This window comes from Acinonyx jubatus, chromosome B4 (assembly GCF_027475565.1).
Source record: "Acinonyx jubatus isolate Ajub_Pintada_27869175 chromosome B4, VMU_Ajub_asm_v1.0, whole genome shotgun sequence".
Taxonomy (NCBI): domain Eukaryota; kingdom Metazoa; phylum Chordata; class Mammalia; order Carnivora; family Felidae; genus Acinonyx; species Acinonyx jubatus.
Window position 1 is genome coordinate 48329468 of NC_069387.1, and position 72089 is coordinate 48401556.

Below are 72089 nucleotides of genomic sequence, written 5' to 3' on the forward strand. Positions count from 1 at the left end.
AAACTTTAAATAAATAAATAAATATCACACAACAGTATCCTTACAGTCTTTAATTCATAAACATTACTATTCACTAAGTATTTAATAATAAGAAATTTGGGCCATGATAGATTTGTATTTTAAAACACATACATTTCTATATTTAGAAAAAGATACATCAAAACTCATAGAACTTCTAATATAAAAGTGCACTTAAAAAAAATCTGTTTTTAATTTCAAACCTGCCTGATAAAAGTATAATTCAGGCAGCACCAATGACCAGTCTTAAATTCCAGTATACAGTTACCATAATGACATCATTTTACTCTCTTGGAAAATAAAATATCTTAGTTGAATCATCTTGGAACACAAATGTACCACTCGGTCAACCCTTGTGAATTCCAGTCATGTTAGTTTTCATCCATAAGCTCCAAGGCTATAAAATCAAATCTCTTGTATTTCTATGTCCCTAGTTTCAAGGCAGTATCTCCAATGGAAACCTAACAATATTTATTAAATCAGGGTGCAAAATGACAAGAGTAAAATGATTTCTAAGATTTCTAAGACCATTTTTAAATCCACTCAAAACAACAGCATAGAGTGAAATGTTGACACAGAACTTGATGGAAGCTTATATTATTTGCAAAGTTACACTTCCCTCATGTTACTTATTAATTGCAAAAGGAAAAAGGTATTTATGATGGAGAGAGATGATGGATACCACCTTAACCAAGTGATCGTGATCAAACATCACCAGTTAAGTCACACTGACGTCACATTCCTCCTGATGTGATGCAACAGGAAATTCACACCATCACTAATGTAGCACCCTTGCTAAATTGTTTAATCTGTGTATGAGCTATTTACTGCTCATTTCACAGCTCAGAATTACTGTGAAAATTCCTCAAAACTTAGCAACTTGAAAAAATAACAATAATCTATGAGCTTTCTCTGTTTCTGTGCATCAGGAATTCAGACAGACCCCAGCTGGGACTGCATGTCTCTACTGTAGTACATCTAAGACGTCAACTAGAAGAACTGAATCATCTGAAGGCCCATTCACTGGCACATCAGGTTGTCAGCTGAGACCTGAACTGGTACTGTGTAACATCTTCATAAGACCTAGGCTTCCTCACAAGGTGGTAGTTGGGTCCCAAAGGTAAGCATTCCAGGAGTGAGTGAGGAAGTCTTAAGGCATATGGCATATACTTCCACCGGACTGCAATGATCAGCTGGCACAAGTCCTTGCCCATCATGCCCTCCCACAGGGAGGGAACAAAGGCTCCACCTCTCAGGTGAGATGGGCTAAATATATTAGTGCAGCTTTCTTTGAAAGAAATTATCTGCCACAACCGGAATCAAATCACTAAGGAGCAATCAAGTCAAACTCATAATGTGGAAAATTCAACAAGACAACCAGCCTGAATGCTTCAAAACAATAAATCAAATTTCATGAAAGACAAAAGGGGGTGGGACATGTCCTAGATCTGTCCAATAGAACTTTCTCTGATGATAGAAATGGTCTGAATTTGTGATGTCCAACAGAGTGGCCACTAACCACATATGACTACCGAGCACTTGAAGCGGAGCTAGTGTGACTAAGGAACTAAGTTTTTAATTTTGTTCATTTTAATCTACTTATATTTAGTCACATACAGCTAGTGGCTATCATATTGGACAGCATAGGTATAGATCAGAGGAGGCCTGTCCAGAAAAGACAGGATAAGCATATACAATGCATCTGCCTTGTTAGATCCTAGCTCATGCAAATGAACAAAACCCATGAAAGGCAATTTTAGTACAACTGGAGAAATTTGAAAATGGCTTATATAGTTGGTGATAGTACAAAATCACTATTAAAAATGTTTTATTATAAAAGTGGTACAGTGGTTATGTAGGAGAATGTCCTGTAATTCGGAGGTAATGTAGTCAGGGATTAAGCACCCTGATATCTACAGCTTACAATGAAATGATTAAGGGAAAAAAAGAAGCATACATGTATGTATATCTATATACAGATGCACAACACACACATATGGGGGGAGGGAGAAAAAAACATAATTCAAATATGATACAGTGTTGACACTGAGGAATTTAGATGAAGCATATATGGGTGTTTACTGTATGTACCATTCATTCAACTTTTCCATAGGTTTAAAAAAATTTTAATAGAAAGATGTGGGGGAAGTAATTGTTTTTCTTCTTAATACCTAGTATACAGTATACTTCTCACATAAATCAGATTATCAAAATTAGCTTTGGTTTCATGTTTTGTGGCTTGGTACTATATAACCCTACATTTTCAATGGATTTCACACAGGAACCAACAGAGTGCTATGATACACCAAAAGTATCCCCAAAAGTATGTTTTGATTAACTGATTAAGTTTAAAAAAGAACATCTGTAGAGGGGTGCCTGGCTGGCTCAGTTGGTAGAGTATGCAACTCTTGATGTCAGGGTTGTAAATTCAAGCCCTGTGCTGGGTGTAAAGACTGAAAAAAAAAAAAAAGACAAAAAAAAAAAACCACACTAAAAATGGAAAATCTGTTCATTTAATTGGGAAGCAGAATTACTTCTTGATGGGGGCGCCTGGGTGGCTCAGTCGGTTAAGCGGCCGACTTCGGCTCAGGTCATGATCTCACAGTCGGTGAGTTCGAGCCCCGCGTCGGGCTCTGTGCTGACAGCTCAGAGCCTGGAGCCTGCTTCAGATTCTGTGTCTCCCTCTCTCTCTGACCCTCCCTCGTTCATGCTCTGTCTCTCTCTGTCTCAAAAATAAATAAACATTAAAAAAAAAATTTAAAAAAAAAGGATTACTTCTTGACGAATAAAGTTATATCATGCCCCCATTTTTTTTTACTATTTCCAGATATCCTTTTTTTAAATGTTTATTTATTTTGAGAGAGCAAGCACCAGCAGGAAAGGGGCAGAGAGAAAGGGAAACAGAATCCCAAGCAGGCTCCACGCTGTCAGCACAGAACCCTATGCAAGGCTCTATGCAAACCATGAGATCATGACCTGAGCCAAAATCAAGAGTCATTCAACCAACTGAGCCATCCAGGCACAGCTCCTACTTTTTTTTTTTTTTTTTTATTGAGGTATAGTTGACATATAACATTATATTAGTTTCAGGTGTACAACATTATGATTCAATATTTGTATATATTACAAAATGATCACCATATTCAGCCTAGTTAACATCCTAGTTATACAATGCTTTTAACATAGCAATTAGCTATATTTTCAGAATCTTGATCTGCTTCAACACAGAAATGATTTTATACAATAAAATGCTGAATGTCTAATGTATTTAATATGAATTTAAAAATATACAAAAAAGTTACATTGAAATGAAAAATAAATAAATAAAAAGATACAAGCATCCACAAATTAAATCTTCTATACTAAAAAAATTCTCAAGCTCTTTTAAATTTCAAGTTGTGTTTTCACTGTAAAATTATGATTAGATGTTTCTGGTACAGACTTATATTTTAAAATAGAGAGTTTTTTTTAGGAAGAAGACAAGTCATAATCATAGCTGGGTAAAAAGAAGAATAGGTGTGTATGCTAATATCAAATAATGACATCTGACTGGGTTCGAACACTCAACTTTCCAAGTTGGCCATAAAAACAAGGCAAGGCAATGGAATGTGGAAAAAACAAGGCAAGGCAATAATATTTAAGAACCCTAAGGATGACACATCTGGATCAGTTCCAAACTAAACGGAGACACTGCACCTATTAGAGAACACAGAAATAGCCTGACAGTTGCCTTAGTCTTCCAACAAAGGATCCTTAGGGCATGAGAATGAGAGGCAGGAACAGACTTGACATGCAAGGCAACCTACCATCTTGCACCACAGTGATGGTGCTGTATTTACAACAAGGGACCTCGGATTCTTAATGGAAAATACTCAAAGATTCTCAACTCTAAGTGGCTTTGTAAAGGTAATTATGCTCCTCTCACCTAGATGATAAAACTAAAACAAGACAAATTCACAAGGCTACACAGACACCTGGTACATGGCATCTTCCTTTCTCCATCCCATTTTAGCCTGGTATAAAATTTTAGTGTAGCCCTTCCACAACATAATGCCACTGTTCTAATTTAGACTTCAAAGTCACAAATTCCAGACTCATTTCACACTCAGGACATACTATCCCATGCCTCCTCCACTTATTTAAGCCTCCATAATTTTCTATTAAAATATATAAGATTATTTATCTTCTAAGTCGTTTCCCTGCTACAGTAAAACAAACCATGACTTACTCATTTTTTTTAATCCATAACAATACTCAGCATAGTATTTGTACAATGCTGGAGTATAAAAGATACTTCATCAGAAAAGCTAGCAGTAGGTAGATGGGAGGTCAAGAGACAATCTGTTCAAATCAACAAGGTTCTAGGCAAAAGCATAAAATTAAGAAACTTGCCAAGATCAGTAGGAATTCTATTAAAGACCTCTTCTCTCTTAAGTCTATGACTGTAAGTCATAAAGATTGTATTTTCTCGGCTTGGTAAAGCTTCAACTAGATAAAGTAGGATAAAAGTATGAGATGTTGAAATGACTGGGGATGAAATAGGGAGAAATAGGATGGCAGCAAAAAAAAAAAAAAAAGCAAAAACTGGAGAAACAAATTTCTTCATAAAACAATGTGATCATTATACAGGGAGTTAAAGAAATTACAAAAGTCTTCTATAAGGCAATAGTATTTTTGTTTTAGATATATGTCTACACTTGGAGAAAAGTTTTATCAGAGAAATTAATGCTCTTCGATGATTTGTCTCAGTGTTTAAAAAAGAAGCTTAAGAAAAAAAAAGAACGTGTTACCGACCATAAGACCCTTGTCCAAGTTAAAAGCTAAATGAAACTGATTTTGATCCAGGCTCAAACAAATGAAATAAGACTCCATAGGGTCATTCACATACACATCTAAACTTGATTCTCTGAAATAGGCAAAATCACTCAATCACTACTATCAAAAGGAATTAGTCTTTTTTTTAATGTTTATTTATTTTTGAGAGAGAGAGAATGGGAATGAGCGGGGGAGGGACAGAGAGAAGGAGACACAGAATCCGAAGCAGGCTCCAGGCTCCGGAGCTGTCAGCACAGAGCCAACCTGGGGCTTAAACTCATGAACCAGGAGATCATGACCTGAGCTGAAGTCGGATGCCTGACCGACTGAGCCACCCAGGCGTCCCATGGAATTAGTCTTAAGCTGTAGCTATTCATAACATTTCCTCTAACTTTAAACACCAAGTCACATTTGTAAGATTCTAGGATTTCTATTTTTCACAAATCCTACAAATCAGTCAAATATCTCTTATTTTTGATGAAGAAGGCAGCAGCGACAGTGATGACGGTGGTGGAGAAAAACAATGTGGCAGCTGCTGACATTTGGTGTGAAGTGAAGAACAAGAGACTGCAGGATTGCTTCTTGTATTCCACTCAAAAACCAACACTGTGCTTCTACAGTTAAGGAGCCCTAAAGAATATTATTTAAAATGCATTCATGCTAATGAGAAGCTTATAAAATGGAAAGAGAATGAGATGTAAATAGAACCAAGAGAGTTCAGGTCTATCTTGTTCACAAATTAATTTTCTAGAAATAGACTACTTCCACTGAGGTCTGGAGAATACTACTTACCAGTGGTATTTTATGCAAAAAAAAAAAAAAAGAATCCCACAAAATTTGTTTCTGCTAACATTTACTTTGAAGTTTTCTGTTCTAAAGCCACAGGTTGTACAGAGGACAAATCCATTAAATGACAAAGAGCAGTACAAATTAAACCCTCCTCTAGGAACATCCTACTGAATGGAAGACACAAAAGTTCACAATAACAGGTCACGCTGAAGCCATAAAAAAGTATTTAATACCAACATTGTTAGTTTCTCTATTCTTCATAATAGCAAAGCAAATGCCCTATTTTTCCAATACATTAAAAAAGTTTTATATTCACCCACCCCCCAACACAAAATACTTGTGTCAAACTGTGATATGTCTTAGTCTCTACTAAACATAGTTGTTGTAATAAGGAAACTGAAATGATTGGTGGTTGTAGCTCTCCTTCCAGGAATACCTGTCAAAATGCCCATTTGTCAGTTTCAAGCTGTCTGGAAATCTACTTTCCCAATAGGGTTTTCCAAAGTAAAAACATATCAAATAGAAAAAAGTATTCTACAATTATCTTTCCCCAAAGAGTAAAAGCTAGATATTTTGGGGTTGTTATTTTACAAATAGTTTTCCACTCAATTTAGGATAATGTAAGAAATGGGGCACCTGGGTGGCTCAGTCGGTTAAGCATCCGACTTCGGCTCAGGTCACGATCTTGCGGTATGTGAGTTTGAGCCCCGCGTCGGGCTCTGTGCTGACTGCTCAGAGCCTGGAGCCTGTTTCAGATTCTGTGTCTCCCTCTCTCTCTGCCCCTCCCCTGTTCATGCTCTGTCTGTCTCTCTCTGTCTCAAAAATAAATAAACGTTAAAAAAAAAAATTAAAAAAAAAAGGATAATGTAAGAAAGGGTAAACATTACCCTAAAAATTAGACTGGTGCTACCTTTCAGCCGTAGTTGAGAAGAAGTGTAAGTTAAAATCAAAGACTTGTAGAATATTAGACCTGGGGAAGGCATCTTGGAGATATCCAACTTGTTAAAGACTGTTCCAGGCTATCCAATTAATTACTGAATAATCCTGTGGAAATGGAGGAAGAATGGGATATGTGAATTCTAAAACAGAGATAATAGCAATTACCCAGCAAAATATACCAAGTTGGGAATGTAGTATTTACAAAATATTAAAGAATACCACTTTAAAAGTTGGGTTCTTGATACTTTAAGTCACAAAATTATCAGAAGCCAATTTTTATAAATTTTTTAATGTTTATTTATTTTTGAGAGAGAGAGAGAGAAAGCTTGAGCAGAGGAGGGCAGAGAAAGAGAAGGAGACACAGAATCCAAGGAGGTTCCAGGCTCTGAGCTGTCAGCAGCACAGAGCCTGATGCAGGGCTCAAACTCATGAACTGTGAGATCATGATCTGAACCGAAGTCAGATGCTTAACCAACTGAGCCACCCAGACACCCCACCAGAAGCCAATTATTTAAAGGGAGAAAAAAATGTTTTAATATTAATATCAAGCAAATATAATCTCCTTCTATCAAAGCAGTGGTTTGTCTATCCACACACACCCATAAAGGAAAAACTTTTTTCCTACTCATATAGGTGAATAGCTAACATTAAACAATATTGACAGTTGTCTCATAAAGTCATCTTAACAATGATACAGAGGAAGGGTGCCTGGGTGGCTCAGTTAGTTAACCGTCTGACTCTTGATTTCAGCTCAGGTCATAACCTCAGGGTTTGTGGGATCCAACCCCATGTCAGGCTCTGCCCTGACAGCAGGGAGCCTGTCTGGAATTCTCTCTCTCTCTCTCTCTCTCTCTCTCTCTCTCTCTCTCTTTCTGTCTCTCTCTCTCTGTCCCTCCCCTGCTCATGCTGTCTCTCTCAATTTCTCTCTCAAAATTAATAAACATTAAAAAAGACAATAATACTAGGGAAAATATGAAATAATAGTGAAAAATGACAAAAAGAGAAGGTCCAGGGCTCTCTGCATGTTTTCTAGGTTTACACACCTTTTGATTAGGTAGGAAAAGGAAAAAGAAACTAAATGGACCAAAAGTATTTCTTAGACACATACTATTTTAATTAGACTATACTTTTAACATTTTATAGATGAAAGTAAAATCATCTGAGCATTTAAAATAGAAAATAAAAATTAAGCAAGCTACAGTTGTTCATAATTACAGTGGCAAACCATTCTAAGATTCTTAAAAATTCTTTGTGAAGAAATAGCCCATTCTCCATATGCCCCCAGGCTAAACCAAACATTCTCTGCCACCCCGTAAGATCTCACTTCATATTCTATTAACCAAGCCTGCATGAACTAACCTCAAAAAAAAAAAAAAAGAAAAGAAAAGAAGAAGAAGAAGAAGAAGAAGAAGAAGAAGAAGAAAGAAAGAAAGAAAGAAAGAAAGAAAGAAAGAAAGAAAGAAAGAAAAAAATGACAGGAGTTCTCTTTCTATAGAATAATGTTGGTACACTCAGCCGTAGCAATTTCTTACTTGACACATCCCCAAAGGCAAGGGAATTAAAAGCAAAAACGAACTACTGGGACCTTATGAAGATAAAAAGCTTCTGCACAGCAAAGGAAACAATCAACAAAACTAAAAGGCAACCAATGGAATGGGAAAAGATATTTGCAAATGACGTATCGGACAAAGGGCTCGTATCCAAAATCTATAAAGAGCTCACCAAACTCCACACCCGAAAAACAAATAACCCAGTGAAGAAATGGGCAGAAAACATGAATAGACACTTCTCTAAAGAAGACATCCAGATGGCCAACAGGCACATGAAAAGATGCTCAACGCCGCTCCTCATCAGGGAAATACAAATCAAAACCACACTCAGATATCACCTCACGCCAGTCAGAGTGGCCAAAATGAACAAATCAGGAGACTATAGATGCTGGAGAGGATGTGGAGAAACAGGAACCCTCTTGCACTGTTGGTGGGAATGCAAATTGGTGCAGCCACTCTGGAAAACAGTGTGGAGGTTCCTCAAAAAATTAAAAATAGACCTACACTATGACCCAGCAATAGCACTGCTAGGAATTTACCCAAGGGATACAGGAGTACTGATGCATAGGGGCACTTGTACCCCAATGTTTATAGCAGCACTCTCAACAATAGCCAAATTATGAAAGAGCCTCAATGTCCATCAACTGATGAATGGATAAAGAAAGTGTGGTTTATATACACAATGGAGTACTATGTGGCAATGAGAAAGAATGAAATATGGCCCTTTGTAGCAACGTGGATGGAACTGGAGAGTGTGATGCTAAGTGAAATAAGCCATACAGAGAAAGACAGACACCCTATGTTTTCACTCTTATGTGGATCCTGAGAAACTTAACAGAAACCCATGGGGGAGGGGAAGGAAAAAAAAAAAGAGGTTAGAGTGGGAGAGAGCCAAAGCATAACAGACTCTTAAAAACTGAGAACTGAGGGTTGATGGGGGTGGGAGGGAGGGGAGGGTGGGTGATGGGTATTGAGGAGGGCACCTTTTGGGATGAGCACTGGGTGTTGTATGGAAATCAATTTGACAATAAATTTCATATATTGAAAAAAAAGAATAATGTTGGTACAATAAATTGATGTGTACTTATCAAAAAGCACACAACATAAGAGAGATAATCAGGTACATGTTACAAGTCATTCTTCCACCATTAAGACAAAACAGCAATTCTACTTGTATAAATTTTATCAAGAGACTCTCTCATTAAAATACCTACAACAAAAAAGAAATAAATGAAAAATGCATTTCTGTGGAAATATTTAAGAGAATCAATCAAAATGAGGTAAAGTAAGCAAATTAACATCATGGCTATCCATCAATTTTCAAAAGTTCTAACAAATATGGTATAGGATGCTACTATTGGCAAAAATTAGAACACGACATTTCCATGGAAGTATCTTAAATATCATATCTGGAAAGCAAAACAACATTTTAAGACATTAGCATATAAAATGTATTTATGATTTAAAATAGTCTCTACCAAATTATTCCAAACATGTCATGAGAACATTCAAGATTCTGTTGAATTTCTTCTCAAACAATGAACATCTCTAAATAGTAATCATATTGTCAGTCCTTTGTCCAATGCTGGCATACTCCAGAATCTGAGCACACAGCAAAATGAACTAAGCTAAACACAGTACAAAAATTTCCTGAGGATTCTGACCAAAGTCACCTTTCACTATTTTTCAAATTTTTGTGCAGTTTTATTTATTTTACTCTCAGGAGCTAAATAATACCCAAAATAGTTCCACTACCATAATTACTTGTAAATTTCATATTTTTAATTGGATTTGATTCATTATAAAAACCTGGAGTAAGAATCACTTAATATTGGGGCGCCGGGGTGGCTCAGTCAGTTAGGCATCCAACTTCAGCTCAGGTCATGACCTCACAGCTCATGGGTTCGAGCCCCGCATCAGGCTCTGCACGGACAGCTCAGAGCCTGGAGCCTGCTTCAGTTTCTGTGTCTCCCTCTGTCTCTGTCCCTCCCCTGCACATGCTCATGCTCTGTCTCTCTCTCTCTCTCAAAAGTAAACATTAAAAAAAAAAAAAAAGAATCACTTGATATTACCCTAATAACCAACAGTGAATCTAATTCACTTTAGCACAGAAAACTGTGCAAAATAAATTAGAAAAAAAGCAGGTAAAGAATAGATAGCATCATTCATACTATTAAAAATATTCATAATTACCATGGAGCTTAATAAAAAACAATGTGCTGAAGGATGGCTTTTGAGGCCCTTTTCATTTTTTAAATGACAGTATCAGAAAGATCTCATTGTCTCACTCATAGGTTGTTATTTTACACGAGCCTTGAAAACTGTACTCTAATGACAGGAATGGATAAAAAAGTAAGGTGTGAAACTGAATTACTCTCACCTTTGTTGGCCTTTTATTTCAAGAGTTTGGTTTCTTCATGAAGTTATAAACCACTTTAAGACAATGGTTCAATTATTAAATCTGTGAGATGTTTAAAGGGAATAATCATAGCCTACACTGAAAAGATTAAGAACTTGAAAAACAGGCATGTTTGCCAGAAGTTTTATCCTAAATAACAGAGTACATTCTGATTGTCTCCATGATTAAACTTTCTCAGAGTTTTTCAATTTAGGCTCAGCAAAAATTGTGGTCAGTATTACATTTTTCCTTTTCAGACTGAGAGTTGAGGTGTTATTGATACAAAACTCACAATAGAATACACAAGACAGAAATTCATTTATTTCATCATTTAACAAACGTATATTGAGCTCCTACCACACAAAATCGCCACTCCAGGACTCGTGACTTGTCTGAAAGTAGAAATTAGATACGAGCCTACCTAGGAGAAGCTTAACACCTGGTGGAAAGTATGACATATGTATATATATGTTACAGTACATGATGAAAATAAATATCAAAGGATCCTGAGAAAACACGAGAAGAACATTTATCAGACAACATAAAGATCATTCCATGATGGCATAGAATAAATCTGCCAAATGACAGATCAGATCTGCACATGAAATAAAGTCAAAACATATTCCAAAGAGAAGGAGAGACACCAAAGGCAGAGAAATTGGAAAGACAGAGGTAGATAGGGATAAAGGTGTAGTACTTCACCTTGGCTTATCAGTAATTCATAGGAAAGTGAGTAGTGGGGCTAAACTTAAAATGAAGGGAAATCAACAGGGCTTAGGTAATGATCTCGTGGTTCATGAGGTCGAGACCCACACTGGGCTCTGTGCTGACAATATGGAGCCTGCTTGTGATTCATTCCCTCTCTCTCTCTCTCTCTCTCAAAAATAAATAAACTTTTTTTAAAAATGAAGGGAAATCACCAGGCTAGGGAGGATCTAAATTGAATCTGCTTCTGTTGGCAGTGTTTTAAGTAACGGACTGACATGATCTAGGCTCAGCTTTAGCAAAACTGATCTAGAAATAGTAATTTACAACAAACTGAAGTAGGACTGAGGCAGATGTAGAGACCACTTAAAAGGTAATAGGTTAAGAAAACAGTCATGTGGCCCTAAAATAGTAAAAGAAGGGGAGATAGGGCAAAAGCAAGGGTGAATTTCAATGTGAAAGCAGCAGTACCAGGCAACCAACTGGATACAGCAAGGCAAGGAGAAAGGGTCAAAGATGTGGTCTTTTGATGAGCTAGAAATTCTCCCTAGAGTTGAACTATTCCTGGAGCTAACTCACTGTAAGGCTTATATGTGCCAGTAGTGAGAGCTAATTTCACAATACAAAAGAAAGGGGGGAAAAACTTATTTCGTGCAATTTCATTAGGAACTCAAAGGAGATATCACATAAACAGTGTCATCCACATTTGTTTCACTCTTCCTTTTATTTTAATACCTTTGGGAATAAATTAGAGAAAACATACCCACCATATACACATCATTCGAGTAACAAAGAAAACACAAAACTCAAGTATTATCCAATCATAACTTTCTTTTCAGATTCTAGGCAATAAGCCACTGAAAGAAGAGTAAGGTTCACCCAAACAGCGAGTGAGGGTTTGAACAAGCACAGGGTTAGACTTTGGAGTGGAAAAGCCTTGTCTTCTAGAGAGTTGTGGAGTCCGATCCACTCCCTAACAAAACAAGGGAGCTCAACTTTTGGACATCAACCAAAGACAAGTCCAAAATAATACACTGTCACCAGAAGGAGCAAAACTATCCCAAGGTTGAGTAAATTTTTGTCCTTCAAGCTTTTTACCTTCATGCTTTAATTTTGGAATATTTAACCACCAGTCTCTAATTCAGTTTAATTTCAGCCATACCACTCTAGTAGATCTGGAAAAAAAATCAATTTATCAAGATGTTAAGAGATTTGGGTGGATAGTTAGGATGCTAAGCAAAATTCAGTTGACCTTTGAACAATGTGGAGGTTAGAAACTCTAAACCCTGGCACAGTCAAAATCCACAAATAACTTTTGACTCCCCAAAAACTTAACTACTAATAGCCTACTGTTGACCCAAAGCCTTATCAATAACACAAAAAGTTGATCAACACATATTTTGCATATTACATATATTACATACTGTTTCCTTCCCCAAAAAAGTATGCTACAGGAAAGAAAATATTAAGAAAACCAAAGGAAAAGAAAATATTTACAGTACTATACTGTGTCGAAAAAAATCCACATATAAGTGGACCCACGCAGTTCAAATTCATGTTGTTCAAGAGTCAACTATATTCACAAAACACAAACTTAAAGAGCATAAACATAATTTAAGATCAAGACAGCTGAAATGAGATAAACCAACTTAATCACTTTATCATACAGAAATACTATTCTTCTTTTGGCAAAAGTTCTCTACCACTGAATCAGCAAAAGGAAAAGAGAGATGAAAAGTCCTCTCACAGAGAAGGGGACAAATTTGTTAAACACATAAGAATGGCCAGAGAGAATATTATTCAAGGGGTTTTGGCAACAATAAATGTTTCTCAGGTTCCCAGATGGGTTTTATGATTTTTGTTCCTATTATTAAAACACAAAACTTTAGTCACTATAAATCAGCTCTACTGGGGATTAAATAAACTACAAACTCACCTGAGAGCATATCATTTTTTGTAATGTTTTGGGAAAATAATTTCAAGCCTTAGACTTTATTTCAGTACCAGTCAACTCATTTATAATCTCTGCAATAAACCAGACCCTGACTTTGGCACTGGACAAAAAAGTTTTCTTTAAAGTTACTAACTCCTCAAAAAATGTATAACTCTAATGAAGTATAAACATAAGTGAACAACAAAAGCCTCTCACTATCATATGCTGTAACAGATCACTCTCCATTTCAATTAAAACATGCAGCTTTTCCACATAAGTGACTTTTCTAGGTAATAGAGTACCTTTTAAAATAATTTTTAAATTGTTTTGATTACTTTTATTTCCATTTGTATGTAAATCTAAAATACATATTTATTGTAAAAATTTATATATTTTATAGCATTTTATAAGATATTTCTTCTAATTTTTTAACGTAAAGGGAGAGAATGAGTGGGGAGGGGCAAAGAGGAGGAGACAGAGGATCTGAAGTGGGCTCTGCACCGACAGCCTGATGTGGGGCTCGAACTCACAAACTGTAAGATCATGACCTGAGCCAAAGTCAGACACTTAACCAACTGAGCCAGCCAGGTGCCCCAAGATATTTCTTAATCATTTAAAAATCTTCTTAAAGCTTCTATTTGAATATTACAACAATTTCTCTTTTTCTCAGCTTGACAGAGATATAATTAACACATGATGTAAGTTTAAGGTATACAACATGATAATTTGATACACCTATTATATATTGTGAAATGATTACCACAATTTAGTTAATAACTATAACCTCAAGTAATTGCCATTTTTTTGTATGTGGTGAAAACATTTAAGATTTACTCTCTTAGCAACTTTCAAGTATATAATACCATGTTGTGACTGCAATCAACAATGCAGTACATAAGATCCCTACAACTTATTCATCCTATAAGTGGTAGTTTGTACTCTTTGACCAACATCTCTCCATTTGCCCAACAACCAGTCCTGCCAACCACTGTTCACTAGATTCCACATATAAGTGAGATCATAAAGTATTTGTCTTTCTCTGACTTATTTCACTTAGTATAATGCCCTCAATCTATCTACGTTGTCACAAATGGCAAGATTTTCTTCTTCCACTGGCTGAATAATATTCCATTTTATATATATGTATACCATACTTCCTTTACCAATTCATTTGTAGAGGGATACTTAGCATTGTTTCTATGTCTTACTATGAATAATGTTACAGTGAATATGAGTGTGCAGATATCTCTTCAAGATCCTAATTTCCTATCCTTCAGTTATACAATCAGTATTGGGATTGCTGGATCTTATGGTAGTTCTAGTTTTAATTTTTTTAAGGTACCTCCATACTGTTTTCCATCATGACTGTACCCATTTACATTCCCACCAACAGCACCAAGGGTTCCCTTTTCTCCACATCCTCACCAACACTTGTTATCTCTTATCTTTTTGATGACAGTCATACCAACAAATATGAGTATCTAATCGTGATTCTGATTTGCATTTCCCTGATTAGTGATGTTGAATGTCTTTTCATGTACATGTTAGCCACTTGTATATCTTCTTTGGAAAAATGTCTACTCAAGTCCTCTGCCCATTTTTAATTAGATTATTTGTTTTGTTTTGTTCACTCTATTGATAAATGAGTTTCTAAATATTTAGAATATTAACTTCTTATCAGATATATGGTTTGCAAATATTTTCTCCCATTCCTTTGGTTGCCTTTTCATTTTATGGTTTCCTTTGCTATTCGGAACCTTTTTAGTTTGACATAGTCTCACAGCTTTTGTTGCTTGTTACTTTTGGTATCATATCCAAAAAACCACTGCCAAGACCAACATCAAGGAGTTTTTTCCATATGTTTTCTTCTAGGTGTTTTCAGGTCTTCATTTAAGTCTTTAATCCATTTCAAGTTCATCTTTGTAAATGAATTAAGATTGAGCTCTACACTGGGTGTTGTATGGAAACCAATTTGACAATAAATTTCATATATTGAAAAAAAAAAAGATTGAGCTCTAATTTCATTCTTTTGCATTTGGACATTGAGTTTCCCAACATCATTTACTGAAGACACTATCCCCAGTGAGTATTCTTGGCTACTTTGTCAAACATTAGTTGACCATATACACATGAGTTTATTTCTAGGCTCTCAATTCTGTTCCATGGGTCTATGCCAGAACCATACTATTTGGTTACCATAGCTTTTTTATATAGTTTGAAATCAGGAAGTGTGACACCTCCAGCCTATTCTCCTTTCTGAGGATTGCTTTAGCTATTCTAGGTCTTTCATGATTCCATTATGACTACTTTTTCTATTTCTGTGAGAAATGCTATTAGAATTTTGATAGCAATTATAATGAATCCATAAATTGCTTTGAGTAGTATGGACATTTTAACAATATGAATTCTTTCAATACATTAACATGATATTTTCCATGTATTTCTGTCTTCAATTTCTTTCATCAATGTCTTATATTTTTCAGTGGTACAGGTCTTTCACCTCTTTTGGTTAAGTTCATGCCTAAGTATTTTATTATTTTTGATGCTATTGTGAATGAAACTTTACTTCTTTTTCAGGTAGTTCATGCTAGTGTACAGAAAGACAACCGATTTGTGTATGGTGATTTTTGTATCCTACAACTTAGTTTGTTAATTTGTTCTAACAAGTTTTTGGTGGAGTCTTTAGGTTTTCCATATATAAAATTATATCATCTGCAAACAAAGACAAGTTTACTTCTTCTTTCCAATTTGGCTGCCTTATTTCTTTTTCCTACCTAGTTGCTCTGGCTAGGACTTCCAGTACTACATCAAATAGCCGTGATAAGAGCAGACATCCTTGTCTTGTTCCAGGTCTTAGAGAAGATTACTTCAACTATTCCCACTGAGCATGATGTTAGCTGTGGGCTTATATGTGGGCTTATATGATCTCTATTATGTTGAGATATGTTCCCTCTACACTCAATTTGTTGAGAGTTTTTATCATGAAACAATGCTGAATTTTGTCAAGTGTTTTTTTCTGCATGTATGGAGATCATCCGATTTTTATCATTCGCTCTATTAATGTGTCATATCACAATGATTTGCATACGCTGAACCATTTTTGAATCCTAAGGATAAATCTCACTTGACCATGATGCATGACCCTTTTCATGTGCTGTTAAATTTGGTTTATCAGTATTCTGTTGAAAATTTTTGCCTGTGTATTCATTGGGAACATAGGCCTGTACTTACCTTATAATGTCAGGATCTTGCTTTGGAATCAGGGCAATGCATGTCCTCATAAAATGACTTTGTAAGTGCTCCTTCCTCTTCAGTTTTCTGGAAAAGTTTGAGAGGAATTGGTTTCAATTCCTCTTTAATAGAATTCATCAGTGAAGCCATCAGCTTTTCTTTGTTGGTAGGTTTTTTTATTACAGATTCAATCTCCTTGCTTATAATTGGTCTGTACAGATTTCCTATTTCCTCTTGATTCAGTCTTCACAGGTTGTATGTTTCTAGGAATTTATTCATTTCTTCTAGATTATATACTTTGTTGCCAGATAACTGCTCAGCCTCTTATGGTCCTCTGTATCTATGGTATCAGTTGTAATGTTCCTCTTTCCTTTCTGATTGTATTTGAGTTTTCTCTTTTTTTGTAGTCAAGCTATATGTCAGTTTTATCTTTTCAAAAAACAGTTCAGTTTTATTGACCTTTTCTATTGTTTTTCTGGTCTCTACTTTATTTATTTCTGTTCTGATCTTCCTTCTGCTAACTAGTTCCTTGAGGTTTAAAGTTAGGTTGCTGACTTTCCTTTTTCTCACTGGAAATGTTTATGGATATAAACTTTTCCGTTAGGACTGCTTTTGCTGTGTCCCATAAGTTTCAATAGGCTGTTCCAATTTTGTTTTTTGTTTTTTTTATTTCCCTTCTAATTTCTTCTTCGACCAATTGATTATTCACGAGTACACTGTTTAATTTCCATATATTTGTGGGTTTTTCAGCTTTCCTCCTGTTACTGATTTCTAATTTCATATCACTGTGGTCAAAGAGATATTTGGTATGATTTTAAACTTAAATTTACTAAGACTTGTTTTGTGACCTATCATATGATTTATCCTGAAGAATATTGCGTGTGCACTTGAGAAGACTATTTTGCTGCTATTGGATAGGACGTTCTACATATGTCTGTTAGGTCCATTTGGTCTACAGTGTTGTTCAAATCCAATGGTTCCTTACTGATTTTCAGTATGGATTGTCTAACTTTTGTTGAAAGTAGGGTATTAAAGTCCCGTACTAATATTGTATTGTTTTCTATGTGTCCCTATAGATGTGTTAGTATTTGTTTAATATAGGTACTCCAATGTTGGGAGCATATGTATAATTTTATATCCTCTTGATAAATTCACTGTTTATCATTATATAATGACCTTCCTGGTTTCGTGTTATAGTTTTTAACTTAAAGACTATTTTGTCTGCTATAAGTATAGCTACCTCTGCTCTCTTTCGGTTTCCATTTATATAGAATATATTTCCCAACTCTTCAGTATGAGCCTATGTGTGTTGTTAAAGCTGAAATGAGTCTCTCATAGGCAGCATACAGTTAGCTCATTTGCTTTTCTTTAATCCATTCTTCCATCTATGTCTTCTGATTGAAGAATTAAATCCATTTACACTTAAAGGAAGTACTGATAGGTAAGGACTTATTAATGCCATCTTATTGGTTTCTGGCTGTTTAGTAGTTCCCTTGTTCCTTTCCTTCTCTCTTGCTATCTTCCTTTGTGAATTGATAATTTTTGGTAATGGTTCCCTTCTCTATCTTTTGTGTACCTACTATAGATTTTTGTTTCAGGTTATCACAAGGCTTGCAAAAAACATAGATATAACAGTGTCTTTTAAAGTAATAACAACTAGGGGCGCCTGGGTGGCTCAGTTAGTTAAGCATCCGACTTTGGCTCAGGTCATGATCTCACGGTTCCTGAGTTCAAGCCCCGTGTCGGGCTCTGGGCTGACAGCTCAGAGCCTGGAGCCCACTTCAGATTATGAGTCTCCCTCTGTCTCTCGCATTGTCTCAAAAATAAATAAACATTAAAAAAAATTTAAGTAATAACAACTTAACTTTGATTAGGAAAAACTACACTTTTACTCCCCCTCTCAATTTTAAGTTTTTGATATGACAATTTACCTCTTTTTGTGATGTGTACCCGTGAAAAAACTGTGACTATAGTTATTTTGAATACTTTTGTCCTTTAACCTTTACACAGAGTTAATAAGTTAATGTACCACTACATTATAGTATTAGAGCATTCTGAATATAACTAAATACCTTTACCAGTGGGTTTTATATTCTCATACATTTTTCTGTTACTAATTAGCATCCTTTCATTTCAACTTGAAGACCTACTTTCAGCACTTCTCATAAAGCAAGTATAGCAGTGATGAATTCCTTCAACTTTTGTTTGTCTGAGAAAGTCTTTCTCTCTCCTTTATTTCTGAAGAACAACTTTGCTGGGTAAAATCTTGGTTGGCAGTGTTTTTTGTTTTTTGTTTTTTCTTTCAGCACTTTAAGTATACCATCCCACTCTTTCCTAGCCTGCAAGGTTTCTGCTGAGAAATGCACTAATAGCTTTGTGGGATTCCCTTGTATGTCAGGAACTTCTTTTCTCTTGCTGCTTTTAAAATTCTCTCTTTCTCTTTGATTCTACACCATTTTATTATAATGTGTCTTAGAATAGATCATTTTGGGTTAAAATCTTGGGGCAGTGGGGAGATTGAGCTTCATGAACTTAGATGTCAATTCTCTCCCAACATATGATAATTTCTCTGCCATTTTTTAAAAAATAAGCTTTGTGCCCCCCCCTTTCTCTTTTTCTTCTCTTTCTGGGACTTCAAAAATGTATCAATTGTTTCTTTTAATGGTATCCTACGGTTCAAGTAGGCTTTCTTTATTCTTTTTCATTCTTTTTGTTGTTGAGCAAAACCATCCTCTAAACTAAATAATCTGAAGTGATCTGTCATAGACTTCACAGATTCTTTCTTCTGCTTGATCCAGTCTGATGTTAATGCCCTCTACTGCATTTTTTTTTTTGTTTCATTCATGATATTCTTCAGTTCCAGAATTCTTTCAGTTCTTTTTTATGATTACTGTCTCTGTTAAACTTCTCATTTTGTGTATTGTTTTCCTGATTTCATGGAGTTATCCCATATTTTTTTTTCTTTTCGTTGTTGTTGCTCTTCCCTGAGCTTCATTAAAATAGCTATTTTGAATCCTTTTATCAGGAAAATTGAAAATCTCCATGGGTTGGTGGGGATGTCAGTTAGTGGAATACTGTCTTCCTTTGGTGGGGTCATTTTTCTTTGACTTTTTAGGTTCCTCAAAATTCTGCATTGTTGTCTCTGCATTTGAAGAAACAGTCATCTTCTCCAGTTTTTACTGACTGGTTTCAGGAGTGAAAACCTTGCTTCAGCCCTGTTAAGAATTCTGAGGCTTTCTCAGACCTTTTCTATACATATCCCTGCTGCATACTTTTTATTCCCTTTTCTGGGGGAATTCATAAGATCGTATACCTTCAGTGGATCCTGCAAGTCAGGTCAAATGCTGATAACCTCCCTTTGCTTTCTCTAGGGCAATAGTGAATACTCAATTTGTGTAGTTTCTCCAAATTCTGCAGAGTCAGGCCGGCTTTCTGAAAGTACTCACTAGCTGTCTGCAAAGGTTCATTCTCACTGCTTTAGAAGTGTACAGAGGAGCTGCTCACTATGGAGTCAGGGGGGTAAAGGGGTAAGGTACACAAAGTGTTTGGGGTGCCCGTGAGCCAGGTATGAGATCCACAGGTGAGGCATCCCCTGCAGCTCATGGATGGGCTTCCTGATATAGTCTGCAAAGCTGTTAGTAGTATCTGCAGCCCTTCAATACATCCCAGCCTGAGCCCTGACTGCTGTTTTCCCAGTCATGCAATTCACTACTCAGTATTTTGGATGCAGCATAATATAAGTAGGTCTGTTTGGTAGCACCCCCATACTGGGGAAGCTGGACACTCACTCACAGATTCTCGCTTTCTCCTGTGGGAGAAATCCCAGGCCAAGAAGGTCTCTCTTGGCACCAAGCTATGCCTTAGGGGAGGGGCAACACATGTAAAGTGAAACTGTTCCTGTTACCCTCCCCAATATGTCCAAACTCAGATTTTGTTTTATTTTTTTCTCCAATGATGTGTTGGAACTTCTCTGCTGGACTCCCAGGCTTCCACAAGGGCACTACTGTCCACAAGTGATTGCCAAAACTGCTGTTCTTTGTAGGAGGGAGGGGAAAGAATGAAAAAAAACAAAAACAAAAAACAAAAACTCTTACTCCACCAGGATGATAACATCACTTTTCTGCAACACAAGGGGTATTCACTCACCAGCACTCCGCTCTGGTTATGGCCCGTAATCATTTCTTAACGGTTATCTTATGGTTAAACATGTTTAACATCAAGTAGTATACTGTGTTACAACATTCTTACAGTGTATGACGTGTGAAACATAATTTTTCTCCTTCATTAAATGGACTTAGTCTACAATGATTTGGGTTCTTTCGCTTAACACAGTACAGTATAAAAAGTATATAGTACATAATGTGTGTAGGCACTTTTTCTCTCTCTACCAGCCTGTCAGCTGTGCCTTCCCTTTATTGTTTATATACCTCTCTAGAACCTCATCATTGCCCTCAATTTCTTTACTCTTCCGGGACTGGAAATAAGCTAGGCAAGTTTGTTCTAAAATTCTAATAAAGAGATGTTGAATAAAAGCCTAAGTATTGTACCTGTGATGTGAGGAGATAAACTATCATTTATATCATTTTAATAATTTGTTTATCTCTCCATGATTTAGTCCCAGCTATGGAGAGTTATCTTATTACCATCTCTATCCCCAGTGCAAACAGATAGGTAGATAGACAGACCTGATAAACATTTCGAATAAATGAATTTTCAACCTCTTAACCAAATCAAGAGAGCATGAGGCATATGACAGTACAGTCAGATGAAGGCTTGGGACACTTAGATTTTAGGACTAACTCTGTGATGAACTAGTTGTGTGACTTAGGACAAATCATTTGACCTGTCTTGGTTTTACTTTCCTCATTAGTAAAATAAGAGAGTGGACTACACAATATTTCCATATCTTATATGTCATATATTTTAAGATTCTTTATCACCTATTCTGATTACTTATACACTCTTTTTTCTTAAATAATTGAGATTTAAATAATTAAGATTATAAATGAAGTCACCACCAGAGAGGTATTGTGACTGAATACTGATCTATTGGCAAATATTATGGGTCTACTTCTAGTGGAAAGGAGGGTTATAAAGGGTGGTGGCAAGAAGCAAAAGGTTCAGTTTTAAAGCTTTCCATTCTGGCCCAATCCTAGCGTTTTACCTAAAAATCACAGTCTCCGCGGCCAGATGTAACTTGAATGTTAAATTTCACAAGTGTAGGAGGCATGGCAACAGTGACATGTCCTGGGCAGCTGGAGGACAACCTTGTGACGTCTATGGCACAAAACAGGGAAGAATGACAAGAAGGAAAGAATGATACTGCAGACAAACTGTGCCCATCTTACCATTTCACCTCAGAACACTCTGGGAGAGAAAATAGGTAAACCAGTCAAACAGCGAACAAGTGAACCTGCTCAGTTTTTCTACCATAGTGGGTTTATAGGTAGAGCAGATACGGTAATCACACTCACACCAAAAAGTGTGTTAAGCATTTATTCATTGAACATGTATTAAAACAAAAACTGAGTGCATGCGGTACACTTAGCATTGTGCTAAGGCACAAGAAAGACAAAGATTTCTCAGACACACTTCCTACCTGCAAGTGTTCAGACTAGTTAAGGAGAAAAACAAGTAAATAAACCATAAAATGCAACGTAATTATTACTTTAAAGTAAGTATGAGATACCACTTGGGCACAAAGAAGCGGCTAATTTTTTCCAGGAAAGTAATCTTTAATAAGCCAAATGTAAAATAATATAGACAAAATGATGAGGTTGACAGAGAACAACTCCAAGCAGAGGGAACAGCTTGGGCAAAGTCATGGAAGCATGACGCTAAATGCATTCAATTACTGCAATTATTATAGTAGTTGTGGAGTACAAGACTCAAAGAAAGAGACCTGAAAGTAAACTAGGGAGACAGTCACAGAGGGCCTTCGATGTGTGCCAGTATACAGAGGACCTAGACTTTTTAAAGATCATATGGGGAACACTGAAGAATTTCAAGCAAGGTAATAATATGATTAGCAGTGAGGATCGAAAAGAAGGGAATGCTCTGTCAGCCATTCTGTAGTAAGAATCAAAAGGATTTGGTGACTTACTTAAAGGTAAGACAGAGTAGTGGGTAAGGCAAAGAAAAGAGTCCAGAAAGATCCACAGATCACTAATGTTACCATTTCAGTTACAGTGGCTCCATTTAGAAAAACACAGAGAGAAGGTTTAGGGAAAATGCAACAAATATATTTTAGGAAATGTGAAGTCTAAGAGGCCTTTGCTACAGTCAGAAATAATCAGAAATAAACGACTAGAGCTTAGGAGAATGCTACCAACAGGAGACAAAGAGTTGAGAGTCACTGTTCTAATTAAAACAACGTGAAGTACTGAAGTCATCTTGGGAAACAATGAAACATGAAACGAGATGACAGCTGAGAAAAGAATTTTGGAAAACTCAGAAACTTCTCAACTTGTGAGTGTTCAGATTATGAACAAAACCATGAAATGAGCCAAACAAAAACAAAACAAAACAAAACAAAAACACAAAGGGGGCACTGGCTGTCTCTGCTCCCAACAGATGGAGCCAGAATGTACTTGAGGAGATTACCACTTTAGAACAACTCTTAGATACACATTAAACTCCAAAGAGCAGAGCCTCTGAATGGACACCTAAGTGCACACAAATAACGAGAGAAGTAGGATGTAAACTGGGAAAGGGTAGCAAGCGCCATGGGAGCCAAAGGAAGAGAACATTCTTTAAAAAAAAAAAAAGAAAGAAAAGCATACATTCATTCAATAAATGGACAATCTACAAAGTACTAGATTCTAAGCAATAAAACATTCAAAAGTGAACAAAACAGTCCATGTCCTCTAAGGGCTTGCAGGCAAATGTAACAAAAAAATCAAGTAAGATAAAAACTAAACATTTTCCTTTTGGCTTGGCTTCGACAAGACTACAAATGACCTAGAGACATGAGCTCAGGCACTAGACTACAGTGGGTAGACTAATGTAGGAAAAGTGAGGAAGAGGAAACAACAGGTAAAAAAGTTGTCATCAAGAATCTTATCTGGGAACAAGACAGAAATACAGCAGCAGAAAGAGAACATTAAGAGAATAGTTTCCAGATAGGCATGACACTACATCAAGAGACACAGGAACTCCAAGGGTTTACAGTATAAACAATCTGACATAGACACGTACATGTAAGAGAAGAATAACATTTTAAATTGACCCCATAATACGTCCTACATATGCGCCTGTCTCATATAATATTAAAATTATGTGCCAATGCTATTAATTTTGATTAATGATTCTCTTACTACAATTTACTTTAAGTCATGTTGAAAATAAGAAAGCAATCCTGAGGCCAAAGACATTCAATCACCCCCAACGGAATAAGGAAAAAGAATGATACCTTGATGCAGTTTAATATTAAAGATATGCATGGGACCAGTTACCTGTTACAAGGAGATGCATGAAATATTTTAGAACCAGGTTTACTGGTCCCTTCAAGAGACGCTAGAAAGAAGTAAGAAAGTATTGGGGGTGGGGGAGAGAGACAATTGCGTAGTACAAGCAAATTAAATATTTTAAGGACATACTTACTAGAAAAAAGAGTGTGATTTATGTATGTCCAGTTGGCAGAAGTCTGTGCCAGCTTTAGAATCCCAGCAAATCATGTTGGTTCAACATATTTCAAAACAGCATATGACGTGAACTATATCCATACCATGGGGCAAAGAAAGAAGCTCTTATCCACTTCTAGCTAACATATAAAAGGCAAGATGGCAAGTAACAATCCGTGTCTGACCTAACAAAATGGACCTATAGGCACAGTCAACTACATGTATTGGTAAATATTTGCTTAATGAGAGAAAAACAGCCTAATCATCTTGGGATCATCAAGGAACTGCTACCAGAAACGCACAAACTAATTCACTGAACAAGTGGAAAACAATTCCACCATCCCTTCCCAACCCATTCTCATACTACCTTTTTCTTTAAAAAAAAAAAGGTCTTCAAAACAAACTTCAAAAATAACTGAGTATGCCATAAATCTTTAAAAAATAAATAAGATCCTCTAGTAAGGATCTGAAACACATATAAGAACGAATAACCAAAATGAGGAAATGAATTAAGTTTTCTCTTTGAACAAAAGTACTTTTATGCTATGGATCTGGCAAACCTAGAGAGATAGATTTATGTTTCTGCCTCTCCTTCTTTCTCTCCCCAATACCCAAAATTGTATACAAGCCTACTGTTATTTAAGCTAACAGCATACAGCTATAACTCTCCAGTTGGGTACTCAGAGCATGGAAAATTAGGTCACAAGCTTGCCACAGGGACTCCAATCGTCTATCTGGCAAGTTTGTATAACTTCCTCCTCCCTGGGATTCTGTTATACACTGCCCAAAAGGCAAGATAAGGGAAAGGTTATCAGGACTTTCTATAATAGCTACAAAAATATTTGGTCCACATCATGAACAATGTGGGAAAACTCAGGCACTTTTATCCTTCTGAAGTCAACCTACCTATCAGTGCTTTGACAAATAATTATTGAGGGCCTTCTTTGCACAGAAATTTTGTTTTTTAAAGTTCAATGCCAATCATGGCCCAACCCATATGTGCTGACTTACAACTTGAAAGCAATTCTTGATCCTGTTTCCAAACAATTAAGCTCTTTGCAATGCAAATAAAGATGCTTTTTGAAATAGATAGTTAATGAATCTTTCATTCATAGTAGCTAACGAGAAACACAGGAGCCAAACACATTGTGGGGATCATTTCAATGGTGTGTAATTTGAGAGGTGTGTCAGAAAGCACTTTGCTCCACTAAAGAAGGAGTCCACATTTTTCTTTCTTGCAAGTACAATGCAAAGGCAATGTTGCTTCATACGGCCGTCTTAAAGTTACCCACATTCCAAATTCAAGATAAGAAATATTTCCCCATCTCTAAAGATTAACACTTTACAACCAGCCTAAAGTCTTCAGCATGACTTTGTTTTATGAATAATGGCTTCTTCATTCCTAAAAGTTTCCAGGAAAAAAAAAATATTGCATAGTGTCTATAGAAATAACACAAACCATGCTTGTCTGATCTGATCTTAAATTAAGCTTGACAACTGAAAATCTTTCAAAGGGAGTACGGGTATATTACAATTTTTCCCAAAACTGTGCATAAATCTTCCTTTAGTGGAATTATTGTAAAATCAGTCATAATTTTGAAATACTTATAAATTCACATTATCAGTACATGTAAAAATTATAATGCAAAATGTGAATATCTTCACTCTCTTAAGAGTCAGAGAGAAGGAAGGAGGGAGAGAAGGCCAGAAAGGCTTTTATTTCCCATATTTTTGATCATTTACCTAGAATTTGATGCTTACATTTTTAATGCTTCTTTTATTTATTTTTCTTAATGTTTATTTATTTTGAGAGAGACAGAGCACGAGCAGGGAATGGGCAGAGAGAGAGAGGGAGACAGAATCTGAAGCAGGCTCCAGGCTCTGGGCTGTCAACACAGAGCCTAATGTGGAGCTTGAACCCGTGAGCCTTGAAATCATGACCTGAGCCAAAGTCGGTTGCTTAGCCAACTGAGCCACCCAGGCACCCCTTTAATGCTTCTTTTAATTTAGGCCTCTGACATTTGTATATTTAGCAAGGATAGAAAATGCAGCATCTTCATTATTTACTAATATGTCTAGCACTTAATAGGCACTATTTTTTTTAGTATTTCTTTATTGATGTATAAATTCCACTAACTGAAATAGAACTATTTTCTATCAAATAAAGCTGCATATGTCTAAGACTATTATATCAAGAAATTAAATTGGGCTGAATTAAGCCAATGACTCTGCTAATCGTTTAGCCAAACTCCTGACCTCACATAACTATCTCATACATACAGATCACAAGAAGAATTACTGTAGAAAGTTGAGATGGATTAAACAAGCTCCATCACCAATACAACAAACAAAACTCACCCTCACATACAAAGGACAGTTCCATATGCATTTTATTGTATTTGGTATGCACTTGTGTACATATTCCTCTTCTATAATTTTCTTTTAAACGAAATTTAGCCCCACTATTACCCTTCCCAGTGACTGCTATGGTTGACAGCAGTAACAAAATCTTACTGAGAGTAATTAGAGAGGGAGGAATAGGAAGCTGAAATGACCATAGCTAGAAGCTTTTAAAGTTCTTTAAGGAAAAAAAAATGAAAACAAAATAAACACTCTTAGCTGAATTAGTTTCTCTCACCTTAAAAATTAAGCTATGTTCTCAAATCAATCCCTTGCAAAAATCTACGGGCTCTTTCTTGTCTTCCTTGAGTGGAGAGAAAAATTCTTAGGCTTAGATCAGCTACCTAATCTAAAAAGCTTCCCCCCAAATTCATGTCCGCTCTCTCAAGAACATATAACTAGATCAGCCTCCATATACAGTAAGCATTTGTTACACCTACTATCTAAACTCCAATTAATGTCCACACTAACCTAACAGAATCGATGTTAGCTAGAAAGATCTTGCAATAGTAAGAATTTCCATGTTCTGAACCCAAAGCCTTTTCTTCTGCATTTGCATATTTAACATACATTTCTATCATATAATACATTGTTCTTTACAGTATGTATAATCCAAGTTCCCCAAATATAGCTCATGAATGATGGTAAAAATGGCTTACAGGTTCCTCTCTCTGCTTTTGTCACAGCAAACTATTTCTATGAACTATCAGATACCACCACCACTGGTTTTCCCAATCATTTTCCTACTTCATCCATTAGTTTGGAATCTTCTAGTTTCATCATATAAATGCCTTCGAAAAACACAAATATAAAACAAAATATAACTGGTAGCCATTAGGTGCAATGATCCCCTATTCTCAGGTGTTCTCTTCTATCATACAGTAACAGCTCATGAATTCATACCTCAAATGTTGCATTAACTCCTCAGCAGAGAGAGAAAATGGAAATAACTATTAGTAATGGATATAAGTAGAAGGGAGGAGGTGTTGGAAGTGAGATCAAGAGACTTTTATTCCTATTTGAAGACTTCTTAGAAGGCCATGGAGTATTCCAAATAAAATTATGTTTTGTATTATATGATTTCACTTGAGATATATTTGAATTCAAATTCTAAAACTCCCTACACTGTTAAGGGGCTCCTACACAACAAAATGGAAAGAAAGAAAGAAAGAAAGAAAGAAAGAAAGAAAGAAAGAAAGAAAGAGAGAAAGAAAGAAAGGGAGAGAGAGAGAGAGAGAGAGAAAGAAAGGGAGAGAGAAAGACAGAAAGAAAGGGAGAGAGAAAGAAAGAGAGAGAAAGAAAGAAAGGGAGAGAGAAAGAAAGAAAGAAAGAAAGAAAGAAAGAAAGAAAGAAAGGCCAGTAACATATATTCTAATATACAAACAAAAACACAGTGGATCTTTCCTAATTAGTACAAAAACTGGTGTTAAAATGTATTCCAACTCAAGTTAATCAGTATTAATGTGTTCACTCTGGACAGGATTTTGTTATCTTCATAATGAGACTTACTACTTCCAAAATAGTTTACTTACTACAAAATAAGATGAAGGTGATGAGGGCTTCAATCACTTCTTTGTTTCAAACCCTCTAGCAGCCTAAACTTAACCTTCAGTGTCGTAACCCACTATGAATGTCCCTTCATTCAGACTTCACTCTCCGTGACTGAGATCTCACCTGGCAGTTAGGAAAAGCTAGAACAGTAACTAGAAAGACAGCAGTCACGAAACATACACGTTTCAACCTAGTCACCTGAAAATTGAAAAAAGCTGCCAGATACTAAGGCTAGAAGATGGGATAAAACAGGGATGAAGGAAACAAGATGGAGAAGAGGTGTCAAGGGAAAACCCACACTGTCATCTATGTGCTCCAAGATTTTTATGACTATTTTCTTCATGAGACCATGGAAAATAGCAAGACTTAAAATATTTTTTAAAATGGTAAAATATAGCCAACTACGTGAATCTTATAGTAAATGGTGCTGAAACTTTTTGTTTCAATAATCTGGATAAGAAACAAAAAATTTTAAATAATATAGAAAGAAAAGATGAAGCTTTAAACATTTTATTCTGTAATTCTACAAAGAGAGCAAATATACTACTATACAAAAAATACAGAACTGATCCATCACTCCTAAATTTAAATGAAGTTATAATTTTTTATATTATCTTGTTTTCTTATTCTTTATACATTGATATTCAAGCTGGCTATCATAGATTAGTCATTTAAAAATAGAAGAGATGAAGGGGCACTTGGGTGGCTCAGTCGGTTGAGCGTCCAATTTTGGCTCAGGTCATGATCTCACGGGTTGTGAGTTCGAGCCCTGCATCAGGCTCTGTGCTGACAGCTTGGAGCCTGGAGTCTGCTTCGGATTCTGTGTCTCCCTCTCTCTCTCTGCCCCTCCCCTGCTCATGTTCTGTCTCTGTCTCAAAAATAAATAAAACATTTAAAAATAATAATAATTTAAAAAAATAAAAATAGAAGAGATGAGATATTAAGCAAAGCTGTAAATTAATGCAAATCTAGTTAAAATCTTTAGAGGACTAGTTTCCTCAGTAATTAAAAACACCCTCTTTAATACAAATTCTTTAGGCATACATAATAATTCCACACCTTTACATGCATAAGTATCACGTGAATAATGCTATAAGTTTTGGCCCAGTGACTAGATTTTTATCACAGAAAGAATTCCACTGCTTTTAAATTATTCAGAATCTAACAAGGCCCCACAAAAGACCTAATGAAAGAACTACCGGGGCACCTTGGGTGGCTCAGTCAGTTAAGTGTTGGAGCCGATTTCAGCTCAGGTCATTATCTCACCCAGATCAAGCCCCACATAGGGCGCTCTGGACGTGGAGCCTGCTTAATGTTCTCTCCCTCTCCCTTTCTCTCTCTCTCTCTCTCTCTCTCTCTCTCTCAGCGCCTAGGTGGCTCAGTCGGTTGGCATGGCTCAGTTGGTTGAGCACCCTACTTCAGCTCAGGTCATGATCACACAATTTGTGGGTTCAAGCCCCGAGTTGGGCTCTGTGCTGACAGCTCAAGCCTGGAGCCTGCTTCGGATTCTGTGTCTCCTTCCCTCTCTGCCCCTCCCCAGCTCACACTCAGTCTCTCTCTCTCTCAAAAATAAACATTAAAAAAAAAAAAAAAGATTTTCTCTCTCTCTCTCTTCCTCCCCCTCTGCCCCTCCCCTACTCGTGCATGCATGTGCTTTCTCACACTCTCTCAAAAAAAAAAAAAAAAAATTAAATTAAAAATTGCATATAGTAAGGTTACCTTTTAAAAATAAATAAATAAACTACCAATAAAATTAATATTTTATCTTGACAAAAATGATTCAGAGATGCAAAAACATAATAATAACACTAGTTGTAGTATACGTGCTGAAATAGATTATACATCACAAGTTTTAATAATGAAAATAAACATGTTAAAATAAGAAAGACAACTCAATCTGAAGATAGGATTTCTACTTAACATTTTTTTTCTACATTAAAGAGTAATATTTTTAAATTTTGATATACAGTTGGTTATAAAACAGGTAAAGTTTTGAAAACACACTGAAAAGGGAAATTGTAAATTACACACAGGCATACAAACACAAGCTGAGCATGGTATTAAGGCGGGGGGGTGGGGGTGAGGAATCTATACATAGATAAAGTAACGTTCTATTTTCTTTCACTTATCAAAGTTAAATGTAGCTTCTCTATCATCACAAGTATATCTTTCTTCAAATTTAAAAGTCAACATACTTAAAATCACCTTATTTTATGTTCATGTCTTACAAGTACCATTAACTTCAAATGTCAAAACTATTACAGAAAATTAAACAAACTGTATTCAACGTCTTTTCAAAGTGACAGATTTCACTTTTCTTTGTGGATTGGTTTTGCTGCTTGCACTTTTTAAAATATTTTATTTTCAGGGTGCCTCAGTGGCTCAGTTAGACGTCCAACTTCAGCTCAGGTCATGATCCCATGATTTGTGAGTTGGGAGCCCCATGTTGGGCTCTGTGCTGACAGCTCAGAGCCTGGAGCCTGATTCAGATTCTGTCTGTCTGTCTGTCTCTCTCTCTCTCTCTCTCTCAAAATATAAATAAACATTAAAAAAAATTAATAAAAAATAAAACATTTTATTTTCTAGTGAAAAACAAAAACAATTATAATATCACAAAACATTACAAAAACAAGAATCATCAATAAAAAAACCCCCACAGTGTTTAATAATCACAAACATTGTATTTCAGACACTGGAAACATACTATCGTTGCAGTAAGCCAATAAATATATCAATAATATACATGTATTTCTAGAATAAGGACTAATATTCTAATGGTGATATTCTAATAGAAACGTAACATTTTAATGGTGTTGATAAGACTTTCTAAATAAAATGAAGTTTATATCAATAGTCTTTAATAATGGACTTTGGGGGCATCTGGGTGGCTCAGTCAGTTAAGCACTGACTTCCTCTTAGGTCACAATCTCCCTGGTCCGTGAATTTCAGCCCCCCATTCCCATTCCCCAACTCTCCGCATTGGGCTCTCTACTGTCAGCACAGAGCCTGCTTTGGATCCTCTGTCTCCCTCTCTCTCTGTCCCTCCCTCACGCGTGTGCTCTCTTTCTCTCTCTCAAAAATAAACATTTTTTAAGAAATGGACTTTAAAAATGTTTTTCTCTCCTTTTGTTTTTTAGTTTTTTGGTTATTGTTGAAGAATAGTTGATATACAATATTACATTAGTTTCACGTATACAACATAGCCAACATTTATGTACATTATGAAACAATTAACCACAATAAGTCTAATTACCATCTATCACCATATACAGTTATTACAATATTTTTGGCTATATTCCCTATGCTGTACTTTATATCCTCATGACTTATTTTATAACTGAAAGTTTATACCTCTTAATCCCCTTCACTTATTTTGCCCCCCCCCCATCACCCTCCACTCTGGCAACCACCAATTTGTTCTCTGTATTTATGACTCTGTTTCTGATTTGTTTTGTTTGTTCACTTGATTTTTAGATTCCACATATAAGGGAAAGCATACAGTATTTGTATTTCCCTGTCTGGTTTCTATCACTTAGTATAATACCCTTTAGGTCTATCTATGATGTTGCAAATGGCAGGATTTCATTCTTTTTATGGCTCAGTAATATTCCATTGTATTTATATACCATATCTTCTTTATTCACTCATCTACTGATGGACACTTAGGTTGCTTCCATATTTTGGCTACTGTAAACAATGCTGCAATGAACATACAAGTACATATATCTTTTTGAATTCATATTTTCATTTTCTTCAAATTAACACCCAAAAGTAGAATTACTGAATCATACGGTATTTCTATTTTTAATTTTTTTAGAAAGCTCCATACTGTTTTCCATAGTGGCTGCACCAATTTACATTCCTTCCAAGAGTGCACAAGGATTCCCTGTTCTCCACATCCTCACAAACACTTATTATTTCTTGTCTTTTTGATAACAGCCATTCTGATTGGTATGATGTGATACCTCATTGTGATTTTCATTTGCATTTCCCTGATAATTAGTGATGTTGAGCATCATTTCATGTCTGTTAGCCATTTGTACGTCTTTGGAAAAATGTCTATTCAGGTCCTCTGCCCTTTATTTACTTGGATTGTTTGGGGTTTTTTGGTGTTAAGTTGTATTAAGTTCTTTATATTCTTGGATATTAACCTCTTATCGAATATATCATTTGCAAATATCTTATTCCATTCAGTAGGTTGCCTTTTCATTTTGTTGGTTTCCTTTGCTATGCAAAAGCTTTCTAGTTCAATGTAATCCCACTTGTTTCTTTTTGCTTTTGCTGCCCTTGCCTGAGGAGACAAATCCAAAAAAAAAAAATATTGTAAGACTGATGTCTAAGAGCTTACTACTTATGTTCTCTTTTAGGAGTTTTATAGTTTCAGGTCTTACATTTAGGTCTTTTTAGTCCATTTTAAGTCTATCTTTGCAAATGGTAAAAGAAAGTGGTCCAGTTTCACTCTTTTCATGCAGCTATCCAGTTTTCCCAACACTATTTATTGAAAAGACTGTCATTTCCCCATTGTACCTTCTTGCCTCCCTTGTTGTAAATCAACTGACCATATGAATGTGGGTTAATTCCGGGCTGTCTATTCTATTCCATTCACCTATGTGTCCATTTTTGTGCCAATATCATACTGTTTTGAATACTAGCTTTGCAGTACAGTTTGAAAGTATGATACCTTCAGTTTTATTCTTCTTTTTCAAGATTGCTTTGACCATTTGGGGTCTTTTGTGGCTCCATACAAACTTTAAGATTATTTCTTCTAGTTCTGTGAAAAATGCTATTTTTCAATAGGGATTGCACTGAATCTAAAAATTGCTTTGAGTGGTATGGACACTTTAATAATATTAACTCTTCCAATCCATGAATATAGAATATCTTTCCATCTGTTTTCTTTAACTTCTTTCATCAATGTTTTGTTGTTTTCAGTATACAAGTCTTTCACCTCCTTAGTTAACTTTATTACTAAGTAATAAACTATTGCTACTGTAAATTCAATTTTTTTTCTAATTTCCTTTTCAGATGGCTTGTTGTTAGTATATGAAAACAGGACAGATTTTTGTTTGTTGATTTTGTATTCTGAAATTTTACTGAATTCATTTATTCTAACCGTTTTCTATGGAGTCTTTGAGGTTTTCCATATATAGTAACATGTTACCTGCATACAGTGACAGTTTTACTTCTTCCTTTCCAATTTGTATGCCTTTTATTTCTTTTTCTTATCTGACTTCTGTGGCTAGGACTTCCAATACCATGCTGAATAATAGTAGTTAAAATAGGCAACCTTCTCTTTTTCCTGATCTTAGAAGAAACACTTTCAATTTTTCACAGTTGAGTATCATGTTGGTTGTGTGTCTGTCATATATGGCCTTTATTAGGTTGTGATATATTCCCCCTATGCCACTTTGCTGAGAGTCTTTATCATAAATGAATGTGAATTTTGTCAAATGCTTTTTCTGCATCTATGGAGTTGATCATATAATTCTTACTCTTCATTTTGTTAATATGGTGTATCATGTTAAATTGAAGATACTGAAATATCTTTGCATCCCTAGACTAAATCCCACTTTATCCTGGGGTAGGAATCTTTTAATGTATTATTGAATTCGGTTTGCTAAGATTTTGTTGATGATTTCCGCATTTATGTTCATCAAGGATACTGATTTGTAATTTTCTTTTTTTGTGGTGTCTTTATCTGGTTTCGGTACCAGGCTAATGCTAAACTTAGAGAATGTATTTGGAAACATTTCTTCCTCTTCAATTTTTTGGAATAGTTTGAGAAGTATAGGTATTAACTCTTCTTTAAATGTTTGGTAAAATGCAACTGTGAAATAGTCTGGTGACTATTGCCCCTCTCTTGACTTTTACCCCTCTCTTTAAATATAAACTTCTCGGGGCGCCTGGGTGTCTCAGTCGGTTAAGCGTCCGACTTCAGCTCAGGTCACGATCTCGCAGTCCAGGAGTTCGAGCCCTGCGTCGGGCTCTGGGCTGATGGCTCAGAGCCTGGAGCCTGCTTCTGATTCTGCGTCTCCCTCTCTCTCTGACCCTCCCCCGTTCATGCTCTGTCTCTCTCTGTCTCAAAAATAAATAAAACGTTAAAAAAAATTTTTTTTAAATAAATATAAACTTCTCTTCCCTCTATTGATGTTCACTTTTTTCTATTTGGTCTTTCCTTTTTTTTTTTTCTCCCATATATTAAAAATGAACTGTAACCTCCTATCAAGCACATAACTCGTTCACTTAAATTATTTTAGCACATTCACTTAAATTATTAATTTAGAACATATTATGTTCAGGTTCTGCTCAGAAACTGTTCATGGCTCTTAGAATTATGGATTGGCTCAAATAGCACTAGATGGTGCCTTTATGGGATGTTACATTCTAATGTTGCTACGCTACTAAATATATGCATGGTTTTAGACAGAAGCTCTTATTTCACTTAAAAACACACAAGCCTCTTTCTTAATAAAATCACTTGAGTGTCACAGGACTGGGTTAAACACACACACACACACACACACACACACACACACACACAAGAATTTATCTACCACATAAAGGACTATATTTAAAAAGTCCTATGATTAGAAGAGGAGATTCATGCAATTCTTAAAACAGGTTTGGTATCTTTATCCTCTCCTACTATGATGCAGTAAATACTCTATTGTACTGTTACTTACAAAAATGAAAAATAACTGGTTATTCAGTTCTTTCTAATATCCCTGTAGGCTCTGTGAGAATGTACAGAATTTCCCATGACTCCCATCATGTCCACCCATTCTGCACATCAAACATATTCATCTTTCTGTCTGGAATGCCCTAGAGTCCCACCTCATATTCTTATTCTTGGCCTCAAAAATTCATCCTATAAAACTCAAATGTCACATTCTCCAATAGAGATTTTTCTGATTCCTCGGCCACAGTAAGCCTCTCCTTTTGTCTATATGAAGAGATATAAATTTTTTTTTCATTTAACCTACCCCCAACAATCATGTCAAATAAGTACTATTATCATTTTCACTTCCTAGATAAGAAAATTGAGGCAGATAAGGTCTCTCTGATTTCAAAGTCCACTGCTTGCTTGCTTATTTATTTAATATATATATCTCATTAGTTCCACACTCTACTGAAATGGTTGTCTCCATTCTCTGGGTTTCCTGAAGACAGAAGGTAGAGATCCTGTCTCATTCATCTTTGTATTCCCAGTGTCTGGCACAGCACAGATACTCAACAAATGCTCAATAAATGATGAATGAATAAATGAAATGTAATAATGTTCATCTTCCTCTGGGAGGAAAACTCAATCCCTTCTAACTGTTCTTCTGCAAGAAGTATGACAGTAAGTGCTAATTTCATTCAGCAAACATTTTGTGAGTATCTATTCTATGTGATATGCTGTGCTTAAAGATAATTGAGTTTAGAGGCACCGGGTGGTTCAACTGGTTAAATGTCGGACTTCAGCTCAGGTCATGATCTCATGGTTCGTGGGTTCAAGCCCCGAGTTGGGCTCTGTGCAGACAGTTCAGAGCCTGGAGCCTGCTTTGGATTCTGTGTCACTCTGTCTCTCTGCCCTACCCCACTCAACAGTCTGTCTGTCTCTCTCTCTCTCTCTCAAAAATAAATAAATGTTAAAAAAAAAAAAAAAAGATAATTGAGTTTAGTTTCCTGCCCTCAAGAAACTTGCAATTCAGTGGGGAAAAGGTATAAACAATTAGCCAATTCTACAATTACATGTCTTATTTTTCCCAACTCCCACAAGTTCTTCTCTTTAAAGGAACCTCCTTCTTTATAAACGTTTCAATGACTCACATCTCTGGGTCAGGAAGATGCAAATCAGTCAACAGAAAAAATTTTTAAAGAATCTCCATGTATCTCAAAAACACAATTTTTGAACCATTCGAATTTAGCTCAGTTGTCATTTAAGTAGTGCACAGTTTTAAAGAAAAGAATAAAGGCAAGGACACCCTGATACTATCCTTGCACTTTTTCTTTTATGAGAGACCACGTGGCCAACTGGAAAGTTTTAGAGTCAGAAAGATCAAAGTTCTCATCCCAACTCTGTCCCTTTCTCCCCACACGGACCACAGACAAGTCACTTTATCTTTCTGAGCATATTTCTTACCTGTAATACGGAAATAAGGAGATCTGCCTTAAAGACCTCTTATAAGAGTTTTAAAAGATAATGTATAACACCTGCCACACCAAAGCTGCTACTTTTACTGTGTCAGATCTCACTAGATGCTTTTTGAAAACTAATTAATGGTTCTATCTATAGCGTAACAATACAAGTATTTCTGGCCCCACCCATTATCAATAACACAAGTGTTTACCAAAAGAAAGGTACTTGAAAAAACTATTTGTGGCAAGGAGAGAGGTAGGAGATAAGATTCAACACCATACAGTTAAGTCTCAAATTTCTAGATGGCACATACATCATCTGCCTCTTCTCACCACACACCTTGTAAATCACGTCTTTCAGACACTCTTTGTGAAAAAGAAAACCTTACTAATTATTTCTTACAGTTCTAAAAGATCTAAAAGAACTGAGAGATATTACTCTGTATTAACAATTCCATTTTTCACAAAGAAGCTCTTAGTAAGGAAGAGAGAAAAATGTACAACCTCCAGGAACCAATCTCAATGCATAGTCTGTGTATTACTACATTTTAGTTTACAAGCCATTTCTCAACTGTTTCTTTTAAGCAATTTTGCAGAGTGTATTTTTAAAAATCAAATAAAAACAGTCTCCTGTCAATCCTAAACCTAATTTATAATCTACTTGACTTAAAAAGCTCATTTACATGATACTGATACAACTGAAAGTCCATGGGCAAAAAAAGTGAATCTAGACACAGACCTCACACCTTTCACAAAAATAAACTCAGAATGGATCATAGACCTAAACATGTAAAACTATAAAACTTCTGGAAAAAATAAAAGGATAAAATCCAGGTGGCCTTGAGTCTGACAATGAGTTTTTAAATACGACACCTAAGGCTATCCATGAAATTGATAAGTTGGCCTTTATTAAAATTAAAAACATTTGTTCTCAAAAGACACTGTTAAGAGAATAAAAAGGCAAGCCAGACTAGAAGAAAATATCTGCAAAATACATATCTAATAAAGCACCTGTATCAAAAAGAGATAAAGAATTCTTAAAACTTAACAATAAGAAAACAGATGAGTTAAAAAATGGTCAAAAGTGGGGCGCCTGAGCAGCTCAGTCGATTAAGCATCCAACTTCGGTCAGGTCATGATCTCGCGGGTTGTGAGTTCCAGCCCCAGGTCAGGCTCTGTGCTGACAGCTCAGAGCCTGGAGCCTGCTTCAGATTCTGTGTCTCCTCTCTCTCTCTGCCCTTCTCCCACTAGTGCCCGCGCACGCGCGCTCGCTCTCTCTCTCTCTCTGTCTCAAAAATAAACATTAAAAAATTTATAAAAAATAGTCAAAAGTTCAGAACAAATATCTCACCAAAGAAAATATACAGAAGACAACAGCATATAAAAAGATCCTTAACATTAAATGTCATTAGGAATGACAAATTAAAGCAACAATGGGATGTTACGACACCTATTAAAATCCATAAAATCCAAAAAACTAACAATATCAAAAATTGACAAGGAGAAAAAGCAACAGAAGCAAGCATTAATTGCTGATGGAAATGCAAAATGGTATAGCCACTCAGGCAATATCTTACAAAGCTAACAATAATCTTATATGATCCAGCAATCATGTTCCTAGGTATCTACCCAAATGTTCTGAAATCTTGTGTCTACACAAAAAGTTGCCCATGAATATTCTTACCAGCTTTGTTCAGAGTTGCCAAAAACTGGAAGCATCCAAGATGTCCGTCAATAAATGAATAGATACAAAAACTGTGAAAACATCCATACAATGCAATATTATTAAGTGATAAAAAGAAATGAACTCAAATCACAAGAAAACATAAATGAACCTTAAATGCATATTGATAAGTGAAAGAAAGCAGTCTGACAAGGCTCTATGATTCCAATTGGAAAAGGCAAAACTATAGAGACAAAAAAAAAAAAATCAGTTGTTGTCAGGGGGAGGGAGTTAAGGGAGTGATAAATGAGGCACAGGATTTTTTTTAATGTATGATATTTTGATTCTATAATGATGGAGACTTGAAATTATGCATTTGTCAAAACCCAGAGAACTTTATAGGATGAAGAATGAACTTTAATGTATGCAAACTTTTAAAAAGTCATTTAGAAGGAAGGGAGGATCCCAGGATGGACTGGAGATTTAACAAAAGGGTCTGACCCTATTATAAAGGCATGCAACTACCTCATATTAAGTAGGACAGGAGAAAAAGGAGTAGAATCTGTAAACTAAAAGCAAAAGAAGCAGCATGAGAGCACTGTACTCTAGTTGATAAAGTTGTTTCCCTCTCTCTGTAAAGAGAATAGAAGTTAACAATTTCAATACTGCTATACATATGTTATAGGATTGAACAATTAAATAAATGGATGGCAGATGGTGGGATCCAGGTTACTTCTCACAGTTAGAGTAAGTTTACGGATAAGCAAGTAGAGGAGAACAGAAGAACACAAGTGGAGATGGGGTAGGCAGAGCCACAGACATCCATACAAACTCATATTTTGCTTAATATGAATACATAGGATTACATAGAGAAATTGTATAGATATGTGTATATACATAGGTTGGTTTACATGCATATATTTCCTGCTCTGTAGATGAGAAACTCTAGAGGCAATGACACCCCAGTAACAATAAAAACCAAACACCCAAATCCTGGCTTCTAATACTATTTTCCCAAGGAAATGAAACAGATTCTTTCTGGCTGATTCTAAGACTGTAACAGGAAATGGAAATATAAAAGATGAGCCTGGAGCATCTTTTAATGCCAGAAAGTAAGAAAATGATCTTTAAGTTTATTTATTTATTTTGAGAGAGAGAGTGTGTGTATGTGTGTGGGGAGGAAGGGGGTTGGGGAGATAAAACGTGAGTGGGGGAGGGGCAGAGAGAGACCGAGAGAGAGAGAATCCCAAGCAGGCTCGGAGATAACAGTGTGGAACCCAATGCAAGGCACAAATTCAAGAACCGTGAGATCACGACCTGACCGGAAATCAAGAGCTGTATGTTTAATGGACTGAGCCACCCGGGTGCCCCACCTCACAATAATGGAGATATGTCAAAGGAACACAGAGCCAACTAAACGAGCTCCCAATGACGAAAGCTGAAACAATGTGAGCAACAAAATACAGTAGTACTGAATTACAACCCAAAGTATAAAATGAATATCCATGAGTACAGGCCAATGTAAGTAAATGATTGAGTAAATACATAAATGCAGAGAAAAGAAAAATCCGCCATGCAGAATTCTAAATAAATTATACAGATACCCCACCCTCAAGGAGGAGAAGTAAAACTCTCCACTCCTTAAGTGTGGGCTGTGCACAGTGACTTCCTTCTAAAAGTACAGCATGGAAAGAAGAGTAACTTTTCATTGCAGAAACCTAGCAAACACTAACTCAGCCAGGTGATCAACATCAAAATCAACAGTGATAAGTCCGCGTGATAGGATGCACCCTTTATATGATGTAACAGAAATAGCATTTTACCTCTGTGATCTTCCTTCCAGAAACCTAAAACCCCAGTCTGATCATGAGAACAAAGTCAGACTAATTCCAAAAGAAGGGCATTCTACAAAACACCAAACCAATATTCCTCACAACTGTGAAGGTCATTAAAAACAAGAGAAGTCTAACTGTCATAGCCAAAAAGGGGCCTAAGGAAACATGACAACTAAGTGTAATATGGTATCCTGAAACAGAAAAAGGACATCAGATAAATACTGAGGAAATCTAAGTTAAGTATGAACTTCAGTTAGTAATAATGTACCAACACTGGTTCATTAATTATAGCAAATACTAATGTAAGATGTAATCAGACATGAAATTGAGTAACAGTGCATATAAGTCACTATACTATCTTTATACTTTTTCTGTAAATCTAAAACTAATCTAAAAATAATATATATATGTATATATATTTAAATACCATCTAAGAATGTATCTAAAAAACACTGGAGAGGTTGTAGTGCAGTAGTGAAAAACTTCACACCTTCCCTGCATACATTAAAGTTACAATGTTTACAACCATTTTGTTACAGAATTTTTCTTAGGAAAATATTTTCAATCACTAACAGCTGCAAACAATTTCATGCAGTAATTCCCAGTAGGGATGTACTATAGCTGAAGTACTTTAACCAAAATTCCACTTTTCCCTTATATACCATTGCAGATGTCGGAAAGTTTGTAACCTATCATTAACTTATGTTCTGTGATGATCCAAATAACTACCAAATACGTTTAATACAACTCAGAAAAGGTAACCTAAATTTTATATAAATTAAGTCAGTGGTAAAAATACTCATCCAACAAAACCTCAAGCATCTAAAGAGAGACCTCGAGAAAAAACTATCATCTTTTATTGTGGATAATATATTTTCTTATATAAACCATGGTTCAAGGGAACTGTTGCAGAATTAAAATAGGTAAATGAAAATAACAGGAGAGTCAGGAGAAAAATAAAAGGTAGCGGTGAACATCTTTGCAGCATAGCGTAAGAAAAGCCAGGGTTTAGGATCTGAAGTGTAGCAAATAAAAACTGAAGGCAAAGGGAGCCTATGTTATAGCACAGAAAAGGCCCAATTAACTGAAAACAGGAAAAATTAAAAATAAAACAAAATGAAATCTCTTCATTCTATCAGAAACAAGCAAGGTGTTCAAAATTAGACTCCTAGAGAGAGCAAACCAGAATAAACCACGTTGAAGAATCACCATAAATACAACTTACTCTCCCACCATTAATAAAAGGCTGAAAATTACCATATAATGATGTCCAATGACACTGGAAAGTGGGAAGAAAAAATATTACAAAAAGAATGTACCAAATATCGTGAACAGTGGTTATTGCAGAATACTGGAATTAAAAGTAACTTTTCTTTTTTTTCCTGCTGTGAAGTGAATGACTTGTGGAATTTTAAAAAGTCTTAATCTATGAATTGTGCACTAAAGGCATTTATACAATGTTATTACATTTGTGATGCACTCTACCCTTTAATGGCAATTCCATAAAGTGCATTATTTTTCTCACTGTAAGTCAAAGTGTGAGCCGATGACCCAATTTTTTTCACAGTAGCAACTTAAGAACTATAACTTAACTATTATAACTATAATCTATCCAAAAAACTCCAGTTCCAAATAGAAAATCTATAGTAGGTGAGAGAGGATGATATTGACTTTAATTTCAATGACCACTTGATCTACATTTAGTGCACACTTTCCAAAACCCAAGTCGTTGTAGAATGGTATCCTCTCAGTGGAAATAAAATAGAAGCAACACTCAACACAGCTACTTTGGTATTATGTGTGTTATGTCCATATATATATATGGACACACACACACACACACACGTACACACACACACACACACATATATGGACATACACACACACGGTCTTCTGGGAATCCTAATTCTCCTATCTCCCAAAAGAATAACAATGTCAAAAACAAACTATTCGCATGCATCTGAAACCAGGTTGTTCCTGAACTCTTAAGACAGTAGCTATTTCTCTCATTATGAGACCAAACCTGAAACCTTCAAAAGAAAAGCAGTAATACATTTCACTGGAATGTAATTTGTAAAGGAGAATTCCAATTCCTAATGCTCCACCACTCGAGACATCGATGGATTTCAAATCCTAACACCACAGCGTCCTACCCACAAGGAGATTCCAGCAGTACTCTGGGTTCTACGGGAAAAGAAGCATTTGAGAAACAATGCGAAGGAAGAGAACAATCCGTGCAAAGATTTTTGCATTCAGATGGTCCTTGGAAGGAAAGCAGAAGGGTGACCAGAGGAGAAGCGAGCCGGATCTTCATACGTGGTGAAATCCACTCCAAAGGCATTAACTGACAAAGACACCAGAAAGGCTATCTTTCAAAAGTAAAATTGTGAGTAGAGCGGAAGAAACTAAGAACGGAAAGTCAACAGGAAGGAATCAGGAAAGACAACTATTCAAAAACAATGAGCTATCTTAATTTGAAGGGGTAAGCGATGGTGGGACCCTGTCCCAAACTGTCAATTTGAAAAGACACCCTCCATGTGAGGGTGGGGAGGGTAGCTCTCGAAACCCCAAGCCTAAAACAGGCCGTGAGAACACCCGTTGTGTAGTCGCCCCACGGACAAGACAAGCGCAGGTGTATGTGCGGAAGCTCAGGTTACCAGGAACTACTGAATCTTCCCTGCCCACCCGTCCCGGAGCCCCGGGCTCGGCGGGCGGCGCGGGTCGACGGGGCGGCCGAAGGTCGGCACGGGCTCCGCGGCGCACCACCACCGGGCGCACCACGACCGGGCGCACGGACGCGCTCCGGTAGCAGCGCCCTGGCACACCTGGCTCCCAACACCAGTTGAAAGCAGTCAAAGTCAATGAAAGCGGACGCGGCGCCTGGCACCGCTCCATGCAAGCACACAAAGGCGGGTTTTTAAAATCGAGGCTGAGTCCAAAACCCTCGACCCCCGGCCGGCGCCTTTCGCCCGACGGTCTCTTACCTCGGATCCGCCCTCGGGGCCGTGGCTTTCCCCGGAGACGCTTAGAGCCCGGACGAGGCAGGAGGCGGCCAGGAGAAAGCCCCCGTCCTGGACCACGCCCTTCCAATCCTCCGCGAGCCGCCAAGCCGCCGTCTGCGCCCGGCAGAAGAGGAACGATCTCCCGGGCGAGCACAGCGCCCGCCTCGCGCTGGGCAAGACCGCCGCGCCCGCCGCCGCCTGTGAAGTCTGGAGCTGCCCGCCCGCTCACCCGCTCGCCGCCAAAGCCAGACGCGCGCCGCGCATGCCCAGTACCCCTGCGAGGAGTGAGCGAGAGCGCGCTTGCGAGTGCGCGCCTCGCGCTGCCGGAGCGAACTCCACTCTCCGGGTCTTGCCGGCAGCCGAGCCGCGGAGTATCTGGTCGACCCCGGCGCTGGAGGCGAACTGGGCGGTGGGGGCGGTGGGGTCGGGTGGGCGGGAGAGGGGCGGAAGAAAAGAAGGCGAGAGGCCGCGCTAAGTTATCTAGGCCATCAACGTCGGACCAGGGTTCCCAGCTGCAAACAGGTTTCGAGAAGTGCCCTAGCAGGACCGACTAGCAGCTGGGAGACGCGGGAAGGGGAACCGAGCGTGTGGAGAGGTTCCCCTCCCGGCGAGGGTTGATGCCCCCGGCCATGGGAGTTCCCATCTACATCGCCCCGGGTCCTGGTGCACAACTGCTGGCCACTATCCTACGGGCAGTAAGCCCGCCGCGCCCAAAGCCCCGCGAACCTTTGTCTTCCTTCTTGCGGCCCTCCCACCCATTTTCCCCCTTTTGTCGCTCTCCTCTTGTTTTGTCTCAATTCGTGCCATCAACTGGTGGCACCCAAGGGCCTTCATTTGGTCCTTAGCTCCAGCCAGCAAGCCCAGACTCGCTTCGCTAGCCTGCCTTGGATCCCATTCTTAACGTAGCCCTTGCCAAGAGCCTGATGTGGTTTGAAGTGGTGGAGACTTTCCTGAATGCCTCTTGTAACTTAACCAACCCTCGTGATTGGTGCCTCCTCCATGAGCAGCTCACGGAGCCACTCAATGAGAAGCTCTTTAGTCTTCTAGTTTATTTTTCCTTACTCTTGAAACACTCATTTGTCATAGCTACGCCCCCTTCCTGTTCTAACCTCTTTAAAGGCAATTGACTCTCAGAAATCAACGAGGATTGGATAAAAGAGAACCTGCTTGCTTTGTGGAGCAAGGGAAAAGACAGCGCAGTCAGGGGAAAGCAACGTTTCACACCAAGGTGGTGATCAAAACCATTATGCTGAAAGTTCAAATGTATCTTAAGTCCAGTCCCCTATCCTAAATGAAAATCCTCTCTTCATATTTCCACCATACCATCATCCACTTAAAGTTTCACAATGTTTTGAATCTTTATTTTTATCAATATTATGTATAATCATGATTATTGAGTTTTTACATATGCCAGGAACTAAGCAATTTTTATGTATTATTTCTAATCCTTAAAACGAGATAGGCCTTACTATCCCCATTCAATAGGAAAATAAAGCTCAAAAGTATTTCTTTTGCCAAAGCCAGTTTTGATGCTAGAATGAAAATCCAGATCTGCTTAACAGACAGGTCTTTAACGTTTGATTCTGAACATCAATTCAACTTCCCTTAACTTACACCACAGACGCTCATTCTGACCCCTAGGAATTAACTAATCTCATTCTTCATAGACATTGCAAGTCTTGAAATATTTGAAGCAAACCTCTAAGTAGCTGTCAGAATATCTAATATTTTTCCATTCCTCAAAATTTGTAGATCCTTTCATTATTTGTCAAGTGGAATGGTGAACTCTCATAACCACACTCTTTACCCTGCTTTGAATATCCTTTGACTTTTCCTTTTCCTTTTCAAATGTGCACTCAAGACAACACAACAGGGGTGCCTGTATGGCTCAGTTGGTTACGTGTAGGACTCTTGGTTTTGGACCAGGTCATGATCTCACCGTTAGTGATTTCAAGCCCCACCTGGCATCAGGCTCTGAGCTGACAGCACAGAGCCTGCTTGGGATGCTCTCTCTCCCTTTCTCTCTGCTCCTCCCCTGCTCACTTGCACACGCTCTCTCTCTCTGTCTCTCTCTCTCTCTCTCTCTCTCTCAAAATAAACAAATAAACTTTAAAAAGAGAGAGAGAACACAACATTCAAATACTGTGAGCCAAGAACTTTGTCACAAAGTGATCAGCAGTCCCTTTGACCCAAGCATACCTACCCTGTCAATAAGATATCCCAAACTTGAGTAAGGTTTTTCTTTTAGCAAATGTATTTTACCTAGGGTTGAATAAAACATCCAAGTCTATTTTATATGGAGTAAATTAAACCATACTTACCACATTACATAGTCTATACTTCTATAATTGTATATGCTTAAACCCAATTTTTGCCTTTAATCCATATTAAACTTCATCTTGTTTGTTTTAAGACATAATTTCAGATTTAAAAATCTTATTAGTGATCACTTTTAACTTACAGTATCTGTAAAGTTAATGAACATGGCTTCTTTGTGTCTAGTTAATTAAGTTTATAAAGTTTATAAAAAAATTAATAAATTCCAGTTTATTAAGTCTAATAAAAGTTATATAAAAGAGGCTGAGAAAAGAGCCTTGTAGCCCACCACCAAGAATAATCTCCAAGACAATAATAATAAATGAACCAACACTTTTCAAGATCATACATTTTATTTCATGCAATCATACTATAACCAGAAAGGATTGTATGACAAGTTTTCTAAATGCTTTACTGAAATGAAAATTCACTGTCTCTAGCATCCCCAAATATACCGGTCCAAGTATTTATTAAAGAAATAAAAGGGGAAAAAGAAGCAAATCTAGTTAAACTGGATCTGTTTTCAAACTAACCCATTCTGGCATCAACGATCTCCATCACCTTTTCTAAGTGCTTGGAGCCACTGTTAATAATCTTTTTTATACTTTTCTGAGAATTGGTCAAACTTTCCTGTTTATAGTGCTAACCATGTACAAGTTTCTCCTTTCTGAAAATCTCATTTGTTCATGTTGGTATGTGGGATGAAAATGATGCAGGACAGAATGAGGGCAGATATATGGAGCGAACGGGGTCTTTCAGATGTGGGGCGTAGTTGCAAAACTTGAGGACCATATTAAGTCTATAGCTGGGTGTAAAAGCCAGACGCAGAAAATGGGAAGGAATTATAGTGCTGAACGTATACAATCTGAAGACTAAGAGCTGTATCTAAACTACCAAGGAGACAAATATATTCTTCAAATACCCCCTCTCCATCCCAGTGCCCCAATCTAATGTCTGAATGTCACGTAGGGACTGCTATGTGTAGCTTTGCAGGCAGTCTTAAAACCAAATAATGCGAACCATATCTGTGGATAAATTAGAGAAGGTATACAGGCATCGCTTGTTTTATTGCACTTCATTTTTTTTTTTTTTTGTGCTTCAAAGACACTGGGTGGATTTTTTACAAATTGAAGGTTTGTGGTAGGCCTGCATCCAGCAAGTCTATCAGCACCCTTTTTTCCCAAGAGCATTTGTTCACTTCATGTCTCTGTGTGCCATTTTGGTAATTCTTCCTATATTTAATTTTTTTTCGTTATTATTATATTTGACATGGTGATCTGTAATGAGTGATCTTTGATGTCACTATTGTTACTGTTTTGAAGCTCCAGGAACTAAAAACATACAACATATCAGATATATAATCATGAAAAGAAGACTGGTGTATCTGTATGGATATCACACACAATGGACTCAAGATAAAAAAATATATATTATTGGAGATAGGGTCACCACTTAATGATAAAATCTACAAGGAGAAATTGATAAATCCACCATTATGGGGAGATATTTCAACACCCTTTCACCTATTGATAAATTATTCAGAATTCCACGCATATACACTGACATTGATGTACAACATATAGAGATGACAGCGTGGGCATACAATACTTAGAGAATGCACATTCTCATTAAACCCGTAAGAAGTATTTACATACATTAGCTAGCTTATTTAATACGTTTCAAAGAATTGTATTATCTAGTCCAAGGGTTGAGAAACATTTCCTGTAAAGGGCCAAACAGTAAGAATGTTTGCTTTGCAGGTCTCTGTGGCAGCTACTCAACTCTGCTACTGTAGCATGAAAGTTGCCATAGAAAATACACTTACGCAATTCAACCATCTTTTCCTGCAGGAGCAAGGATAGTAATTAAGCTAATGGCCATGGCCATTTTCCCATAAAACTTATTTAGGCCCACTGAATTTGAACTTTATATAATTTTCACATACCTCAAAACATTATCCTTCTTTTGTGTTTTTCAACCATTTAAAATGTGCCAGCCATTCGTAGTTCACGAGTGTAGACAAACAAGTGGCAGGCTGGGTTCGTTCATCACTGACTTAGACCTTGTAATCTCTACTAAAATCTCCCGATAGATTTTAGGAATCAGTAGACTAATTTTTTAAAGATTTAAATTTAGGTGGGTGATGTGTATTGAGGAGGGCACCTTTTGGGATGAGCACTGGGTGTTGTATGGGAACCAATTTGACAATAAATTTCATATATTGAAAAAAAATTTAAATTTAGCTTTAAATTTAAATAACAGTGCGTTTCAATTTCTAAAGATTGACTTCAATAAATGGGATTTAAAAATAGACTTCAAAAAAATAAAATAAAAATAGGCTCCAAATAACTCATGGATCAAAGAAGAAATCATGAATGAGAATTTTAAAGTACTTACAATTGAATAAAAGAGAACTAAATTTTGATATACCCAGATCATGAAATATTCATGGTGTACATGAGGTAACAATTGCTGTGTTCAGTAGCAGAGGTAACTCTTAGAAACATAACACTGAGTGAAGTTCACAGAAGACCGCATATAAGTTGCCCTTTCACAAAGCTCAGAAACAAGCAAAACTAAGTGATATGTTATCTAGGAACACATATATATCTGTTTAAAACTGATGTGTGGGGCGCCTGGGTGGCTCACTTGGTTAAGCATCCGACTCTTGATTTCAGCTCAGGTCATGATCTCATGGTTTGAGGGTTCTAGCCCCATCTTGGGCTCCTCACTGATAGTGTACAGCCTGCTTGGGATTCTCTCTCTCCCCCTTTCTCTGTACCCCCCCCCCCCCCCCCGCTCTCTCTCTCTCTCAGAATAAATAAATAAACATTAAAAAGAGAAAACTAGTATGTAAACAAAGGAATGTTATTCACAAAATTCAAGACAGTGGTTTCCTCTGAGGGCAGGAAGGGAGCTAGAACAAGGCTAATGTAGATAAATTGCAATAGTATTGTAAAGTGAGTCACCTTACAGTGTCCCTGCTTCTGCAGGAGGAAAAGATTGTTGAATTGCATACAGCAGGGAGGACATTAATGCAGGGAGTCAGCTATGGCGAGGGACAGTCTGGAAGAGGTGAGGCAGAATGACATAAGAAGGACAAGGCAATTGTCTGATTTGTAGCGCAAGTGATCCAGTTACTGTTCTTTTCTTTACCTTGACACAGGTCGGCAGAATGCCTCGTTGCTTATTATCCCTGACCTTTCAATGACTGATGAGCTCTGGAGATAAAACACTCCTTTCTGAGCAGGACCACAGCTACTCTGTTCCTGATTTTAAATGTGAAGTTCATTTTTACCGTAAGATTCATTTCCCCCAGAAATTCTAGTGCTTCTGTACAATTGAGGAAAATTTTATTTTTGAATCGGAGAGATATTTATCAATTTACTAGTAACAACTGAATATTCCTTATTTTTATTTTCTTTATTTTTTTCTGAATATTCTTTAAAATGCAAAACAGACACCATTTGTTTTATCTTTTTGAGATCATTTTCTGCTTATTCCACGGAACTGGAAATTGGCCATTCAAGAACAGCACTTATTTCACTATTTGCAACTTTTTCTAGTCAACACTAGGCTTTTTGTTTTTCTACGTGTGTCTAAGTAGATGAGATTCAAAAGAAAAAAAAAAAGGTAAAACAACGGTGGGAAAAAGTAATCACCAATTTTAAATGGCAGTATCGCCATTAAATGGAATTCTCTCTTATGGTTGAAAGGGGGGAGGTGGTAATTAACTACTAACTTTGGTGGACATCAAGATATACAGTTGTTAAGGTGGAGGGAGGGGAAGGAAGGCAAGTTGCAATGCACTATCTAGTATGAATTAATTTGTATTAAAAAAAGAATATAAGACAGAAATATAAGCCAGCATTTTTTAATATGAAATTTATTGTCAAATTGGTTTCCATACAACACCCAGTGCTCACCCCAACAGGTGCCCTCCTCAATACCCATCACCCACCCTCCCCTCCCTCCCACCCCCCATCAACCCTCAGTTTGTTCTCAGTTTTTAAGAGTCTCTTATGGTTTGGCTCCCTCCCTCTCTAACTTTTTTTTTCCTTCCCCTCCCCCATGGTCTTCTGTTAAGTTTCTCAGGATCTACATAAGAGTGAAAACATATTAAGCCAACATTTTAACAGTATTTTTATGGGGAGAGAGATGACTGTATAGTTAGGAGTTACTTCCACTCTTTCAGTTAATATAATTCTATAATATTTGAATTTTTAACTATGTACCTACATTATTCTGTGGCAGAGAAAATAACATAGTAATATTTTATTATCTATTGTGAATTTTGGGTGTTTCTGAATGCTTTATTCCTTCTAGAACTCAGCTAGATTTTTAAAATTTTTGTCCCTAGTGCCTAAAATTGTGTTTTTATGTCTTTAAGTTACTGAGCTATAATAGCCCTCAGGCTATTTAACAATTCCCTTTGGCTATGCTCATTGGCATTGCAAACACAGACTCTGTTTCCTTAAGTTGGCACCCAAATTTTTTTCTTCATTGGTAGCAGAATCCCGAGGGAGGGGTAGAAATAAAGCAAAACAAAAGAAAACTCTTCTTACAAATTTGGAAGGTTTTAAAAAGCAAATTAGGATCTCTGAACAGCTTTCTCACTCAAATATCCCTGGTGCTCAAGAAAATTCCAACAACCTTACAAATAATTTCCCTGATAACAGCATATAAATCCAAGTTTCAGCAAGGCAAGAGCAAATATATCCCCCAGATTCCACATCTAATTTCATCACAAAGGACTTGGAACTACGCACATACACACGGAGAAAAAGAGAGGAAAACATCTAACATGTGCTGTAAATGCTTATTGACTTTCCAAATACGCTACAACTTTCCTTTCCTTTAATAGACACTTTTTTGAATGCAAAGCTTTCGAAGCATTTCTCACACTGTCTTACCATGTTAAGCAGAGCATTTCTGATCTTATTACTCGTAGGTATCATTGTGAGCATTCATGACTCTACTACGCAGGTAGTAAAGGGGGTGTGTAACCCCTTATGCAAAGCTCTTGCAACTAGGCATGGAAATCTAATGAAGGTACTCTTCATACAGGTAATCTGCACCGGATCTTGCCTGGTGCTTATGCCATATATTCATAACACCCCAGCAGGGTCTGTAATTAACACATTTTTTTCTGCAGCAAAATATATTCACACAAATTAGAACTAAGTTCATAAGTAACCTTGTATCACTTCAGATCAGATTTGCTGCCAAACAAGGGTAAGTCAAGTAAGGCTTTGTCAGCAGATGAAATTTGAAAAACAAAGAAATAATTTTTTAAGGAGTCTTTCAACTCAACATTGCAGATAAAGTCTTATGCACCAGAATGGTGGTACCACAAAGCCACTGTATATTGTTCACCTCAATAACTCTCATTTTGAGTACTTGATGTCTGTCCGATTCTTTAAGTCTTTCTGCCCTTACTGTGCAATTGGGAATCCCTCCATCCATGTTGTAGCTGTGATGTCCTCTACTGTCTTCTGCCCTGATAATTTGTTACTTTTAATCTTCTGTGACTTAAAACAATGGGCAACCAAATTATTATAATCATGTATGAAATCACAGTAAGTTTTACATAAGGAGCTCAAAAGTTATATTATGATAAGTGGTGTAAATTTTGCTCATGTTCTTAACGACACCTATTTCAACAATTTAGAGGCTTTTTTGGCTTCCTAGTGATTATTACTTGTATGCACAATATTTTAGATTGTTATCCTTTAAAAATTAACTCCAACTTCTTGTGCTTTAACAAAAATGTTTCATTTTATAGATGTCATCTACTTACAGGGATTGACATCTTATGAAACCCTATTATTCAAATATATGTCTTTTTGGTCATATCAAAGTAAGTTAAGGTTTAAAATTTATTCATTTTAAAAATGAAAATAGGTTGTGACAATAAAATAGTATTTATAAAAGCTTAAAGAACAATTTCAGGGTGACATTTTTTTTTATTTTTTTATTTTTTGAGAGAGAGAGAGAGAGAGACAGAGAGAGACAGAGAGAGCACAAAAGGAAGAGGGGCAGAGAGACAGGGAGAGAGAGAATCCCAAGCAGGGTCTACACTGTCAGCACAGAACACGACATGGGGCTAGAACTCCTGAACTGTGAGATCATGACCTGAGCCAAAGCCGAGAGTCGGATGCTTGACTGACTGAGCCACCCAGGCTCCCCTGAGGGTGACATTTCTAAATAATCACAGTCATCTGTCTTTGCTCAACTTGCAATTTCTTCCATTTTCTGACCCCACCCTATACATTTATCCTCATTTTTTAGTGCCTGGTCAGCCTTCCCAGGCTCTAAAACGCAGAGCCCTTTGGCCACACTTATCACTGCAATACATAGGAACCCTGGGGAGGAGCTGGAGGGTCATGAGTGGAAATCAATGTGGGAATGTCCATGATGCAAGGTGCCAGGAGAAATGTGGCCAAAGCTGGTGAAAGATTAATACCAGATGCTAGGAGAATGAGGTGATGAAAAGAAAAGTGTGGAAAACAGTGAGAACCCACAAACCTAGTCAGGTGACTCAAGCATGAGAATGCATCTTAAGGGTCTCTGACTCATCCTTTCAGCAAAGGTTCAAGCACCTGCCAAGCATAGGGATAGGCCCTGGGGATATAACAAGGAGTACAAAATGGTCCCCACCCTGGAGGGCTTGCAGTATTAGCAATTAAACAGACACACACAAACAGTGACAACCATATGTCATTTTGTAACAGCACAATGTAATATCAAGCACTGTCAGCACAGAGAAATGGATAACCACCTCCGCTATGCAAAATCCAGCGGGCATCCTAGAGACTTCTATTGTTTCTCACTGACTACCTTCCAACTTCCTCGCTGTTCCTCGAGCACTCTAGCACACCTCCACCACCACAGTGCCTTAGCACTTGCCATTCCTGTCTCCTGGAATGCTCTCTTTCCAGATAGATACATGGCTCACTATTTCACATCACTGAGGTCTCAGTTCAAATGTACCTCATCAGAAAAGACTTCTCTGACCAGGGCGCCTGCGTGGCTCAGTCGGTTAAGTGTCTGACTTCAGCTCAGGTCATGATCTCAGGTCCGTGAGTCTGAGCCCCGTGTCAGGCTCTGTGCTGACAGCTAAGCCTGGAACTTCAGATTCTGTGTCTCCCTCTTTCTGCCCACTCCCCACTCATGCTCTGTCTCTCTCTCTCTCTCTCTGTCAAAAATAAACATTAAAAAAAATTTTTTTAAAGATTTCTCTGACCAATTAGCCTATTTGAAACCTTCTAACTTGTCTCTACTTCCTATCTTCTATTCCACCAACCAATGTTCATGTATTTTCTAAGACAAAAACCTATCATTAATTCAATCATGCATTCACTCATTCATTTACTCACTTGATCACTTATTTTTACTTAATAACATGTTATGGAAACCCACTGTGTGGATTTATTTCCCTCTAAATTCCTTCAAAGTGCCTTGGCTCCTTTATACTATCCTTATGCCTATGTACATTCTGTATCCATTCCCCCCAGCCCATCCCCCCATTCCTAGTTCCTTTGACAAACTGCTACATGCTCTTCATAACTCAGATCAAATTATTCATCGTTAATTCATTCAGTTATGCTCAGCACTGGGGAAACAGTAAATAAATACTGCAAATAAAAATCCCTGTTCTAGGCTTCTGGGTGGCTCAGTTAAGTGTTCAACTCTTGATTTTGGCTCAGGTCATGATCTCATGGTTCACGGGATCAAGCCCTGCATTGGGCTCCATGCTGGGTATGGAGCCACATGCACATTCCCTTTCTCAAAAATAAATAAATAAATAAATAAATAAATAAAATCCCTCCTCTCACAGAATTTACATAAGGGACACAGACAATAAAGAATTGAACAAGATGATTTCAGACTGTGATAAGTGCTATGAAAAAAGGGCAATGTGAGGCAATTTGTGGGGGGGGGATTAAGAGAGAAACAGAATGTGCCTGTGTGTGTGCATATGCATGCATGTGTTACAGGGTACAATGATCTGTACTTGGCACACAGTGGGTTTTCATTAAACGTTATTAAGTAAGTGAGCAAGTGAGTAAATGAGTGAGTGAATATGTGATTGACTTAATAATAGATTTTTGTCTTAGAAAACATGTGAGCATTGGTTGGTGGAATAGAAGGTAGGAAATGGAGCCAACTTAGAAGGCTGGTCTTCTGTAGAGAGAAACATAATGATGGCTTGAGCTAAGACAGTGGGAATAGAGAAGAGAGACCACATTTGAGACACAAATAGAATTGTCATATGATTGAATATGGAAGAAGTCAATGAAGGAAGAGGATTCTGATATGGGTGTCCAGATGGGTGGTGCCATTGAGTATAAGGTAAAACCAGGTTTGGTGAAAGGAGGCTGTACCAGGGAGATAATCCATTCCATGCTGGACATCTTGGGATTGAAGTCTCTTTGTTATAGGTGGAGACAATTAACATGTAGTTACAAGCATAGAGCTATGAGTGAAGTCAAGACAGAAGACAGGTTTGGAATAGCATGGATGTCTTCACCTTCAGAAAAATGTAGTAGTGTAAGAAGACAAAATTTAAGGATAATTTAAGATGTCAAGAGGTAGAGAGAGGCAAAGAAGTCTCCACTGAACACAGAGAAACAGGTAATAGGGTTAAAGAAGACAATTAGAAGATGAACCCATGGGAAGTAAGGAAAGAGTGAGAGATGCAAGGATGCTTAGAGAGATTGGTTAACAGAAATACTCCAAAGGTATGAAGAAAGGTAATGATAAGCTAAGAACTCAAATTTATTTTATTAAGGGATTATAACACGCCAGAGACCATTTTTAGCAGTTTGCATGGCTTGATACATTCAGTTCTTACAACACTTTTGAGATTATTATTATTCTTCCCACTTTATAGATGAGAAAATGAGGCAGAGAGAGGTGAACTTGCAGCCCAGGTTTCCACAGGAAGCAAACGACAAAGGCAAGATGCAGAGTCCAGCCATGGTACTCCACGGCCCACGTTTGCACAGATGGATGAGTGTGCTTCATGAGCGCCCTTTGTGAGGGCAGTTTCAGCGGAGAGGCAGCTCTGTGGCCTGGAGAGGTGAAAGGAAGGTGAGAAAGTCGAGAGAGCAAATGTAGACAGACTGCTGTTTGCAAGAAGCTTAGCTAGGAAGAGGGGTACAGTAATAGCTGGAAGGGAACACAGGAGTGGGAGAAGCTGTTTTGTGTTTAATGAGCAAGTGTAGAGCATGTGGTCTTGATAGATTCTGTTTACATCGCACTCTAGAATTGCTAGAACCAAAATGAGGGGGTTGGATGAAAAGATATGCACGTTACTTCCAGCTCTGATTCTACTATTCCACAACTTGGAAATTCTCTCTCGGTGCAGCCAGATGGACCATTTCACTCCATAAAATTAGTTGGAAAATAATTTCATACACTTTGAAAGATGAATTTAAATAGAAATAAGTGCCTGTGTATTCTAGTTTCCTTATAATTTATGAGCTTTTCATATTTTTCCATCCTGGTCTGTGACACTTTTTGTCCTTATGAGAGACCTGAAGTTTTTGCTGTCTTCTGACAAGTTTTTGTTTTCTTTTTCTAAGCTTAGGAAAAAAGGAGTCATAGTATTCTGGGTTCATGTTATTTTCCTCATTGCCTTTCATTTGTGCTCTGCCCTTCCTTCCACAGGAAAAAAATTAAAGCACAGGAAGTTATAGAAAAGCCCTATTGTTTCTTTCACCATATGTCCTATGCCCTATCTAATGTAATCATTAGTGTTGTTTCCTGCCATTCTCTCTCTACTAAATCCCTTGAAACACCTCAGCTTTGAGCCCTTCTATCTTTTGCTTCTGCTAAACTTTTTTCGAAAACATTATTTATTTATTTTGAGAGAAAGAGAGAGAGAAAGCACACGCAAGTGGGGGAGGGGCGGAGAGTGGGAGGAGAATCCCAAACAGGCTCCCCCTGGTCAGTGCGGATCCCAATGTGAGGCTGGAACTCTCAAACTGTGAGATCATGACCTGAGCCGAAGTCTGCCGCTTAACTGACTGAGCCACCCAGGTGCCCCTCTTAGGCTAAACTTTTCCTTCTACGAGCAACTGCAATGGACACATACCAATTCCAAATCGATTCCAAAAGCACTTCATTTGGTTTCTATGTTCATTTGCACAAAGCCCTTTCTCAGCACACATCCTTCAATTACACATATTCCTATCTTTTTCTTACCTTGGCACAACCTTTCTATATCCAGTTGCTCTTTTTCCTATTCACACAATGTCCGTTTTCAATTATCCACCACTAGGACTATAAGATGGGGGAGAGACTGGCTGTAAAATATATAGAACTCACTTCTTTTCTGGCTCTCTGATGTGTTTTCACACTTACCAAAATTGGGATATACCCACTTTTGGAAAATCACAACACTTCATACAAAGTAAAGCTATACTTGGAAAACACGGCTCAAAAGGAATTAGAAAGCTGTCCACTTAGCAAATCTTTGCTCCTTCCTCATTTCTATTCTGGGCAGCCCTCCATACAATGGATGAATAGCATTATCTCCTAGACAAATGCAAATAATCTTCATAGAGAGACCTTTATTTTCCTCTCTAAAACATGATATCGTTCTAGCTCACAATTCCCTGGAGCAAGGTGATAATTAAAGTGTTTCAGGTTCAAAGGCGTTCCTGATGAGCTAGCTTCAGACAGGACGGAGGATAAACAGAAACGGCAATGATATCATAAGTGAATCAGGTTGTAATGTTAATAAGACGTTGAAGATAAGAAGTGTCTGTCTAGTATCAATAATTGACTCTATTCACGTTTTCCCTGACACACGTGAATCCAAATCCCATCGTTCACAACAGTAGTTATTTTGGCAGGCAAACGCACCTAGCGAAGATGAACGGAGCTCATACAAAGAATCTCCGTCAGTACTATAAGCCTGTTCCGTGATAGCACCTCATTATAAAGAGACCTAAAACATTTTGTGACAGCAGGCAATACTTCCCTAGATATAGCAGAAATCTTTGCAGCTCTGAATCCAAATAATGATTCGCACTCTTTATCTTTACACGATGTGCCTTTGTAACTACGAAAGATTTTAGAATAGTCAGCAATGATCTGGGGCAACCCAAGTCCTTTTTTCTACAGTAAGCAACATTTTCAAGTGAATGATTCTAAACCAATTTAATCGGCTTCATCAGGCAAGTGTTCCTTCATTTTACTCTTGGTAAAAATTATTTTTACATTATTTGATACAATAAGTAGTTCCTTCATTCTATTTTTCCTTATTTCTGATTCTTCTTATTTAAAAAAAAAAAAGAAGCAGAAACCAGGTTGTTGAACCAGGAAAATGTTACACTGGCTAGGAATATGGGCCTTTTTAGGTTAAAACAATTAAGTGGCAAATACAATGCAGATGCTTTTTGTCTATTAAAATTTTATGTCCATGTTTAAAAGGTTAAAAAACAAAAAACTTAGAATATGTGATTTACGCCATCCAATAGTGAGAATTCATCTGAATGTGAGATTCATCTGTGAAAGGAAAAATTTCCCCTACGTGAGTTTTTGCATGGATCCATTTCCTATATTCCTGGGACACAACAGTTCCTGACTTTTTGACAAGACCCACCTCTTAGAGCTTCGATACTCCTTCCTAATGGTCATTGGAGGAAGCTTCTCTTTGCTTTCTCTGGGGGAAAAGGCCAGCACACTCTCCTGCCGCTATTCCCTAGTGACCTACTGTCCCTCCCCACTTTTAGCTCCTAAAGGTTCTGCCAATTGGTTTTAATCCAATTCAACTTTTTAACTACGGGCTTAGAAAGGCAACTTACATTTTTATAACATTTCTCTTGCTTTATAAAACATAAGATAAAAAGATTATTATAAAATACTGACTTGCAAACACCTAAGTGGCCTTGGCTATGCTTTTATTGGCAGAGTTTAGGAAAGAGATAGAATCTTATTTCTGAAATGGAGTTGGACAATATGCAATACATGCAAGAAAGTTGTGTTTTCCCACTGCAGTGGAAAACATGTGTTTTGCTCATGGATTTGACTCTACTTGCCAGAATAACTTTCCAGATGTTTTAAAAGCTCTAAACAACTGCAGACTTTCTGATCTGCTCTGGTTCAAAAATTGATTTACAAAGAAAACATGTGGGTCTGTGACAGGAATGAAAACAAAAATAATTCCTCTTAACCACTCTATAATACCCAAATATTTTAGATATGGCCTTAGATTAAAAGCATTTTATAGATTTTTTTTTCCTAAGACATGTATACAGGCATTTATACACATAATCTCTTGGAAGGGATTATAGTCTGAATAGAAAATTGTTCCCATTTTTCTCAATGCAACTAATTGTTACTGCTAGACTATGCCCTTTTGTCATTTCTGCAGCTTTTTGTTAACTTTCAGTAAATGATATTCTGGTAAGATATAAGTATGCCCAGCACACATTTGATCTGTCTTCCTTTATGGGCTCCTAAAATGCATGAAAAGTATTTTGTATTACATACTATTCATTCTTCTTCAGTCTTTACCCTGGCTATTTCTTTCTAGTTAGCCTCCAGCTATGTTTTGTTAGTGTTGTTATTTGTTTGTTTAGTATTTGCATAATTGAAAGAGACTATTTGTATCTCATTCTTTCATGATCAACTGTCAACCAATACTTCTTTTCCTGCCTCATTATACCTACAGACTCTACTCTGTGCTATTTTTCCTAACCTTGTTTGGATCTAAATCCCTTATGTTTTAGTTTCTTTTATGTGAACTACTCAGCTACTCACATCCCCTATGTTTTAGTTTCATTTATGTGAACTACTCAACTTTCCCTTTCCCTCTGTACAAAGTCCTCCAGGAAATCATATTCTCATGTCCACTACAATTCAGAAATACAAGTGTTTTAAAAGGAAATTCCAAATAAAACAGAACAAATCTATTGTGTATTAAAATTTAGTGTGGAGTGTGCTTGAGATTCTCTCTCTCCCTCTGCCCCTCTCCTCCTCTCCCACTTTCTCTCTGGGGACCTGGGTGGCTCAGTCAGTTGAGCATCCTACTCTTGATATAGGCTCCAGTAATGATGCTAGGGTTGTGGGTTCAAGCCCCACATTGGGCTCCACTCCAAGGGTGGAGCCTGCTTGGGATTCTCTGTCTCTCCCTCTGCCCCTGTCCCCTGCTCACACTCTAAACAAACAAACAAGTAATAAAATAAAATTCAGTACATATTTTCCTTTATAAATATTTACCAAACTTTTATATGTTTCTTTATTCCATGTTATACATAAGTTTCCAAACATCAAGAATCTGTTTTCAGTATCTTTTTAAACACTAGTCAGTCATTTCTAATTAAAACTTTTTATATTCATCCCCTAGATGTAGGCTTTATCTTGTTCACCTATATATGACTACAGCCTAAAGCAGAACAGCTGATAAGCAATAAAGTAGCATTGATTAAATAAATCTAACACTTCTGGAGGGGAAATGGGGGAGGCATTATGTCTAGAGCACTTTGCTAAGTAATTTTACATATGTATGTGTATATACACACACACACACACACACACACACACACACATTTCATGTAATCTTCTCAAAGTCCTGTGAAGGAAGTATTATTATCCCCATTTTACAAATGAGGAAACAAACTCAGGGAGAGAGGGAAGTTATTTATCCAAATTTATACAGGTAGAAAGTTGCAAATTATTAAGCTCCAAACACAGGCTCTTTGAATAACATAAAAGAGAAACATGATCCATACAAATTGCATTCTTTCCTATTTCTCTCTATTGTGGCTGGTCCTAAGGAAAACTTTAAAAATAGAATCGACCTTCAATTCTTTTCTTTCTCTTCAAGACCTAAGTTTTGGTTCCCCCAACTTTTTGCTTTATCCATCCCAACCAACCCCCAAAAGCTTCTGCTATGGACATTTCCTCCATCATTGTGAGTCTATGTGCCTTGATCTGGTTCTCCAGCTATCCTCAGCCTTACTAACATCCAATTACCCACCTTTCATCAAACCCTGTATCTCATTGCTTCATACTACTTGCAGTTTTGAGATTGAAAACTTGCTTATTAGGTAACTATTCCTCCCTAATGTTGAAAGCTACAAGTGTCTAGAATTATATGGTCGTGATTTTATGGCCTACGTGTCACTGCCCATTGTAATCAAAAGAAGTAAACTTAAATTAGGCTATATGGAGTTAAACAGTACTACTATTAAACAGTAGTGAAGCATTCAGTTATTTCACTCAAAAATAAAGCCTGGGGGTATCTGGGTGGCTCAGTAAGTTAAGCATCCCACTCTTGGCTTCAGCTCAGGTCATGGTCTCACGGTTCCTGGGACGGAGACCCAGGTCAGGCTCTGTGCTCATAGTGCAGAGCCTGCTTGGGATTCTCTCTCTCCCTCTCTCTCTGTCCCTCCCCAATCACACTCTCTCTCTCCCTCTCTAAACAAATAAACATTAAAAAATCATAAAATAAAGTCTGGAGGTTGGCAGTTCAAAACTAGGGGAAGAGTTTCAATATCATAAAAGGCACAGGTTCTTCCCATATTTCCCATCTGCCAATTATGTGATTGCACAATGGTTAGAGATTCTTCTTCAGTATTGTGCAGTCACACAAAAGTTGCAAAAGAAGTAAGAAAGGAGGTATTCTCCTTAAGGCATCCCTCTGTTACAAGGGAGGAAATCATTTCCAAATAGCCCCCGCTAGCCTCTCCCATGTCTCTTTGGCTTGACTTGGTTCACCTGCCCACACCTAAGGCAATAAATGATGAAGGACAACAGGGCTGCCATGATGCAGTAACCCCTACAGGTACTGCTTCCTCACTATCTCCCAAGACCTCAGTTTAAATACACAATATGTTTGCATTGATAATAGAATTTCCATTACTGCTTTTAACAGAATCATTGTAATAGTTTCCTATTTGTCAACCATGGCCACAGTCTTGTACCACAAATGTACATTAGTTTTATTTTAGTAGCAAGAAACAATAAGTGTTATATGAGTGGAAATAGTGATTAAGTAAGGTAAAGTTTTATTTAATTCCTTTGTCATTTGGTCCAATCTGTGACCGTAAAATTTTGCTGAGGGGGTTCCTACTAGCAACTAGATGATGAAAACTGGCCCATGTGACATTAGAATAGTGTCAGAGAAAAGTGCATGGCTAGCATATTTGAAAATATTGTATCTGTCAGTGTAGTACCTGTTTGAATTTATTGTGTTCATTTCCTATGCTTCTTATATTTACCCAGAGTTCCAACTTTCCAATGTTAGTCCAGACATTGAAGTGGTAACTCTAATGTGTAGTGTCTATGTGTTGAATGAAAGAACCATTCCAACCATTAAAATAATATACACAAAAACTTTGTTTTAACGTCATGTAACTTTAAAGCTTCAATATAAATATTTTATTTAAGGATCCTTCTTCATTTATACTGTGATAGTTTCAAGACTATATTCCAGTCTTCTATTATTGCATAACAAACCACTCAAAACTCAGTGACTTAAAACAAAATAATCATTTATTTTGCTCAGGAGTTTGCAATATTTGGGCTGGTCTTTGTTGGAAAGGCATGTTTTGTTCACCCCAGCATCAGCTGAGACAACTTGACCAGGGCAAAATCTACTTCCATGATGGTTCATTTACACAGCTAGCAAGTCCCTAGCTTAGCTGCAACTCAGCTGAGGCTGTTGGATGGGTGTGCAGTGGGTCCTCTACACATGAGCTTCTCTGCATGAGCCTCGCCATAGGACTGCTTGGGCTTCCTCATGGCATGGCAAATGGATTCCAGAAGCTAATATTTCACAAGGAAGTTTAAACTGTAAGGATCTTAAGGCTTAGGCTCAGAAACTGTGACATTATCACTTCTGTGTATTCTATTAGCCGCACAAACCCTACCCAGACTTAAAGCAAGTGAACATAAATTCCTCCTGTTGATGAGAGGAGTGCTCCTCTCTGACAAAAAAAGAAAAAAAGGAAAAAATATTTTTTTAATCTTTAATCTCTATAGGCTAGAAGGAGAATTTGGTTCTATTTTCAAGGTTCATTCCTATGGAAATTCCCTATTCTTTATAATATAGTACAACCAAACCCAGTTTTGTAAATAAAAACCACAGTGAAAATATAGCACAGTTTAAGGATAGAAACTACCATAATTTTTGGCATTAAAAATGGTCTCTCTGCTTTAACTGGTAACATCAATATTATCTGTTATCCAAAATTAAATTGTGTACTTTATATTTTAGAAATTATACTAATGCTATGTATTATTTTAGATAGCTATTTTGGGTTTTCACTATTAAAGAGTCATAACTTGATTTTTCTTGAGGTATTTGGAAACATTTGCTCATTTGGAACTGAGATTAACAACAATTTCTACTTACAGTGCCCCAATTTTCTTCTAAGTCTTTTTTTGTGATATCATCTTTACCCTTAAAACATATACTGGGAAAGTTATTTTTATCACGTGTTTTAGACAACAAAACCAAAGCCTAGCTATGTGAATTAATTTTTTTCAAGATTACTAAAAATTTTAGCAACAGAATCAGGACCCAACTTTAATGTCCAACCAATGCTTTTCTCTAAGAAAATTGGTCAAATTTTCACCATGAAGCAATACTGGCAATTATGACTAAAAAAATGGTCTTTGCTTATACTTCTTTATCTTAATTAAACAATTCTTAATTGAGTAAGATATATCTTCTCTTAAAATGCAATATTCTAATTATATAATCTGTTAGGTGTTCTAAAATTGTATTTTTTGAGAGGGAGAGAGAGCATGTGCGTGCACATGCATGCGAGTGGGGGAGGGGCAGAGGGAGAGGGAAGAAAAGAATCTTAAGCAGGCTCCATGCCTAGTGGGGAGCCCAATGCATGGCTCAATCTCACGACCATGACCTGAGCCCAAATCAAGAGTCAGTCGCCTAACTGACTAAGCCACCCAGGTGTCCCTCTAAAATTGTATTTTAATATGTAGTTATAAGAAAGTGAACCAGAATGGGAAATTTTTCTATATAGAGTTATGTGGAACATAGCAGGTAACTTCTGATGATAAATAAATCTAAAATATTATTCTATAATGAGAGAATAGTATTAATTCAATATAGGGCACACTGAATTAGTTTTCAGTTAACTTTTTACTTTTATGAGGATGATATAGTTGGATTTTATAGAAATTGAAAGATTTCATCATACAGTAAATGACAAATATTACAGGTTTTTCTTCTATTTATTATTTTTCTGCTGAAGAAAATGCCTTTTTTTTATTTGTGAGAAAACTCTATGTTCTCTGGTTTTACAGGCATCATTAACATTGTTTGTCAGTTATTGTTTAACAACAATGTGCAAGGTTAGGCATGAGCAGTCAAAGCAATAAAATGAGAGACTAAAAAAGCGAGTAGGTATTTGCACTGGTAGTGTTTTTCCTTCCAAGGATACGCTATTCAGAGTTTCTAGTACTATTAGTCAGAGGACCACTTCCTCCTTGAACATTTTGATGATAGCGCTCCCCCCCACTCCAGGCTCTCTCGCTTCTTCTCAGTCTCCGATGGTCTTGTGTCCTCTTTCTCCCCAAAGAGTGTTGGTATCTTCACAGTTCTGCTCCTGGTCCGCTTCTATTATAATTCTACCTTTCCTGGTCACAGCTCCCAATATTTATATGTCTAGCCCAAACTTCTCCACTGAATTCCACACCGATAAGCCAACATTTCCATCTATGCATTTTATAGGAATCTCAGCCCCAAATCAGAATCATCATCCTTCTCCCTAAATAATTCAGTTTCTCCCCTTCACCCACACCCATTAGCTCAGTAGGTTCTTAGGTTAATTCCTTCTTAAAACACCCTCAATTTTCCAGATCATCATCATTAGTACTAACATATATCGGGCCCTTATTTCTTTCCTTGGTCATTACAAAGGTCTCCATGTAGGTCAAACTACTTCTGAAGGAAACTGGAAGCCATCCTACAAACTGCTGCCCGACTGACTATCCCTAAAATACAAATAAGATCATGTGACTATCATACTTAAAATATCCAATCTTAAATATCATACTTAATATATCATACTTAAATACTTAAATACTTAAGTATATATATCATACTTAAATATGATATATATCATACTTAAATACTTAAATATCATACTTAATATCATACTTAAAATATCCATACTTAAAATAGTCCAGTCTCTATAATCCAATACAGTAAATCCTCCATGATATAGCCCTTGTCTTCTTCTGTGTTATCTTCTTCCTCTGCTGCAAACTATTCCATTTCCTGAAAGAGCCATCATGCTGTTTCATGCCTCCATGCCTTTCTGTGCACCACTTCATGTGAGTGCACACGTACACACACACACACACACACACACACACACACACACCCCGCTCCTAAGCAGAATGCCTTCCCTCTCTTCATACGTATACAGAGTGACTCTGTTTGCCAAGACGTAGTGTAAACATGGCCTTACCTTTGAAGCTTTCCCTTACCCCTCCTTCTCTGTTGCAGGTGGTTTATTACTAAATGCATTGTGTTTGCAATTTTGCCTAAACCACATGTAACTTCTATTATTACACTTACAAGATTGTATTTCAATTACCTTTTGCATATCCATCTTCTGCAGAAAAGCATGAGTTCTTTTAAGAGTGGGAACCATGGCTTGTTACAGTAGCATCTAGTTGCAGGACCTCCACAAAATCTGTTAAGCTGTGTAGTATGAATGGAAAATGTAAAGATAAACTGCACTAAATGTGGAATGCTTACTAATTTCTGAAATTATGTTGAGGGAGTAAGAACTACATTCTACTTTAAGAGAGAAAAGGTATAAAAACCAGATATCCAGAAGAAATAACACTTTGAAATCTAGTCACAACAAAAAAAATCAGTCTGTCAGATTTTAACAAGTGGTATCAGATACTTTTCTATGCAACAAAGCCAGAATTTAGAAGCGTACATGATTAGGGGCGCCTGGGTGGCTCAGTCGGTTAAGCATCTGACTTCAGCTCAGGTCATGATCTCAGGGTTCGTGGGTTCAAGCCTCGCATCAGGTTCTGTGCTGACAGTTCAGAGCCTGGAGCCTGCTTCAGATTCTGTGTCTCCTTCTCTCTCTGCCCCTCCCCTGCTCACGCTCTGTCTTTCTCTGACTCTCAAAAATAAATAAATGTAAAAAAAAAAGTTGTAGAAGCATACATGATTAGAAAAAAGCAAATGAAAATAATTGATATTCCAAACAATCGTAGAGGCAGAAAGGACTGAAAATTGTTACTGTAGTATAAACACTTTGATATTAGGAAGATGATAATACAGAACAATGTGCAAACAATCAGGAGGAAATGAAGAATCATAAAGAATTATAAATCAAAATAATAATATCTACTATTTATTTCTTATTACATGCCAGACACTGTTCTAGAACTTAACATATCTCATTTTATCCTCACAACCATCTTGTATATAGACATTACTATTTATGCCTGAAGAACCTCTGTCTTGGAGAGGTTAAGAAACTTAAATTATCAAAGTCACATAGTATAGTGATGGAGCCACGCCTTAAAATCTGACTTGAAAGCCAAGTTCATATCTTAACTGCACTAATACAGAATGATTTTTTTAAACTTTTTATTAATGTTTATTTATTTTTGACAGAGAGAGAGAGAGCATGAACACAAGTGGGGGAAAGGCAGAGAGAGAGGGAGACAGAGAATCCAAAGCAGGCTCCAGGCTCCAGCACAGAGCCCAATGTGGGGCTCTAACCAATGAACCGTGAGATCATCACCTGAGCTGCAAGTGGGATGCCCAACCGACTGAGCCCCCCAGGTGCCCCAAAACAGAGAATTCTTTACCCGTGTTTGACCATGTTTCTCTAGTCCCACAGTGGGGAGAAATTAGGAATCATATCAGAACCAAATTTCCTTTAATCATAGTAGTTGGATTCGATTACATTTTGTGCTCCTGGTCTGAGATCATGACTGCAACACTGGCGAATGGTGTTTTCCCTAAAGGGCATATATGTTTGCCATGTCAATCATCTATCCACTAAGTAAAATCCCATGTGCACAACTAAAGAATCAGACGGCAGGTGATGGCTTGAAGTAGGAGAAGAAGTTTCCTATTTCTCACACTAGAAAGCAGATTTTTGCCTCCCAACAAAGGAGATATATGAAATGATTTTAGTGGACATTGATGAGCTGATCCTGGCACATAGATTTAGTCAAGGCGTCTGCCTGACCAGAGGGTGGGACAAGAATAGGGATTTGTACAGAAGTTGTACTTAATTCTTAGATTTGCAAAAGCAGCGAAGAGCAGGCAGCCGTGCCCGGCAAGGCAGATATTTCATGAGGGGGGCGATGGGAGTTTCCCTGTGGACAGCAACTAGAGAAAGCTGGGCTAAACCTGTGAATAAACGGCTGTGTGTACCAAGAATAGCGGCTGCCACACAGGCAACAATTTATAAATGTTTGTCATTACGGTCAACATAACTTGATTACTGATAGTAGCTATGATCTTATTTTTAGCCCTAAGCTGTTGAGGTCTAGACCTTTAAATCTCATTTATCACATTAATGCCCAGCTTTAAGAACTTTAGTACCTCCCTGCTGTCTTCAGAAGGAAGCTCAAATTCCTTAGCATGGCACACACAAGGCAATTTACAAACAGCCGTATTGCTAAGGTCCTATCCTACCAGCCTTCTGCCACCACATACAGGCCCGCAAGCTCAAATACACTGAATTATGAGCATTTCTCCAAATGTGCTGTTCTCTCTTTTGCCTGTGGACATGTGCTCCTGTTGCTGTGTGTAATACACTTCTGCAAACCCCTCACCTGGTTGTGTCTGTGAAATCCATTCTTTGGGGCAGGGCTCAAGAATTGCCTTTTTTAAGAAAACTTGCATGACTAGAGTTCAACTTAGGTACCTAGCTTACACTATTCTCCCTTAAAACCCTGCAGAGACTTGCACTTTAGTCTTTACCACCCTGCCTTGTTAGGATGTTTATTTATCTGCTTCCTTTTTAAACCACGTGCTCCTGGAATGCCTGGCCTATGTAGGTAGGATTCAGTAATATCTGGTGAGTGAGAGGCCAGAAATCCTCTCAGTCACGTATAGGCGCTGCTCTAGCCCCAGGAGATTTGCATGTGCCCTTTCTTTGAAAATCATTTAGGCTGGAGGCTGGTTCTTCCTTTAATTTGCAAAGAAGTTTGACCAAGATTGAAATTAGTGAGAAGGGCAGAAAAGGGCTTAAGAAGGAAAAGTTGACAATATTTTCTTTTCCTTCCTTAGTTATGTTCATGGAAGTTATGACTGCTTTTTTCACATATTATATGAATTAAGTTGATGATACTTAGAACATGCCCAAATGTTTATAATATGGATATATTACTTATTGCTTCCAAGATGGCTGCTGAAGGAGGCCTATCTTTTTATGTGCTCACTAATAGATTTTCTCACAATGAGCACTTTTGTTTTTTTTAATATAGATTTTTAATTTTTTTTAACATTTATTCATTTTTGAGAGATGGAGAGAGACAGAGCATGAGGGGGAGGGGCAGAGAGAGAGGGAGCCACAGAATCCAAAGTAGGCTTCAGGCTCTGAGCTGTCATCCCAGAGCCCTACACAGGGCTCGAACTCATGAACCGTGAGATCATGACCCAAGCTGAAGTCGGATGCTTAACCAACTGAACCATCCAGGCACCCCTCACAATGAATACTTTCTAATACTCTTTTCTCACTGTGAATAATAATAATAGTAACAATAATAATAATAAAGATGTACTTTCCCCTTAGACAAATTTCAGTATTTGAAATGAATGAGAGTACTTCGGGAAACAAAGATGATTAATTCTCCCGATCCATACCAACTATGATTTCACAACTCTTTTTTTAAATTTTTATTTATTTTTGAGAGAGAGAGAGAGAGAGCGCGCGCGAGCAACTGGGGGAGGGGCAGAGAGAGAGGGAGACACAGTATCTGAAGCAGGCTCCAGGCTCTGAGCTGTCAGCACAGAGCCTGATGTGGGGCTGGAACTCACGGACCAGGAGATGATGACCTGAGCCAAAACCAAGAGTGGGACGCTTAACACACTGAGCCACCCAGGTGCCCCTCACAGCTCTTTTAAATAAGTCTTTCACCACCATGTCATTTTCTGGCACTCTTATCCTATTAAAGGAGTAGAAGAATGTATTGCTCTGATCCTTGACATAATCATCAAATTTCATCAAACTTTGAAATGAACTTGAATTACAACAGTCAGTAACAAAGATCAACATTTGCTTTTCAATTTAATGTATTCTTACCAAACAGGTTGTTTTACTAGAAGTTTCTGTCCCAGATTTTATGATCTATTTTAAATTATCACGGGAGAGCACCCACTAGCCTCTGTCTCACTGTGTTCCAATTCTATTTTGTTTGTATTCTATTGCATAAAAATGGATCTAGATATTGACTCATCAATCATGTTGAATCCTTATATACCCCTTTCTTCTAATTGTGAAATGGAGGTTTTATATTTTGATATAATTACATTAACATCGATTAACAGCTTTTCTCTCTACTGCTGATTGAACGTTGTTCTTGCTTTATGTTCTGTGCATTTCTGTCCCAAATATGTATTTGAAAAAACATTTAAAGCATTTTTCTGTTTTTCAATATTTACCCAATTCAACATTAACAAGCTTCAGATGGCATCAGCCTCCATATCAAGATTAAATTTGCAAGGATTAGTTAAAAATTTTTTGAGTTAAAAAAAATTTGTACATTCAAGAAAGCAGAGAAATAATAAACACACGGAAAGATATTCAATATCATTAGCCATCAGGGGAATGCAAATCAGAAACACAGAGAGGCTCCAGTCCACATTCAATAGAATGGCTATAATTAAAAATAAAGACAACAGCAAATGTTGGCAAGGATGTGAAGGACCCTCACACATTATTCGCAGGAAGGTACAATGATGCAGTTGTTCTGGAAAGCAGTTTGGCAGGTCCTCAGAATGTTGCATATAGAGTGAGCATATGACCTAGCCATTCCATTCCTAGATCATGTTAATACATGTCCACATAAGAACTTGCCCACAAATGTTCATGGCAGCATTACTCACAGTGATCAAAAGTGGAAACAATACAAATTTCCACCAACAGATGAATGAATACACACAATATGATATGCTCAAACAGTGGAATATTATTTGGCCACAAAGAGAAATGAAGTACTGCTATATGCCACATCCATCTATGTTGTAGTAGGAGATTCACACTTGCCTTGGGCAATGGAGGGCTTGGAGGAAGTGAGGAGTGACTGCTAACGAGTGCACAATTTCATTTTGGAGTGATGAAAATATTCTGGAATTGGTAACAGTTATAATTGCATAACTTTCTGAATATACTAAAAAATCATTGAATAGTTTCAATTGGTAGATGTGTATGGTATTTGAATTATATTTCAGTAAAACTGTTAGAGGGCTCCTGGGTGGCTCGGTGGGTTGGGCGTCTGACTCAGGCTCAGGTCATGGTCTCGCGGTCCGTGAGCTCCAGGCCCGCGTCCGGCTCTGTGCTGATAGCTTGGAGCCTGGAGCCTGCTTCAGATTCTGTCTCCCTCTCTCTCTGCCATTCCCCTGCCCATGCTCTTGTCTCTCAAAGATAAATAAAAACATTAAAAAAAAACTGTTAGAAAATATATAGGATGAAAAAACCCTTCATATTACACACATATGTAGTAGGCCCATAAACACACCTTCAAGATTTCAAAATATGTTGTTTGGCCACTTATGCACCAATATTTTTCTAAGAAACAAAAAAGGTTACAACGTAAGTTGAAATCCCTGATCTTCACATTTGCCACCTTGCCTAGAAATAACCACTGTCCTAAAGTTTGTGTGCATCATTCCCACACGTATTTGATCCTTTTACTATTTACGTATAGATCCATTAATAAAATATCTGTTTTGAATAGTTTGGACGTTTTATGTAAATGTACAATAAAACAACTTACAAAGCCTGCTTTTTTACACTTAGCATGGTGTTTAAAATGTAGAACTGTATCTATGTGTACATATGTAGACTTAGTTCATCCACTTAAATTCTGTATAGTCTTCCACTGTGTTAAAATAGCACAATTAATTTATCCATTGTTCTAGTGATGAAAAGTCAAGTTATTTCCAAACTTTTACTGCTATAAAAAATACTGGAACAAACATTCCTTGAACATGCTTCTATGGGCATGTTTATCAATGTTTATCTAGAAATATATATTTGATGTTGAAAGTTTCTGGGTTAAGGGTTATGATCACTTTAAATAAAGTCAAGGTTAATTTCCAAAGCATTTGTACCAATTTTCATCCTTGCCAACAGAATTTAAGACTAGTTCCTCCCACCCCGATCATCACTCGGTATTATCAATCATTTCAAGTTTTTGCCAGTGTGATGGTGGTAAAATAATGTCTTATTGTATTTTAATTTTTTTTCTTGAATTTGGGTGTGATTGAACATCTCTGTGTTTATCACCTTTTGGATGTTGTTTCTAAATTTTTGCCCTATCCATTGCATATTTTTTATGGGGCTATTTATCTTATTCTTACTGATTTGCAGGGACTCTTCATGTATTCTGGATTATAATTCTCTATTAGTCAGATCTATTTTAAAAATCTTCCCCAATTTTGGTTTGCATTTTAAGTTTTTAAATAATGTCTTTGTCAATGCAGTTTTTAAATTTTTATGTCATTAAATTTAATAATCCATTTCCTTACAGCTGGTGCTTTTAGGGACATGACTATATTCTGCTATATTTTTTTTAATATGTTAAGATTTCACTTGACATATATGAATCATAAGCATCTGAAATTTATTTTTTGTATTGTGTGAAGTAGAGAGATATTCTTCTCTCTTCCTTTAAAGGCCACTTATCTCAGAACCCTTTTATTCCTTTTTAAGAACTGTTATACACTCTGCACCCTATATAGATTTTTGTCTGTTTCTGGATTATTGATTCTTTACCTTTGGTCTATTTATCTTTTCTTGTGTTAATACAATGCCATTTTAATTACTATACCATAGAAGTCTTGCTGTCTTACTACTTATTCTTGTACCCTAGCAGCATTACTTTGACCAATCACCTAATAAACTTATAAAGCAAAATATTGGGGGAAATAAATTTCTCAAAATTTTAAGATGTTGGCATTGGTTCTGCAATGTTGTTTGGAATATTTCACAATGGTACCTGTTAGTGATATACGCAACTATCTAGAAATGTTTTGAATCATGGCCAACTGCTCTGGACTTTGAATATTGTATCTACTATGGAGAAGGATTTTCACCTGGACTTGCATAGAACTCCATTAAAACACTGGGTCTATGAGAAATACATTAGAGCCTTGTTTTTAGTTTTTTATAAATAATATAAAACTGTGCATGGGAAAATTATTTCAAAAGCAAAATAACTAAATTCTGGAACAGTAAGACATATTAATCATAATATGAATTTTTATGGTGCATCACAAACATCCATATACACTTTATATTGAGGTGTTACTGCAAAAACTGATTGAATAACTGAAATATACAAATAGAAAAATTAAGAACATGGAAAAGGTCTTACCATAGTAATAGTTGGCAGTAGTCAAATAGCAATTTTTCTAATACTGATAAAAATTCTCAATAAAGGCTGTTGGGAAATTTTATTTGCATATAACATTAATTAAAACTCAATGTTTTTCTGGGGCGCCTGGGTGGCTCAGTCAGTTAAGCGTCTGACTTCGACTCAGGTCATGATCTCACAGTTTGTGGGTTTGACCCCGCATCGGCCTCTGTGCTGACAGCTCAGAGCCTGGAGCCTGCTTCGGATTCCATGTCTCCCTCTCTCTCTGCCCCTCCCCTGTTCATTCTCTGTCTGTCCCAAGGATGAATAAACATTAAAAAAAAAAACAACTCAATGTTTCTCAAGATGATTTGTCCACATATCAATTTCCCCTCAACTGCCTTGTTTCTGATATAGGTATCATTTTCTTTACATTTTTTCCAGGTTCAAAACCTTGGAGTTGTCCTTGATTTATTTTACCTCCATCTAATCTATATATAGTAGGCAGAATAATGATACCCCCTGCCTCCAAAGAGATGTCCATGTCCAAATCCCTGGAACCTGTGAATATGTTATATTACATCACCAGGGAGAATTAAGGTTGTAAATGGAATTAAGGTTGCTAATCAGCTGCCCTTAAAACAAGGAAATTATCTTGTTTGTATGGTGAGCCCAACCTTAATCACAAGGATCCTATAAGTGTTGATGAGGGAGAAGGAAGAGTCAATGGTAGAGTGACATGTCTTTGAAAGACTTGATAGGCCACTGGCTTGGAAGATGGAAAGGAGCCACAAGCCAAGAGAGGTGGGCGACCTCGAGAAGCTGGAAAAGACAAGGAAACAGACCCTCCCATAGAGCCTCCAGAAGGAATGCAGCCCTGTCAACACTTGATTTTGGCCCAGTGGAACCCATTTTGGACCTCTGACTTTCAGAATGGTAAGGCAATAAATTTGTGTTGTCTAGACCATCAAGTTTATGCTAATTTGTCAGAGCAGCAGTAGCAAATGAATACACTATCCAATCAGCAATCACACCTTCACTGGTTCTTACTTTATACTTCCTCTCAAGTGTCTGTTTCATCTCCATTTCAAATGGCATTTTGGGCGTTCATTTGTTAGCTCCACATATTGCAATAGATTCCTAATCATAAATAGTCCGTAATTGTGAGTGAGGATACCTGAGTTCCAGTCTGTTTCTGCTGTCTGAGAAAACCTCTATGCCAAACTTTCTCATCCTCCACCCTAACACACACACACACACACACACACACACACACACACACACACATTCACTCACATTATCAGAAAAGGAGGAAGTTGAATAAGATGATTATTTCATTCATTTCTAGCTCTTATTAAGGCCACTGTATAGTCAGTCCACCTCTTAGCTCCTCCCATCTTTAATCCATTCTATATATCAATTCAGAATTCCTACTACCTGCTTTGAATACATAACACACATATGCGGCAACTTGCATTAACTTTACATTGCTTGCAGGTTAAATAAGTCTCTATTAAAGATCTTTCACAATCTTTCTACTGCCCCATATCTTTCCAACATTTTCTTTTCTTTCCCAGAGTACCTTACCCTACCTATTTCAGCAAAACATGTCTGCTCATTCATTCCTCAAACATGGGCTGCTCA

General features: G+C 37.2%; 1 protein-coding gene and 1 long non-coding RNA gene across 2 annotated transcripts in view; both read right to left on the reverse strand.

Annotated features, from left to right (window-relative positions):
* Positions 1-7942, reverse strand: part of LOC128316359 (uncharacterized) — a 22895-nt gene extending 14953 nt beyond the window's left edge. Inside the window, exons 1-2 of the long non-coding RNA XR_008300127.1 lie at positions 6505-7942; positions 1-6258 (exon numbers count right to left, since the gene is read on the reverse strand). The exon at positions 1-6258 is cut by the window's left edge and continues 14953 nt beyond it. This is a non-coding gene — a long non-coding RNA (uncharacterized LOC128316359). The remainder of the gene's footprint in view (positions 6259-6504) is intronic.
* A 21982-nt stretch (positions 7943-29924) lies between these two features.
* LOC113593097 (uncharacterized) lies at positions 29925-43406 on the reverse strand. Its single transcript, XM_053199619.1, has 4 exons — positions 43263-43406; positions 42555-43122; positions 37757-37827; positions 29925-32242 (listed from the first exon to the last, which is right to left on the reverse strand). The coding sequence occupies exons 1-3, from the start codon at positions 43404-43406 to the stop codon at positions 37766-37768; spliced, it is 774 nt and encodes a 257-aa protein (XP_053055594.1). The 3' UTR covers positions 29925-32242; positions 37757-37765.
* Between the last annotated feature and the right edge of the window lie 28683 nt (positions 43407-72089).

Bases quoted from the DNA above. Each gene is read 5' to 3' on its own strand.
- LOC113593097 (XM_053199619.1), bottom strand. From the start codon at position 43,406: ATGAAGGCCCTTGGGTGCCACCAGTTGATGGCACGAATTGAGACAAAA. The intron at 43,123-43,262 runs GTAGGATAGTGG...CCCAGCTGCTAG, and splicing joins GCGCGGCGGGCTTACTGCCC to TCGGTCCTGCTAGGGCACTT. The intron at 37,828-42,554 runs GTAAGAGACCGT...ATGTTTTCACAG, and splicing joins GCCCCGAGGGCGGATCCGAG to TTTTTGTATCTATTCATTTA.